A 68009-nucleotide genomic window follows, 5' to 3' on the forward strand; every position below is an offset into this window, starting at 1 on the left:
AAAGATTCACTCTCACGAATATTAAAGGTCTAAAGTTGGTACAACGATCGTTTTCTTTGGTGATCAATACAATTCTTTTCCTCTCCTTTTGCTCTTCTTCTTTTGTTTGTGCTTTTCTCTCTTTCATTTTCTGTTCCGATCCCTCCTTCTCGCATGTTCTTCTTTCAGTTTATATACCACCCTTTGCCTTCCATCCTCACCGCACACGTGTAGGTTGGGTTCGGAGGATTTCTTTCTGTCCCATCCAGCACCTCCTGGAACTTCCTATGGGCAGCTGTAAGGCTGCCTCCTTATTGTTTAGGTATCCCCTCCACATTAATGAGGTCAGAGAGTTGGTTGAGAAGTCATTAATGCGGAGGCAGCTGTGGTTATAGATATTTATCTATCTTTTCCCTTTTACCCTTGGTCTGCGATCCTATCAGCATTGGTGATGTAATTCTGAGGCCCAGCTGCCACAAGACTGCGTCCTATTCGTCCTCGGACGTACAGTGCCGAGGAGTATGGCGTCCTCAGACGAATACAGCACCTCACCCTCGTGATGTTAACTACCACCCCCTTCAGTAATTACCTTATGACTGGACTTTGCCTCTTCGGACGGATACACATCCTCGGATGGGCCACAGACCCAACAATCCTGACCTTAATGGGCCTATTGATCGAACGGCCCCCACAATAATAAATTGCAAAATAATTGCTATTAGGTTATTGCAATGATATATTTGTATTAATGAGCTATCAATTCAAAAAATATGTTGTAATATATTGGAAAAAATAACTAGTGTCAATTTATTACTATGATTTCTTTGTTTTTAGTTATTGCAACAAAATTTTCAAATGCTTAAGTTCTCTATTGGAATAAAAAATTGTAAGGCCTAATTGCAATTACTTTTGTTAATTATTTTGCAATCTCTTGACAATAGGCTATTGATTGATGGCTATTATTGCAACAGATTACAAATAATTGACAAAAATAATTCAAGACAAGTTATTACAATTATATCTTTGTTGTAATTATTTTTTGCTTCATTGCAATAGGCTATCACTTCAAAAAAATTCAATGCAGTTTACAATAAAATTTGTGGAATGTAATAGAGCTTTGCTTTGCTTGTACAGGTTTGGTGAGGGTGATGAGTTTGAAAAATTTGAAGGGCAACTTAAATTTGAAACGTGGAGTGATGAAGTACATGTGAAGAAAAATCCCTAAATGCCTTGAAAAAAAAAAAACTTTGGAGAATACGTTCGAAGAGGGCATTAGTATGGAAACTGGTTTGCAATATTTTTGCTAGATTGTTGAAGGATTGGACTACTGTTGAATCCATTCTCAAACTAGAAATTTTTTTATATCAAGGTCATACCTAAGAAAGCAAGTAACTTTGAAATCAAGAGATTTGCAAGCAGTGGCGGAGCCAGGATTTTAGTCGAGGGGGAGCAAGATTAAAATAGTATTAAAAATGTTGAAGAACCTCACAACTTTGTCTCTGGCGTTTCTGGTCAGCCTTACTCTTAATAGTGATGAAGACAACACAACACGCACCGTTTCACTAATGATCTATGTGATGCGCACCATTTTACTTATGTCTTAAATGATGCGCACCGTTTTGACTTAAGCTATGGTGTTTTATTCCAAAATACTAAACAGTGTCGTCTGGCTGTGGGTTCAAGTGTCAGTTAGTGTTGGAGGGAATATTAGTTAGAGAGGCAGTTATAATCCTTGAAATCACAGGATTTGATCCGCATAGTTTGGATCTTAATCTATTCTGTTTAATGATGGATTGTACTCGATAAATAGGATAGTTCTCACTCAGATGTAATTATGAGCTTGTAATTCAGTCTTTCTTTAATAAGATTCTTCTTCAACCTCTCGTTTCTCTCTCTGTCTCTCTCTCTTCTTCTTCTTCTTCTTCCTTGTTAAATTCTTCTAGAATCTTCACTGATCTTCTTGGTTATAGCCTTGTGTCATCACTGTATTCACAGAATATTGATTTTCTTCAAAAAGCACATTAAGTATTTTTTTTTTCTAATAATTATGTGTTATGTATAGGGATTGCTAATTGAATTGCCATGAAAAAAAAAAATGAGATAAGCAAGATTTTCACAATATTTTCATAAACAAATCATAAGTGGTAAGTTGTTACTGGTTCACATTTCAACTCACCACTGAAATTACTTTTTTACTCACTAATAACAACATGTTACTTAAAATTTATTGTGAAAGTGTTGTTAAAATATTGTGGACATAAAATTTCTCAAAGCTAAAATGACTATAGATTCTACTGTAAAAAGCTCACAAATTGATGTGACAAGAATATATGACACTTAAACAATATAATAAATAAATGTTTAAATGAATTTTTTTTTTGATTGATAACACGTCAATTTGTAAAATTTGTAGTATTCATAGCACTGTTCCACAAGAAAAGTATTGTGAATAGTAACTTGAAAATAATGATGATAAAAAAAAGGAATAATGAAATGGGTGAAGACTTAAGTGGTGAGATAAAACCAATAAGAATAGTAAATTTTGTGAAAAAATGATATGATTTGGTATGTGGGAGAAGATTTTTTTTCCTACTTTCTTGGTGTTAAGGGTCTGTACATGTATTAAAGTGAGTAGACATGGCAATATAGGTCAAAATTTTCTGACTCGACCTGAAAAATACTTGACCTGAACCCGATTTTTTTGATCCAAAGTAAAAACGGGTTGACCCGTGACTCGACCTGACCTGTTAAAAAAATTCGCTAAAAAAATATTTAAATTACGTCCTACTAAGTACATAAAGCACAAAGTACCAAAACTAATAATAGAAAATGACTATTTTATTAGTCAAAATCAATAAAAGCTAGCTAGCCTTTTTTTTTTTTTTTTTTGAGAAGCTAGCTGCTAGCCTAGCTCTAGTGCTTGCCAAATCAATTGCCATCAAACAAGATAAAAGGTCCTCCACACGTTACACAACAGTCAACACAAAGGCAAGGCTCTCAAGTGACTCGAGAGTCAAGACAAGTAGACAACCATTAAAAAAAAAAAAAAAAAAAAAAAAAAAAAAAAAAAAAAAAAAAAAAAAAAACTCATCAGCCCAACAATGTTACAATGCACAAACAAATGAACAATGTTGCAATGCACAAAGCCACAAACGGCAAACCTGAAAAAGTTGAGTCAAACCAAACCAGTGAACCACAAAGCTTCCTTTCCCAGTTCGGCAGTGCTGAATCTGCTACCAACATTGAGTAGATTGAGATTAAGGTGTAATTCTTATAAAATATTAGCTTATTCTTCTTTACTTAACATGTTATGTTTATTTTTAAATATTTTTTTGTCTAGTTTATCTTTCTAAGTAATCTAACTTTACTATTATTTTAAATGCAACAAGAACATGTGCACTTAAGAAAACTGATAACTTGCTACTTTACTGGTTTACTTGTTTTGTTTGTTTTAATATATATCTCTTTTTGAAGATGTAAACTTGTAATTATATGCATTTTGACAGTGAACTATTAACATTGAAAACTTTTTCCATCATGAATTTATGACTATAAATAATTTTTATCATACTCAAAACTATCAGAATTGGAAGGATATTAACTAGTGGCATTAAGTGCAATTCATTTGCTTAATTGATTTTATTCATTCTCTCTAAACAAGTTGTCATTGATTTGTTTTTGTAATTAAAAAAAAAAAAAAAAAAAAAAAAAAAAAAAAAAAAAAAAAACTTGTTTGAAAAATACGGGTAAACCCGACCCGCAACCCGATTAACCCGTTTAAAAATAACCCATTTTGACCCGCGACTCATAAACCCGATTGACCCAACCCGCCCGTTTTGCCACGTCTAAAAGTGAGAGTCTTTTATTTTATTTTAATTTTAATTTTTTATTTTTTAGGGTAAAGTACCAAAGAATAGTTCATAATATATCTACTTCAAGAATTTATTTTCAAGTAGCTGGGGGGCAGTTGCGCCCATGGTTGTCAAAATCACGATCCGGATCGTAAAATCGCACGATTTTATGATCCCACCTCACCAAAAAGTTTAAAATCGTAGCAGGATTGCAAAAATGGTAGGATCGTGTAGGATTGCATAGGATCGTATGGGATCCTACCGATCTTACCGATCCTACCATTTGGATTGAATTTTTTTTTTTTTTTTTTTAAATGGGATTCATTTGGGTTAAGATAATCCACTAAAACCCACAAGCCCAACGGGTTATCAAAAGCCCAATAATGAATTGAAGTCCCAAATTTACTCCTATGTCAACATAAAATCTCAAAAAAACCTATAGTACTTAAGTTTAACGTTTTCAAAAACAAAACCTAAAATTTTTAGATGATGAAATGGGATATGATAATGACAGTGATTAGATTAGAAGAACCTTAGAATGAGAATTCTCTTTTGGATTTCATATTTGTAATTAGCTAGTTTACCTTAGATTGAGAATTCTCTTTTAGATTACATATTGTAAATTTGTAGTTAGTTAGTTTTTATATGCTAACTAGCTAACTTATTTTGGATTTAGAACTTAGAATTTGGAAAACACTTTCCATATGTGTAGATAATATTTTCGTACTTAGTTGCTACTTAAACATGTACTGAATTTTTTAGATACATTATGTCAAGAGTTAAATATATTTTGTTTCGTTAGAATGACATAAGAGCGATGTAGTGCGTGCAAATTACATTTTATGATTCAATTTTTTTTTTAATGGATGGATTCATATTTTAAGTGATTATATAATATACAAAGTCATTATCAATAGGTTTTTTGCATAAAATCTGAAAATAGGTAGGATCTTACGATCCACGATCTGAACCTACGATCCACGATCCTATCTACCTCTCACAATCCTACGTAGGATTCCGATTTTGACAACCTTGGTTGCGCCCCTCAAACCCCCTAGCTCTGCCCCTGTTTGCAAGGGTAAAAAATCAGTGCAACCTAGAAACATGAGTGATTGTCGTGATCACAGGAGTAGGGAATGATCATACTCTTTGGTGGTAGGATTGCACACATAGTACCGACATGAAGGATTGCACACATAATACCGACATGTGGGGAGCTTCCTAAATAAAAGAAGGCCAAGGAAGTTCTTAGCATGCTTATCAATTCCGAGTCCACCAACAATGTGACTATCATCAACGGATTCTAAACAGACAGTCCAAAACTTGTCTATCAATAAACTCTGACAATTCAGCAAAGTAGCGACCTTTCACATCGTAATTAGTCACAGAATTGTAAAGACAATAATAAACTTGCCTATCACCAGACTCTGATAATTCAGCAATATAGCGATTTTTCACATTGTAAGGTGAGGTTATCCAAACACAAGACATGTCATCAGAAAGAACCAAATTAAAGTATGATATTTTGAGTCCACAAGAGTCTTTGTAGATACTATTGGAACACAATTCTCCGTGATAAAGTTTAGCTACAAAATTAGTTGTAGTTTAAGACTATAAACTCTTTCAATAAAATAAATACTACAACATATTTTGAAAATCTAATTGTTGAATTGCATGTTCTTTACGCCCTTAATACACATGTTAAATTTTATGTCAATCAAATATCATTTACTATATGATCTATAAGCTTATATTTTGTGCATAATTTTAAATTACAAAAACTTGCAATTTAAAAAATTTATTGATGACATAGTTATTGATTTTTAATTTTCTTGAAATTTTGCAAGTATGGAGGATATAAGAAGAAGATGTAATCCAATGGTGGATGTGGGGGCCCAAGAATCTACGGGCCCGGCTCGCTCACTTATAGGGAATCCACAGGCCCCCAAACTAAAGGAGGCCAGGTCCCAAGCCCGAAAGTAGTGAGCTCGATATGGCCAAAAGACACGTCCGAGGACCACTCCGTCCTCGGAAAGCCCAGGACCCCACTGACGAAAATGGGATACAGGCGAGCTTGAGAGGTCAGAAAATATCTCATGGAAATAGTCCTTAATACCCTTCCTTGACATAACACTGCCCCTAACAAAGCCGGGATCTTAGGCTTTATGGATCATCTACAGCAAATTTGGGACTAGACTGATGGGACAGATATCTGTCCCGGAAAGATCGACCCTACACGTGGACGAAGGACAACTAACGTAGGCTAGTATAAAAGAGAATGTTATGTGACCAAAGGAGGGACTCCCATCTGGCTTCTGGAGAAAGACTTGATGAAAGTGAGGGTCTGGATAAGACACGCCGGACATCACCTAAAATCCCACCGATGGGTGACCGGGAACAGCGCCCTCACGCCTCGGATCATATCCGAGGAGCCAAATCCTCCTAGATACAAGATTGAAGGGCCTGAATATCCAGCCCGAAGCTCTTCCTCATGTCGGTATGCCTGTAGTCCGGCCCGAGATGCCGCCCCGCGACCCAACGCTGGCCTTTTGTTAAGCCCACTCTCTACAAATATTATTGTGAGGGATTTTCCTTGCGCGAGCCCAACAACGTTGATGGGCCGCTGAAGATTTTGTGTCCCTACAATTGGCGCCGTCTGTGGGAAAGGGCTTGCGCGTTGGCACGGGTGGCGCACGAGTCAGCTCTCCAGCAAACAGAGGCTCACGGGTTTTTCCCATTCCCGGCGACGTACGGTTGTTACTCCGCCATGAGCCACCGCTAGGAGCTGCGCCGTGCACTGCCAACGGAGTGGACAGCTCTAGGGGCTTGCGGCCTCGAGCCAACTCTTCCCTCTCTGGTCTAGGGGCTGACCTTCAAGGAATAAGTCAGTATAGAGAAAAGACTATCAACAACGAAGAACTCTTACAAGTAATGGACAGAACCAAGGCCTTGCATGGTCCTCGGACCCAAGCCTGTGGGGAAACCAAGTACAAAGAGGACATCTTAAAAGTAATGGACAGAACCAAGGCCTTGCATGGTCCTCGGACCCAAGCCTGAGGGGAAACCAAGTACAACGAAGAACTCTTATAAGTAATGGACAGAACCAAGGCCTTGCATGGTCCTCGGACCCAAGCCTGTGGGGAAACCAAGTACAAAGAGGACATCTTAAAAGTAATGGACAGAACCAAGGCCTTGCATGGTCCTCGGACCCAAGCCTGTGGGGAAACCAAGTACAACGAAGAACTCTTATAAGTAATGGACAGAACCAAGGCCTTGCATGGTCCTCGGACCCAAGCCTGTGGGGAAACCAAGTACAAAGAGGACATCTTAAAAGTAATGGACAGAACCAAGGCCTTGCATGGTCCTCGGACCCAAGCCTGTGGGGAAACCAAGTACAACGAAGAACTCTTATAAGTAATGGACAGAACCAAGGCCTTGCATGGTCCTCGGACCCAAGCCTGTGGGGAAACCAAGTACAAAGAGGACATCTTAAAAGTAATGGACAGAACCAAGGCCTTGCATGGTCCTCGGACCCAAGCCTGTGGGGAAACCAAGTACAACGAAGAACTCTTATAAGTAATGGACAGAACCAAGGCCTTGCATGGTCCTCGGACCCAAGCCTGTGGGGAAACCAAGTACAAAGAGGACATCTTATAAGTAATGGACAGAACCAAGGCCTTGCATGGTCCTCGGACCCAAGCCTGTGGGGAAACCAAGTACAACGAAGAACTCTTATAAGTAATGGACAGAACCAAGGCCTTGCATGGTCCTCGGACCCAAGCCTGTGGGGAAACCAAGTACAAAGAGGACATCTTAAAAGTAATGGACAGAACCAAGGCCTTGCATGGTCCTCGGACCCAAGCCTGTGGGGAAACCAAGTACAACGAAGAACTCTTATAAGTAATGGACAGAACCAAGGCCTTGCATGGTCCTCGGACCCAAGCCTGTGGGGAAACCAAGTACAAAGAGGACATCTTATAAGTAATGGACAGAACCAAGGCCTTGCATGGTCCTCGGACCCAAGCCTGTGGGGAAACCAAGTACAACGAAGAACTCTTACAAGTAATGGACAGAACCAAGGCCTTGCATGGTCCTCGGACCCAAGCCTGTGGGGAAACCAAGTACAAAGAGGACATCTTATAAGTAATGGACAGAACCAAGGCCTTGCATGGTCCTCGGACCCAAGCCTGTGGGGAAACCAAGTACAACGAAGAACTCTTACAAGTAATGGACAGAACCAAGGCCTTGCATGGTCCTCGGACCCAAGCCTGTGGGGAAACCAAGTACAAAGAGGACATCTTAAAAGTAATGGACAGAACCAAGGCCTTGCATGGTCCTCGGACCCAAGCCTGTGGGGAAACCAAGTACAACGAAGAACTCTTATAAGTAATGGACAGAACCAAGGCCTTGCATGGTCCTCGGACCCAAGCCTGTGGGGAAACCAAGTACAAAGAGGACATCTTAAAAGTAATGGACAGAACCAAGGCCTTGCATGGTCCTCGGACCCAAGCCTGTGGGGAAACCAAGTACAAAGAGGACATCTTAAAAGTAATGGACAGAACCAAGGCCTTGCATGGTCCTCGGACCCAAGCCTGTGGGGAAACCAAGTACAACGAAGAACTCTTATAAGTAATGGACAGAACCAAGGCCTTGCATGGTCCTCGGACCCAAGCCTGTGGGGAAACCAAGTACAAAGAGGACATCTTAAAAGTAATGGACAGAACCAAGGCCTTGCATGGTCCTCGGACCCAAGCCTGTGGGGAAACCAAGTACAACGAAGAACTCTTATAAGTAATGGACAGAACCAAGGCCTTGCATGGTCCTCGGACCCAAGCCTGTGGGGAAACCAAGTACAAAGAGGACATCTTAAAAGTAATGGACAGAACCAAGGCCTTGCATGGTCCTCGGACCCAAGCCTGTGGGGAAACCAAGTACAAAGAGGACATCTTAAAAGTAACGGACAGAACCTAAGGCTTGCAAGGTCCTCGGACTCAAGCTAAAAGGGAAAACCAAGTACTGATGCAGACATTGGTCTCGGACAGAACCTAAGGCTTGCATGGTCCTCGGACTCAAGCTAAAAGGGAAAACCAAGTACTGATGCAGACATTGGTCTCGGACAGAACCTAAGGCTTGCATGGTCCCCGGACTCAAGCTAAAAGGGAAAACCAAGTACTGATGCAGACATTGGTCTCGGACAGAACCTAAGGCTTGCATGGTCCTCGGACTCAAGCTAAAAGGGAAAACCAAGTGCTGATGCAGACATTGGTCTCGGACAGAACCTAAGGCTTGCATGGTCCTCGGACTCAAGCTAAAAGGGAAAACCAAGTGCTGATGCAGACATTGGTCTCGGACAGAATCTAAGGCTTGCATGGTCCTCGGACTCAAGCTAAAAGGGAAAACCAAGTACCGATAAAGACACAAGTATCGGACTCAAGCCAAAGGGAAAAATCAAGCACATAAGATAAAACGCATAAGTCATGGACAGAACCCAGGTCTTGCAAAGTCCTCGGACTCAGGCTTCGCGGGAAATCGACTGCCCGAATGAAGAAATTTCTCGGTTTAAACACTGGAAAAGGTTAAGGCTCGCATGTCAGGAAGATGGCAGGCCAACCTAATGATCGTCAACCTAAGGGGGCCATTCATCCGAGGGGTAACATGTCCTCGGAAAAATACTTCTCACACTTTATCGAGCATTCAACACCCATCACTGCTAACTTTAAGATAAGTCTCATTCTTCGCTGGTTGGATTGTTATGATGAATAGTAATCTCTTTAAAGTTATCGTGGCATCTTTTTATCAAGGATTGCTTTGGCCTTAGTTATTATAGATTGAAATGCTATACTATTATGCCGAGCAGCGCTTTCACACTTGTTAAAATATACAAATAAGACATAAGAAATAGAGTAACACTAACTTTTATTACTATGAAAATTTGTTACAACGTACAAAGAAGGGCTCAAACAAGCCTATATAAAAAATTTTTTTTACTGTTAAAACAGTAACAATATCCGTAATACAAATAAGTAAACCATCAGGTGCCTTCTGCATTCGTCTTCAAAGTCTTTCTGAAATCTATGCCTCGGTACTGCTCCTATCAGGGGAAGATCCTTATACAAAAATAATGAAGGAGAAGGAAGAAGAATTGGAACACATGGAAGCACTTCAGCAAGCTCTTGTTACTGAAGAATGCAAGGGCAAAAGAAAATGGAGGATATGAGCGGGAAGGAGGAGAAGAAGAGTGAAGCAATGAAAAGAAAATAAAAGGAGCAAAAGAGGGAGAAGGGGAGCCTTATTAGGTATGCTCGTGAGAGAGCAGATGGAGATGACAAGGGAAGTTTTCGACTCAGTCACACCAGAACTGGGGTGTGACGAGTCCCTGCTTCGGATTTTGGCTAAAAGAATAGGGAAGCCAGTCTTAAGCCTCCGCCATCCTTGCCCAGACCGAGCCATCTCGAGTTTTGTTGGGATATGGCGTTTCTGGGAAAAGAAGGATTTGTTCATGGTGGATTACTGAGAAATAAGTATTATAGAAGAGGGAGCAACCAGAAGGAGGAAATGGACTCTGGGAAGAACGTGAGGGATTCTGATATGAAAAGGTCACCCCCTGTTTTCTCTCTTTATATAGAGGACGAAGAAGAGGGTATGTGACACATTCGGACCCTCAAGGAAATCCAGAGTTCGACGCGTCGCTTCGTTCTCTCACACCATCAGTAACCGTTACATCTGGAAGGTCTCGTAAATGGCAAGGGATTAAAGGCACGTTGCGGATAACCACGCGGCATAACGGCAGCGTACGTAAATCTAGGAAAAACGACTCGTAGACCGGCGCATTCCTCGGGGAGGTGAAGAGTCACCAACGTTGATCAAGGGCCGAAATTAAATGAGCCGCAGTTAAGGCTCGGAATTACCGAAACCCACCTCTCCAACCAGGACGTTGGACAGCAGGGTTTCGAGGGGCTATTGTGGGGGCCCAAGAATCTACGGGCCCGGCTCGCTCACTTATAGGGAATCCACAGGCCCTTAAACTAAAGGAGGCCAGGTCCCAAGCCCGAAAGTAGTGAGCTCGATATGGCCAAAAGACACGTCCGAGGACCACTCCGTCCTCGGAAAGCCCAGGACCCCACTGACGAAAATGGGATACAGGCGAGCTTGAGAGGTCAGAAAATATCTCATGGAAATAGTCCTTAATACCCTTCCTTGACATAACACTGCCCCTAACAAAGCCGGGATCTTAGGCTTTATGGATCATCTACAGCAAATTTGGGACTAGACTGATGGGACAAATATCTGTCCCGGAAAGATCGACCCTACACGTGGACGAAGGACAACTAACGTAGGCTAGTATAAAAGAGAATGTTATGTGACCAAAGGAGGGACTCCCATCTGGCTTCTGGAGAAAGACTTGATGAAAGTGAGGGTCTGGATAAGACACGCCGGACATCACCTAAAATCCCACCGATGGGTGACCGGGAACAGCGCCCTCACGCCTCGGATCATATCCGAGGAGCCAAATCCTCCTAGATACAAGATTGAAGGGCCTGAATATCCAGCCCGAAGCTCTTCCTCATGTCGGTATGCTTGTAGTCCGGCCCGAGATGCCGCCCCGCGACCCAACGCTGGCCTTTTGTTAAGCCCACTCTCTACAAATATTATTGTGAGGGATTTTCCTTGCGCGAGCCCAACAACGTTGATGGGCCGCTGAAGATTTTGTGTCCCTACAGTGGATTTGTCAAAATTCACATCCGATAAAAAGATATTAAGTAAGTTTGTAGTCTAAGGCTACAACTAATTTTGTAGCTAAACTTTGTCCTTCTCCAAATTAATAGAGTACCAATCTTTGGATATACATTTGTTGTATCGAATTAGATTAGGCAATCTACATAGTATCTGAACCAATACAACTTTGCATAACCGAGGGTGAAAGCACACGTCTTTGTTGATCGAACTGACATCATATATAGGATGGTTAAAAGTGAAAAGTCTTCACAGCAAAGCAGTTAAGAAAAATATGAATGAGATTGAGGAGCAAGATAAATCAAATTCTATTAGTTGATAAAGTGCAAAATTCCTAAACTAAAAACTGCAACGTGCATAATGAAAAAATAAAAAAAATATTAGAAACCAGCTGGACGCCAAATCTAATATAAGAAAAATATGTTTAAAAAAAAGTGTTACGTTCACAATATTTTTAGAATAAATCACATGTGGTAAATTGTTATTGGTTCTAATTTGAATTCACAACTTAAAATTTTTTTTTTACCTATTTACAACAATTAATAATAACCTACCACTTAAAACCTGTTGTGAAAATATTGTAAAAAAAAAAAAAAAAAAAAAAAAAAAAAAAAAAAAAAAAAAAAAAAAAAAAGGTCTTTTAACATTTCAATTTTTTCCTTATGTAGTGCAGAATCTAGCTCACCAACAGGTATATATAGCAGAAATCCCCGTCGGCTGAGTTAGGCACTGTGGCACTCACTCTCTTTCTCTCTCTGACCACAACCGTCTTTGTGAAAATCATGAGATTCCAGACTTTGACATTTATTGGAACTTACTACGACTTCATAAAATCACAACACAAACAAAAAAATAAAAATCCCAACATGGCAAGCCAAGCAAGCAACAATGGCGAAGATTGTGATCCAGGACTTTCCCGTGACAAGTCTCTCTCAATCTGTACCGTCCATAAAGTTGCACTTACACAGCCCCTTCCACCCATCAAATACAAAAACATGATCTTAATCACGCAACAACAAAGCCTTAGTAACCAGAAACAGAGCAAAGGCAAGTTGTAGAAAGCACTTTACTGTATAGTGCTGGCGTTGACTTCAACATTAATGACACTGCTTCCAATTGCGACTCTCACGGTCTTGAACCACTTTCTTAGTTTCCCATCAATCAATCTTTGTGCCTTTTTTCTATCTATCTTTTTGTGTTTCTGGTTCTCGTTCTCTGTTTCAAGGTAGGTGTCTGTCTCTGTCTGTGTCTTTTATTTTTCTCTCTCTCTCTCTCTTTTATTGATTGCCAAATTGGCTTATTTACTTTTTTCTTTCTTCTAAGGCCTTAAAGCTCAATTGGGTATTAGTTCAATTCAGCAAATGTCACCGCAAAGGCCTCTCTTTCTTTCCACATTGCAGGTATTTCTGGTCTCTTTAGGTGCGTGTTCTAGGTGACATACGTTTAGACATATCAGGTGCTTGAGGTACTACTACTCATAGTCTTATAGTGCTTTGATTGTCTTTGTTTGTTTGTTTCAAACTCCAAGTTATTCTCTTTATTTTGAATTTTGTTTTGCATTGAGAGATGTTTAGAGGCTAACAACTGGTATCATTGCCTTTTTTTAATTGTCAACTTGCTTTTTGATCAATGGCTTCAGTTAGATGATGATCATGATACTAATGTTTAAGATAGATTTCTGCCCACATGCACTTATTTGAATCTTTCTCCATCAAAGTTCATTTTTTTCTTTCATTAGAATCCGGTTTGGCCACCCCCACTTGCTTTCCTGTTTTGCCTTATCCAAAATGACAAGGCCATGGAGTTCTGTCATGCAAAAGCTGTTTCACTTGGCATTGTTAATTCTTTTCAGTGTCATCCTTGTCAGTTCTGTAAATGAAGAGGGTGTTTCTCTTTTGGAGTTTAAGAGATCCCTTTCTGACCCTAACAACAATCTTGAGAGCTGGAATTCATCTGACTTGACTCCTTGCAATTGGATTGGCATAGGTTGTACTGATTTTAAGGTAACTTCTGTCAATCTCATTGGCTTTGACCTGTCTGGTACTTTAGCTCCAAGCATTTGTAATCTTACTCATTTAACTAAGTTGAATGTCTCCAAAAATTCAATTTCTGGTCCCATTCCTAAAGATCTTGCTAGCTGTCATAATCTAGAGATTCTAGATCTTTGCACCAATAGGTTTCACGGGGAATTTCCGACCCCAATCAGCAAAATGATTGCACTTAGAAAGCTTTACCTGTGTGAGAATTACATATATGGTGAAGCGCCTGAAGAGATTGGAAACTTAACTTCTCTTGAGGAGCTTGTCATTTACAGTAATAATCTCACTGGCTCAATTCCTGTTTCAATTAGCAAGTTGAAACAGGTTAGGATTATCAGAGCAGGTCGAAACCTTTTCTCGGGTCCAATACCATCTGAAATTAGTGAGTGTGTGAGCTTAGAGGTATTAGGACTGGCACAAAATAGGCTAGAAGGTTCTCTTCCTAGGGAGCTCCAAAAACTTAAGAATCTTACCAGTTTGATCCTTTGGCAAAACCGTTTATCTGGTGAGATTCCTCCCGAAGTTGGGAATATCAGTGGCCTAGAATTGCTTGCCTTGCATCAAAATGCTTTGACTGGAAGTTTACCCAAAGAGCTAGGCAAGTTAACGCAGCTGAAAAGATTGTACATTTATACCAACCAGTTGAATGGAACAATTCCAGAGGAGCTAGGGAACTGCACAAGTGCTGTTGAGATAGATCTTTCTGAAAATCAGTTAAGTGGGATCATTCCCAGAGACTTGCACCAGGTTTCTGGTCTTCGCTTGCTTCACCTTTTTGAAAACATCCTGCAGGGAAGTATTCCTAGGGAACTTGGCCGTTTGAAGCTGCTTCAAGGGCTAGACTTGTCTATAAACCGTTTGACGGGTACAATTCCCTTAGACTTTCAAAATCTTACATACTTGGTGGATTTTCAGCTTTTTGACAATCTTCTAGAGGGTGCCATTCCTCCCTACCTTGGACTTAACAGTAACCTTTCTATTCTTGACATGTCTGCAAATAATCTTAACGGCAGCATACCTCCAGATCTCTGCAAGCATCAGAAACTGCTATTTCTGAGCCTTGGGTCAAATTGGTTATCAGGAAATATACCTTATGGCCTAAAAACATGCAAGTCTCTAATACAGCTAATGCTAGGAGACAACCAGCTTACTGGAAGCCTTCCTGTTGAATTGTATGAACTTCATAATCTTTCTGCTCTTGAACTCTTTAAGAACAAATTCTCAGGGCTAATTCCCTCAGAGATAGGCAGGCTTGGGAATTTGGAGAGGTTGCTCTTGTCAGATAACTTTTTTGCTGGGTATATCCCTCGAGAGATTGGAAATCTTGCTCAGCTGGTTACATTTAATGTTTCCTCTAATCGGCTCTCAGGAAGTATTCCCCATGAGTTGGGAAATTGTACCAAACTACAGAGGCTTGACCTCAGTAGGAATCAGTTTACTGGCTATCTCCCTGATGAACTTGGCAAGCTAGTAAATCTGGAACTTTTGAAGCTTTCTGATAACAACTTTATAGGAGCTATACCAAGTAGCTTAGGGGATCTGGCTCGACTAACAGGGTTGCAAATGGGGGGAAATAATTTTTCTGGAAGCATTCCTGCTGAGCTGGGTGATCTTACTGTTCTACAGATTTCCCTAAACATAAGCCATAACAAACTTTCAGGTCCAATTCCTGACAATATGGGGAACTTGCAGATGTTGGAATCACTCTACTTGAATGACAATCAGCTTACAGGTGAAATTCCTGCATCAATTGGTGGGCTGCTCAGCCTTCTGGTATGTAATCTTTCTAACAACAACTTGGTAGGAATTGTGCCTAATACCCCTGTATTTCAAAGAATGGATTCCTCAAATTTTGCTGGAAACAATGGGTTGTGTACCATAGGTTCATACAATTGTCATCCACCGTCAACTCCATCTCTTTCTTCAAAACCAAGCTGGATAAGAGCTGGTTCATCAAAAGGGAAATTAGTGTGCATATTCTCTGTTGTTGGGTTCCTTTCTATGCTTTCTATAGTGAGCATTTGTTGGGTCATAAAACGCCGCAGGTCTGCTTTTGTTTCACTTGAAGAGCAAACAAAGTCTGATGTGTTAGATAACTATTACTTTCCCAAAGAGGGTTTCACATACCAGGACCTCTTGGAAGCTACAGAAAACTTTTCAGAAAGTGCAGTTCTAGGAAGGGGAGCCTGTGGCACTGTCTATAAGGCTGTCATGGCTGATAAGGTGATTGCTGTCAAAAGGCTGAACTCCCGTGGTGAAGGAACGAGAGTTGACAGCAGCTTCCATGCTGAGATATCGACCCTTGGAAAGATCAGGCATCGTAATATTGTCAAGCTCTATGGCTTTTGCTATCACCAGGACTCTAATCTTCTCTTATACGAGTACATGGCAAATGGAAGCCTAGGAGAACATCTACATGGAGATGTACAAACATGTTTACTTGACTGGAATGCTCGATATAGAATTGCTCTTGGAGCGGCAGAGGGTTTGTGCTATCTTCATCATGATTGTAAGCCCCGCATCGTTCACCGTGATGTGAAGTCAAACAATATTTTATTGGATGAGGCATTTGAAGCACGTGTTGGAGACTTTGGCTTGGCAAAGTTGATGGACTTTCCTTACTCAAAATCCATGTCTGCAGTGGCAGGCTCATATGGCTACATTGCCCCAGGTAATAATATGATTAAAAAGATACTGATTACTGCATTTTTCTGATGCTTTATGTTCTCATCCTTCTCTTCCATAATTTCTGATACAGAAAATTTTCATCTTTGTTTATCATTTGTCAATGATATTAGGAAACTTTTCGGAAGAAATATTATAAGGAACATGTAATGTGGTGCTTTTGTGGGAAGGAAAAAGCTCAACATCATATTTTTAAAAATGGTGTGAGAACTGATATTAATTGGGTTTTTTTTTTTTAATCCCACTTTATACCTCTGACCTTTTTTTTTTCGGTTACAGAATATGCTTACACTATGAAAGTGAATGAGAAATGTGACATCTACAGTTTTGGGGTTGTTTTGCTGGAATTAATTACTGGAAGGTTACCTGTTCAACCACTGGAGCAGGGAGGTGATCTAGTCTCTTGGGTTAGAAGAGCTATCTATGACAAGGTTCCAATAATGGAACTATTTGACAAACGTCTTGATCCGAGTGGGCCAAAGATGACTGAGGAGATGTCTTTAGTTCTCAAGATTGGATTGTTCTGCACTAGTACTGCCCCACTTAATAGGCCAACAATGAGAGAGGTTGTTGTGATGTTGCTTGATGCTAGGGAAGCTGAAAGTGATTCTCCATCATCTCGAACATCAGCAACTGCATTAGATGAAGATGCTTCTTCCAGAGGTTAGAAGTTAAATTTCAAAGACGTACTTAATTTCATTTTCTTTTTCTTTTTTGTGAAACTTAGTAATATGATTTTCTATTGATGCAGTTGCCTAAATAAATTTATAATCTGATTCTTTAAGGCTTAATTTTCCGCTTTGATCTTGATTGCTAGGAGTGAAGTGTGAATTTTTAACTGGAATATATCCAGACAGTCTACCAAAAATGCTTTTGAAAATACTAATGAGCATCGTCGTTTTAATCTTTTTCATCCTCTTCGCATTTATTCTGTGGTTGCATTGCACTATTGTTTGCAAGTTCTACAAGACATGATTTTAATGGTTAGCAGCTACTCATTAATTAGAAATAGCTTATGGTAGGCCTCCTCCCTTTTCTTTGTCCTATGACTCAACCTAACTCAGTTAAGCCAAAAGCCTAATTAATTAGGTCAGCTTTTATGGATCCTCTTTAACTAATCAAGGTAGATATTCTATCCATCCCATCTAAATCAGACTTTCTTACCCCACCCTATTTGGTATATTCTTCTTCAAGGCATCCCATAAATTTTAGGCCTTTCTTCAACTCCTCCTACCTAATCAAAAGAGAATATGAAAATGAAAATTGTTGCATATGATGCATGGTAAATGCCAATAGTTGATATATTTTTTGTTTGGTAATACCACTATGCATTTCAATTCCCATATAAGAATCATGAAAAATTATTTTGTTTATTAATTGATTAGTCTTTTTCAGAGGCTTTGTACCAAACGAGTTATACATTTATTGTGTTGAGCTTGGTTGGTCAATTATAGCCATTGGTTCTGTCATCTTAAAAAGCAAATCCATACATCCTAGACTAAAAAGTAAAAACCTCCCCCATTTCTCATTTTTAATGCTCCATCACACCTTCCTTGCCAGCACCACCCCCACTACTTAGATTAAGTATGGATCATCAAATGTGCTTTATCCACTAGTTCAGATAGAAGGAAGAAAACTGCTAAGGTGTTCAACTGATTCAATGTATCATGAGCTCTTTTATCCTCCATCATAGGTACAAAGTAGGAAAACAACAGGCTTCGTTCATATTTGTATCACAAGCTTCATGTCTATGTCATTGACTTGTTTAATATGATTCTATTGAGATATTGTTCAGATTGGATGATTAATTATTTAGAGAACTAAAATTGGTCTGTATGATTCTGAATTTTGCAGATTACTTGGATCCATAGGAGGCTCTCCTCTATCCTCCAAGGAGAGAGCTTGGACATGCACGTATGGTGTATCCATTAAATGCCATTCTCAACCAACGTCTGCCTGTTACCACTTGGGATTATGCAAAGCAATAATGATTTTCTCTTTTGTCTTTGTTCTGCTGCTAACATTGTCTGTCCCACAACTGAATTCAGTAATGTTAGTTTAGAAGCATATTGTAATTGCTATTTAAAATGACAATTCATCGCTGTACCCAACCTAAAATGAGTTATACGCATCTCTCTAATATCCTATTCCAAACATATCTCCCTTTCTTTCCCCTTTCTGGAAAGCACTCCAGCATTTGACAGCACAAGCAACTCTAATCGCATATGGTTGAAACCAATAACAAAGAGGGAGATGACCTCAGTTTTAAACCTATTTGGTTAAATAAAGTAACAACAGTCTCACATTTATACATATTCTTTCATTTGTTATATAAAACAAATGAAATTCTACAGCTTCTGGTGAAGATTTTTATATGACAGCAGAGCAGAAAATGAATTCACTGTGGTACCTCTATTTGGTATCTATGTCAATTTCAAGTCTCTTATCGTTTTCCCAGAAGACTGTTGGAGCATTATAGGGTTCTAAATAAAATCCTGTTTGAGAAATCAAGCAGTAAATACTTTTTTGTATATATATTTGAATTGAATTTAGTATACTAAAGTATTCTCTATTGTTCATACTTTCAACCCATCCCAAATTTCTTGTGCAAGTTCCTTTTGCCACATCTCTTGAGAAGGCCTTTTGAATAAATTTAACTGGAGGCCTTTCTGTCCTTTTACTGTAAATTAAGTTGATAGCTGGGTTGTCTACTGCTACTTCTTTGGAAGACTAAACGATAAAAAGCAGCGAAATTTCTATGTGCCAAACACAAGTTTTGATGACTTGATTGGTCTTCTCTACAGAAAATTTTCGAAGAATGCTGACTTTAATCTTATTCAAGATTCTTTAAGTTTCATTCCTTGCTTTTTCTCTGTTGTCTGTCTATTAATGTTTGCAAAGATTCTAAATCCCTCAGTCGAAGATTTTGGTGGAGGGAAAAAGATAAATATGAGAACATTAATTTGTCAGAAAAATAAGTAATCTGTGATGTCTGTTGTGTATGCAAAAAATGTTGGGGTTAATGATTTTAGAAACTTCTTTAATATGCATCAAGGCATGCCTGACAGAACTAGCAGAGAGCTACTAAGCCAGTTTCTTTGGTATGTTGTCCAAAAGATAAACATTATTGCCCTTTCAATCTACCAAAAAATGTTGCATGAAAGTGAAATGACAAAGTAACTTTGAGAGAAGATTATCACTGTCACTGATGCATATCATAATTGGCTTATCAACTTAGGTGGGAGCAATTTTCTTTGCAAATTGGAGTTGGCTTCCTTTTACATTATGTGGAATCTCAACCTGAGGTTTCTTAGTGAGTTTAATGGAAAAACCTCAAGAGCTAAAGGTTGATATTGTAGGATTCTGTTGAGGTTGCATCCCATCAGTGAAGGCTAGATTAATCCATCAAAACTTTTTCCCCTCAGGTGGTGGTAAATTGAACTTTCCATGCTCCCATCTCATCTAGTCATTCTTCAGCATTAAACAACAAGAAGATTGGAAAGTAGTGTTTCCCAGAAAAGCATTTTCACCTACTTGCACCATAGTGACAAATAGATTTCCTTTCCAAAAATCTTTGCTAAAAGTAGTGTTTCACATGAGTTACTAAAAGAAAAGAAGTTCAAATTCTATTGAGTGGAAGAAAGATAACAAGGCTAGCATTGCTTACTTGCAAGCTCTTCTCTCAAACTACAAAAAACTCAACATAACTATTGATGCCTTTTCAAGACTCAAATTCCCGTCATTTTACAGTGAAAGAAAAGGTGGGACTTCAACAGTTCAATTTGTAACCATGGTATGTAGACTTTGGGACATCAAAATATAAATACAAGAAAAAATTGAAATACAGATTAAGGGTACATAAATTCAGGCTTTGGAGCAAAGTAACAATATTTCTTGTGGCATGTGTGTTTCATTTTGGAGTTTTGTGAACTTTTGGAATCTTACAGTGATTGCAATACATTCTTGTCAGCTTTCCACTTGTATAGTTTGTTGAGATAATGGATACACCAAGTTTTGTTCCCTTCTGTGTTCTGTCGGCTTGTATGGATGAGTAAATCTGATATTTTTTTTTGTTCTTCTTCACATTGGAGTAAACCTTTCCCTCTTGTTTTACCTAATGTGAGTGGGGCCATTATATCAACTACATCATTGGCAAGTTATTATGAGACTCATTATTAATTAGTTTTTTTTTTTTTTTTTTTTTTTACCGTTAGGCTAATTTCCGAAACATGACCGAAATTCAAATCTCTCACCCCTAACTAATGAATTATGACCATAAAATAAAAAAATAAAAAAAATAAAAAATAAAAAAAATAAAAAAAAAAAGAAGAAGAAGAAGAGAGAGAATTGAGAGCATGGGTCAAAAATAAATAAAAGTGGTCTTTATTGGGCTTGGACCGAATAAGACCCAACAATAAATTCTAATTTTTTTTTATGGGTAGAAAGTGGTAAGAGGGAGATTGGGTTCAAATTCAAATCCCAGAAATGGGCTGTACAAATTCTATTATCTTCCTATTCAATATTAAATGAAAGTTGCATGCATAGTAATTTAGTGTTTATTATTATTTTTAATTTATATTTTTAATTATAAGTGACTTGGTTTTCAACTTTCAAGTTCATGCACATTTTGCTTTTAGGATTTCATTAGATTCACCAAATTTGTCGGGGGTTTATGTAGGTAAGCTGAATCATGGAGGGAAGTATAACTGTGTAAGTATTGATGATATATGCTGACAGAATTGGTGAATAGTTAAAAGGCTTTTGAGAATTATCAAGGGAGCTAGCTAGATAAGATTAGCATTTTGCCAGACTTGGTCCTCGTCCACAATTTGCCTTTCTTGTCAATCGAAGATTGCTATTTGGGTTGTATTATTACGCAGAGTTAGCTTAGGTTTTCAAAAATCAATCTTGATTTCGACGAATGTTATTGAGTCCATACCTGTCATTATTGCAATTGTGATGAATGTCTAATACATGATGAGAGGCTTGTTGATTTTACTGAAAACGGGCTCCGGTTTTATATATGCACTAGGGCAAAGCTTCCGTCTAGTGCTCATGATGTGTATGATATGTGACTTTTCTTAAACGTGTCATGCAAGTATTGCGTCCAATACATTAGAACACTTAAAATAAGCAGAGTCGTATATACTATTCATCTATTGAATTAGACCAAGAAGACCCTTGAAAATTTGAAATTAAAAAGTGTCGCGTCCAATACATTAGAACACTTAAAATAAGCAAAGTCGTATATACTATTTATCTATTGAATTAGACCAAGAAGACCCTTGAAAATTTGAAATTAATGAAGATGTGCGTAATCAAAAGGAAGAGGTCAATGGATCAATTTGGGACCTGGATATTGGTCTTGCTATGTTTAAGATTATCTTGATCTGGTATGATCATGATTAAGGGTTGAAAACTTGAAATAGTACCTGGGTGTTGATTGAAGAGTTGCGTATAATGACGTGCTATGCATGGTCTACATAAGTTGAATTTGACTTCATCAAATGTTATATACTGTGCCAATTGACATTTTACAGATTATGAGAATGTATTAGGTTACACAATTTCTGACTCATATATCAAATTATTAAATATCCTTGTTTGAGAAGTAATTGGTGTTGAAGAACTTTTCATCTCTTGTTGAAGCCACCTTTGACCTCACTAATTGTTTATGCAACAAATTCTTGGGTAGTCCGTACGATTCCAGGATTCTCTAAATATTGAATGGTATCCCTATTGCCTAGTGCAAACAATTTTATTTCCTCTCAAAATTTTCTTGTTGACTTATGCATTATACTAACAAGTGTCCTTTGGACAATGATTAATAATCTATTTTACGAAAATTTTGACACCACTTTTATGGAAAATAAAAAAATTGTCAAAATATTAATTTTTTTTCTCATAAAAACTTTTTTTAAATAGATTATTAATCATTACCTTAAGGACATTCGTTAGCATTCTCTTAATTTATATCATTTTATTTATTTGAAAAATGTTATGGAATTCATTAAACATACATTAGCATTTAGGTCTTTAAACAATTTTTTAGCTAAATTGAAAATTATTATAGTCTAAGATCATAAAAAACATCCGAATCTCCAATAATTTTCAGATTTTTCCAAACATAACGATGTTTTACAAGTTTGGAATGCACTATAGCGTTTTGTAAAATTAAAAAATAATAAAAAATCATTTTTTCATTCAAACTTTCTCTCTTTCCTCTCTCTTTTAGTCTTTTTTTTTATAGTTAATTCTCAAAAATATAAAATAATAAAACGATTTATGATGAATATTTTAATTAAATATATAAGAAAATATTGAGTGAGATGTATTTTGAATTTGAAAAGTGGACGGTTAATATTTTAAGGGGGAAAAATTGTATTTTACTTTGAAAGTTTGACTGAAATTTGTAATGCCAGAGCACCCCATCTTGGGAGTTGGGTGGTGATCCATCGTTGTTGGTTGGCCATTAGGTGGTGACTTCATCAAGAGGTGTTGGATTGGAGTTGGGTGTTTTATTAAAGGATCAAGAGAGAGAGATGGTATTTGAAGCAAGGTGGTCAATATTGTATTGGTGTTGGTCGTACCGGTCGGTATGTATCGTACCGGTATATATACTAGTATCAAAATGCCAACATTTCGTACCGGTTTAAATATTGGTCGTACTGGCCATGTATCGACTGATTTTGGGCATTACCGACTGGTACCAAAAAAAAAAAAAAAAAAAAAAACTCTTTTTATTTTTTAGTTTTGTAATTTTTGAATTTTTGTAAGAGTAGAATGATTTTTTTTTTTTTTTAGAATACTAAATATTTTTAAGACACACATGAGAAGAGGGGAGAAGGTCTTAAAGAAACTTACAATGGTATATATATCCAAAAAGGCCTAACTCTTGAATATACAGCACAAATTTAAATCTCTTTAACTCACACTCATTTTCCAATGTAGGATTAACTCACTGTTTTTTTCTTTTGAGAATACTAAATATTTTTAACACACACACACGGGGAGAGGGGAGAAGGTCTTAAAGAAATTTACAGTGGTGTATATCCAAAAGAAAAAAAACAATGGGTTAATCTCACATTGGAAAATGAGTGTGAGTTAAAGAGATTTAAATGTTGTGCTGTATATTCAAGAGTTAGGCCCTTTTAGAATGATAATTTATTTGTATTAACTTATTAGTATTATTTGTTTTCTTAATATGCAATGAACAATTAAAGCTTTCTATCTTTTATATTGTGTTTTTTTTTTTTAATTGATACTAAAGTCTAAAATCATGAATAATTTGTTCTGAATCGAGGTAATGTTTTATAGTAAACTTTTATATTTATTATAATACACACACATATATTTATAAATATAAAAAATAACAGTAAACCAGAAACGGTATACCGGTATTTGACTAGTACCGAAATATATCGTTCCACTGGTCAAACTGGTATAGCTTTTAATACGAGATTGACTTTCTTGATTCAAAGTTTGTTACATATGTAACCACATTCATATGTTTGGCATTTGGTATATAGGTCACTCACATAGGGATTAGTCCCACCTTTCTAACGTCCATACAATGTGAGAGAGTGCACATAATACACATACGATACGTTTTCGTGATTCCATATATAACCGCAACATAAAACAAAAAATTCATCAAGAGAGATTGGACTTTGGTTTACCAATGGGAAGTGAGTTGTTGTAGAATGGGCAAGAATGGTGTGGTGGGGCACAGGAGAAGTTGGAAGTTTACTGTATGTGGTGGGGGCTATAGAGGTGATTGCTGGGGGTTGAAGATGGTGACAAGTTTTAAGGAGTGACTTTAGAGTCAAGTGTTGCAACGATTGCTTTCCCATTTCCTCCCGACTAATCTCTTGCTTATTGACCCCCCTATTTTTTTTCTTAGGCAACTTTAATTTTTCGGTGTGGATAGTGGGAGAGGCTAACCTTTTTGACATTCCAACCTAGTGTCCCACTCCCTACTCGTGTTTGATATGCCAACAGTACCTAGATAAAGCATAAAGAGTTAAATACTGCCCGCAAGCGCCTACCATGGTGCCCCATGCCCTTTAGTGACCACTTTTGTTGACTTAAAATGAATATTTTTACGAAAATATTATTTTAATAACAGTAAATTTGGTCCATGTTATTTTTAATTGAAGGAGTTGAATGTAAATAATATATTTTTACAATTTGAAAATAACATCAATTAAATGGACTGTTACCAAAACATTTTGACTAAATTGACAATAATCCCAAAATATAGTGATCAAAATGGTATTTTCGCCATTTTTTGTTTCTTCCTATTAATAATTTGACTTATGAGAAGGGAGGTATGATGGGAATTTTGTTTTAAACCTATATAAATAAAATGACACAAAATTTTATTATAATTTTCCCCTTACAATTACCTTAATTTAGCATGCTATAATTAGCATACAATAAAAATGATATTTTTTTTTAATTTTGTTTATTTTTATAATTTGATAGTTACAATAAAAAAGTGGGGAATTTGAAACCTAGACGTCTTTGTTGAAACATTATAAAGTGTTGCAAAGCTCTTGACACGATAAAAGTGATATTGGTAGTGAGAAGTGAGAACGTGTGAAAGTAACATTATAATTACCGTGCACTCTTGGCGTGTTGATCTCTCCACAAATATAAGTATTTGTGAGGTGTTAGGGGGGGGGGGGGCGGGGGGGAAGGGCCGGAGTTCAAGTCTCTAGAAGGGAGCTTCACACATATATACACTTAGATTATGCTAGGATAGAATTTTTATCTTGTATAAATTAAAAAAAAAAAAAAACACCTTTCATTTGACCATATATAAAGATTTTAAAACTTTATAGTAGAATTACCTTAGCCCTAAAGAATCTACTTAGCCCTAAAGAATCTAAATCCCTGGTTCCTCCTTATTATCCCCTTAAATAAAATCATTAATTTACTTTTCATTCATTTCCTTATAATCATTCTAACAAGAGAAGCAATATTTTATTTCTTTCAATTCCTTCTTTATTTATTTTATAAAGCTTTATTGCTTTCCAATTATTTATGAACTCCTCCAAAATATCCCAAAAATAATGAGATCAAATTACAACATACTCTAATGTATGCTGAATACTGGATGGGATCTCGATAAGGTTAATGGTATTTTCACAAAGACACAAACTCCCCATGGTAAACCATTCATAAACTCTTGAATGAAAGTTTTGATCAAAGTTGACAAGGTGCTTCTAATCAACAATTGATATTAGTCTAATGTGTGCGTTTGTATTTGCTAATATATTAATCAACTTATATTGAGATACTTATCTTATACAAAATGGTAGTACTTTCTTCAAAATCACATTGTTCGCCTAATAAATATTTTTTTAATGTGTGTGTATATTTGCTAATATATTAATCAATGATACTTATCGTGCACAATAATCAATTTGATATTATTTTTCTTCAAAATCACTTTGTTCGCCTAATAAATAATTTTTTAATATCAAGATATGAGTAGTTAAGAAAATATATGCAAACATGTAATGATGACTTTTCCAGCAATTGGCGAAGATGGCAACCCAATCTTTTACATACACTCTTTGATTTTCCATTGTTACCAAAAAAAAAAAAAAATGTAATGATGACTTTTATCAATGATAGAACCGCGTTACTAATCTTTATCGTAAATTAAAAGATAACAATAACACCTAAAGAAGAAAGAAAATATTGAATTCAAAGCTCGTGGTTGAAAAATAGTCTTATATTGGACCATTTCAGGTTATAAACTATAGGTACATATAAATTTTTTTTTTTTTTGCTGGATAAATGAGGGGGATAGAACCCTCAAGCTAAAGGTATACAATGACACTAGGTACAACTAGGCTACAAGGACCAGTAGCAATTCTTTATTATATACTTAATTGTAGTGGTACACTTGGGGCATATAAATTATTACCCTTTTTAATTAGTTACTGGAAGGGAATAGAGGCTATAAAGCCCCTTGCATGTTATTAGAGCAACCACATCAGTTCGTGTATTATACACACCTATTTTTACACTAAAAACTTACTTTTTCTATTTTATACATTCATTTTTACAAAACACCCACATCAGTTCATTTATTCTATCATCTTATTTATTTAAATAATCATTTTCTTACTTTTCTTATTATTATTTTATCTCAAACCCTCTCTCTCCACTCTCCACTCATGAGCATCTCTCTCTCTCCACTCACGAGACTCTGTTCTAGAGTTTCTCTGAAACTCCTCTCTATTCCAAGATTTTCACTCCTCTCTATTCCAAACTTTTTGAACTTTCGATCCAAGCAGGGAGCACGGTGCCGAGAAGAACTCCGATCCAAGCACGACGAGAAGAACGCCGATCCAAGTACTCCGATCCAAGCACGCCGATCCGCCATAAGCGCCGATCCACTCTCTATCTCCGATCCAAGCATAGTGAGAAGAACTCCGATCCAAGCACTCCGATCCAAGCACGCCGATCCGCCACAAGCGTCGATCCACTCTCTCTGTCTCCGATCCAACCACGGTGAGAAGAACGCCGATCCAAGCACTCCGATCCAAGCACGCCGATCTGCCACAAATTCCGATCCACTCTCTCTGTCTCCGTTGGTGTGTCCGTGTGTGGGTGTGTTTGGTTTTGTGGTGTTTCTGGGTGATTTTGTGGTTGATTTTTGATTTTTACTGTGAGAGTGTGTGTATCAGAGGAAGAAGCAGATGATGATGAGGGTGTTGGTTGTGCAGATGGAGAAGAGAGAGAAAAAAACGAGCGAAATTAGAAATTATTATAATAATATATAGACGAGCTACAGTAACCATGTATATATGCACGGTTACTATAGCTCATGGAAATTTTTAGAAGATTTTACACAGTTTTACATGAGCTGATGTGTGAGGTTTTTTGGCCAAAATGTGTAAAATGAGGAAGTTTTTGTATTATAGAAGAGTATCCACCAACTGATGTGGATGCTCTTAGTTAATTAATAGGAAGAAAGGAACATATTGAATTTTTTTATGTATGTGAGTCTTAGATTTAGATCCGTACAATTATTGTGCGTTGCAATTATTGTGAGTTGTGAGTTTGTTAGATGTAAAGTTTGATGGTTGAAAAAGTAAAAGAAGTAAAAAAAATTGAAGGTTAAAAGTTTTTCTAAACCAAGGGCTTAAATTAAAAGCGGGCTTTAAACTTTTAATCCTAGCCGTTGGTTCACTATTATACAGTGCAATAGTTCTATTGGACTCAAGTCGGATCCTATGACTTCTAAGTCTTGAATTCCAAAATGCTCTGATCTTTAAAATAATTCAAAACATACACATATAACGGGTGCCTATAAGGCTTCTGTTGATAAACTATTCTAGAATGAGGAAGTTTTTGTATTATAGAAGAGTATCCACCAACTGATGTGGATGCTCTTAGTTAATTAATAGGAAGAAAGGAACATATTGAATTTTTTTATGTATGTGAGTCTTAGATTTAGATCCGTACAATTATTGCGCGTTGCAATTATTGTGAGTTGTGAGTTTGTTAGATGTAAAGTTTGATGGTTGAAAAAGTAAAAGAAGTAAAAAAAATTGAAGGTTAAAAGTTTTTCTAAACCAAGGGCTTAAATTAAAAGCGGGCTTTAAACTTTTAATCCTAGCCGTTGGTTCACTATTATACAGTGCAATAGTTCTATTGGACTCAAGTCGGATCCTATGACTTCTAAGTCTTGAATTCCAAAATGCTCTGATCTTTAAAATAATTCAAAACATACACATATAACGGGTGCCTATAAGGCTTCTGTTGATAAACTATTCTAGAATGAGGAAGTTTTTGTATTATAGAAGAGTATCCACCAACTGATGTGGATGCTCTTAGTTAATTAATAGGAAGAAAGGAACATATTGAATTTTTTTATGTATGTGAGTCTTAGATTTAGATCCGTACAATTATTGCGCGTTGCAATTATTGTGAGTTGTGAGTTTGTTAGATGTAAAGTTTGATGGTTGAAAAAGTAAAAGAAGTAAAAAAAATTGAAGGTTAAAAGTTTTTCTAAACCAAGGGCTTAAATTAAAAGCGGGCTTTAAACTTTTAATCCTAGCCGTTGGTTCACTATTATACAGTGCAATAGTTCTATTGGACTCAAGTCGGATCCTATGACTTCTAAGTCTTGAATTCCAAAATGCTCTGATCTTTAAAATAATTCAAAACATACACATATAACGGGTGCCTATAAGGCTTCTGTTGATAAACTATTCTAGAAAAATTTTAATATTGTTTTTATGAAAAATGTAAAAACTGGTAAAAAAAAAAAAAATTAAACCAAATCTCTAGGGCAGCATTTGTTAACTTTGCCCATATATATAACACTAGTAGAATTCATTTGGATGAAGATATTTAATTCAAATTTTTAGTTTAAAAAAAAAAACTTGAATAAAATAAGCAGCAACACAAAATCTTATATTAGTTTAATTCATGAATACTTCTAATTTTTGAAAAATTACAACTTACCTACTTGTGGTTTGACCGAAATTTAAATTGCTTACTTGTGGTTTGAAATCTCATGATGCAAGTATTCTGTTTAATTCGTTTTGATCTTATATTTTTATGTTTTTTGTGTTTTTAGAAGAGAGAGATATAAAAGTGGTGCGAAATTATATATTTAGTACACGTTTGGATAGTGCTGAAAAGCACTGCTGCGTTTGCGTTTTTTTTTTTTTTTTTTTTTGAGAAACGCATTTCAGCAAAATTTATGCTTTTCCAGTGGGTCTTGTGCACTGTTCACGGGACCCACAAATCTTTTTTTTTTTTTTTTCAAGCAAAATTTTCATTAAAAATGAGTCTCACAGCACTATTCACACATTTAAAAATTATTTTGCTACAATATTTTCAGTTTTTAGCAAAATAAGCGATATCCAAACACACTCTTAGTCTCATTTCTATCTGAGTTAACCCAAGTAGGTAATTAAAATTTTGGCCAAACTACAATGACTAAGTTTAGGGCCGGCCCTAGACATTTTGGGACCTAAGACGAGAACTAAAAATTTGACATTTTTTAATACTTATATATTAATTAAATTAATGTTTATTTAATATTTTTATATTATAATATATTTCATTTAAAATCAATTTTTCTTGCCTTTTGAGATGCAAATTGACTGATTAAATTTTTGTATTCAAGTTCTTCTAACATCTCCATTTCAATTGATAACATCTGATGATGATTTGATCGTCAGTTGATTTATGATCGTCCAGATGAAACTGTTCCTCGCCAGACCAATCTTCTGCAACTCGTGAACGAACGAAAGAAGGTAGTTTGCCGGCGTTGTGCCTGCAAAAAGGTCTCCGATGCCAAAGTCAGTAAGATTTACAAAGGAGAACAATGGGAGTAATTTTCTAGAGTGTTTTCTTACCCTGCCCCTCTCCGGGTTTAGCTCTTTTATATGTGTGTTTGTAGGTCCTTTCTTCTAGCCGTTGGTGGAGTCTTGATGGAGGCTTTAATCTAGCCTGGTAACGTCTTTGCTGGGTGTTAATGATGAGCTGCCATTCCCAACGGTCTGAAGGTTGATTAATGTCTTGTAACCGCTCCGCGAAGGGTAGGAACGAGTGTCCGGATGTTTGAGCGACGACCTTCTCTCTTGGGACGATTTTATCAAGATCGTCCCTTTCTTGCCTTCTGTGGACGATTACCATTTTGGTCGGGCGTATCAGTTGCCCCCTATTCCATGGTCGTCCATTCTTTGGACGATTATAGGAATATGAAGAGTTTGCTATGACCATTCATTTTTTATTCATTTATTTTTCAGTAATGGCGCTTGGAATTCTGCTCCGCATTGATTGCGTAGTGGCGGCTATGAATCCTCTTAGCGCCACGTGTTTGGTTTCTACTGGTAGGAGTGCCTCGTTTCCGGTGAGTGTCTTTTCAGTTTTCCCGCACTTTCCAAGGCAGAAACGTTTGATCTCTTTTGGTTTTTCCTTTTTCCATTTCTCCATTGTCTGTGCAGTTGTTCTCTCCTACGCGTATTTTGCTCCTCAACTCCTCAGTTTTCTTCCTAACTTCCAGGTACGCCCACCCCATTTTACGCTTTTCCTTTTCAGTTTTCCCTTGTATTTGTGTCGCTTGAATTCTTTTTCCTTTTCTGTACTGGTTTCTCCTCTCACTGAGTGGTGGGGTTAGTTCTTTTTCTTTTTCTCTCCTTTAATGGTGGACACCTTCGAAGTTAGGCGTAGCTTCCCTTCCGTAGCCTTTCTCCTTGCTCGCCTAGGTTCCTTGGTAGAGCTGTCTGGTGACCTATTGGGTGCGCCTTCCCTCGCCGGTTCGTATCCTGTGGTGGAGGAATTTGTTAATAGGGGTTCTGGGTTAGGTTCGGCGTTGGGTGTTTTATACCCCCTTCTGTTGGAGTCTCAGGCTTGGTTTCGGTCTATCAGAGGGCAACTAAGAGGGGAAAATATGGGTTTAGAGGAAGGGTTAGGTGATCTAGAGGGGGGCTCGTCCTCAAATGTGGTTGAGGAAGAGACCGGGATCGTCGCTATAACCACCACTCCTTCCCGTGTTCCTTCGTCCTCCCATTCCCCTGTTCCGGCGACGGCCCGTCGATTTCATGCCTTGAAGGAAAATTGCTCCTTAAAAGTTGAGGTTTTTAGTAAGTTTAAGGACAGATTTCAATTTCCAGAGGGAACTAAGGCTCGTCTACCCAGGAAGGGCGAAAAAGCTTGTGCCTTTGCCCACGGAGAGGTTTGCTTTTACGAGGCAGCTTTTTCGTGTGGCCTCCGATTCCCCGTCCATCCATTCATAATGGAGCTTCTTTACCATTTTAACCTTGCACCGGGGCAAATTATGCCTAACTCTTGGAGAATAGTGATTAGCTGCATGGTGATCTGGACGACCATTGCTGACGGGGATATGATCTCAGTTAATGAGTTTGTCTACTTGTATCGTCTGAAAGAGTCCAGGGAGTTTGGGTACTACGAGTTCGTCCCTTGGTCTAGGAAGGCCCGTCTGGTAGCTGACCTTCCGTCGTCCTTTCGCTACTGGAAGTCAAGATACTTCTTTGTATCTGGGGACGGTTGGGAGACGCTGCCCGACGATCTGTGGGGGAATGTTCCTAGGTTGCTGCGACGATGGGAGACCCCGTTGATTGGTGCGTGTCTCCCAATGTTGTTGGGCACTCTTTTTTTTTTTTTTTTTTTTTTTTTTTTTTTTTTGTTTGACGTCGTCCTTTTGCAGTGAAAGACCGTCCGGAGCTAGAGGCCAGGTTTGCCAAGCGAGTGCAGGCTGCTCTTGAATACGCCAGGACGATAGAAGATTTTGGAGAGCTGATTGATCCGCGAACCTTGGCTCGTCACTGCCTGGGGCCAGAACCTTCACTTTACGTTCTCAGTACTCTTGACCGTGAAGAGAGAAAACGTAAGTTGCACTTCACGCTTTTTCTTTGTGTTTGCTGGCATTCTTTTTACTCGTCCTTACGCCTCTTTTTTTTTATTCGTCCTTGGTAGAAATGACGTCAAAATTCAACAAGGAGATGTATGCTAAAATCAAGGGCAAAAAGAATGAGCCCCTTTCCAGCATAGGCCAGAAGCGGCTGAGGATCACGGACAGGGAGAAGGAGAAAGAGGTAGTGGAGAGAGGGTCGTCCACACCTACCCTTGATCTGGACGAAGGTCTGCTTGCATCTCCTGGAGTTTCAATCGAGGAGGTTGCTCGTCCCTCGAAGAAGCAGAAAGCTGCTAGCAAGGGAAAAGGGAAAGCTGATGCCAGCGTCTGGTCAGATGCAGGGACGGCCATGGACCGTGCTACCGAGCTCTTTACCCCTGCTGAGATGAGGGAAGTTACGAGCATTCCTTCACACGAGATGGTGAGCAGCCACGTCCACAAACTCGTGCAGGTGAATCGTCATACTTTTTTTTTTTTTTTTTTTTTTTTTTTGTATTGAGCTAACTTTTATTAACTTTGTATTCGTCCATAGGTGTTGGGGGAGACCATGCACATCACCACTCAGTACCTGGCAAATGAGGAGAAGGCCGTCGTGGCCAACTCGAAGGTAGACGCTTTGGAGGCTGAAGCTTCTGGTTTGCGCAAGGACTTGATCACAACTATGGACTCTCTCAACGCTTCTAAGGAGCAAGTCCGCGTGCTGACGGAGCAGCTGGATTCTGAGAGACAAACCGTGAAGCAGAAGGACGAACTTCTAGCGACGGCTGCTCAGAAGATGAAGGTTGCGGTAGCCAAAGCCGTCACTGCCTTCCAATCCTCTGAAGAATACAACACCCTTCTCTTCCAGTGGTACTTTAAAGGGTTCGAGCTGCTGCGAAGGTATCTCGTCAAGCATGGTCCTGCCGTGAGCCTTGACGATCTGGACTTTGAAGCCGTTGACAAGGAGATTGAGGAGGACGAGGCGGCTCAAACAGGAGTGTCCACCGGCGTTGAACCACCTCAGGCTACCCAGGACGATGAAATTCCCCCTTCAGCCTAGTTTGCCTTAAGGAAATTCCCATTTTTTTTTTTTTTTTTTTTTTTATGCACCAAGTGAAGAATAGTAGTTGTTTGGATGCCCCTCCTGTTTTTGGGGCCCCTTTTTGAACAATTTAACTTTATATTTGAATTTATAAATGTGTGTGCTTGCTCATTTGATTTTTGGAAATGTTTCCCATTACCTGACTTTCTGGTCGTCCTGTATGGATAAAATCGTGTTGATCACTTTGAAGGGTTTGTCCCTCTTGTACAGATGAGACCATGTTGTGTGATGTACATGGACATCGAGGGAATTTAGCCTTAGAGGTGACGTCCATTTCTTTAAGGAACTTTTGTCGTCGTGGTGCGTCGATGTACTTCGTCCAAAGAATTTTGCCGTCATTATTCTTTACATCCATTATCGTTACTAAGCCATGTACGTCCATCTCAGGAGTTTCATGGTCATTAAGCTTTTTAGGGACGATGTACAATCATTTAAGGAATTTTGTCGCCATTAAGCTTTTTTAGGAACGATGTACATCCATTTAAGGAATTTTATCGTCATTAAGCTTTTTAGGGACGATGTACATCCATTCAAGGAATTTTATCGCCACTAAGCTTTTTAGGGACGATGTACATCCATTTAAGGAATCTTATCGTCATTAAGCTTTTTAGGGACGATGTACATCCATTTAAGGAATTTTATCGTCATTAAGCTTTTTAGGGACGATGTACATCCATTTAAGGAATTTTATCGCCATTAAGCTTTTTAATGACGATGTACATCCATTTAAGGAATTTTATCGTCATTAAGCTTTTTAGGGACGATGTACATCCATTTAAGGAATTTTATCGTCATTAAGCTTTTTAGGGACGATGTACATCCATTTAAGGAATCTTATCGTCATTAAGCTTTTTAGGGACGATGTACATCCATTTAAGGAATCTTATCGTCGTTAAGCTTTTTTAGGGACGATCTCCTGCGCTTATTTTTGGAAACAGTGATGAATGACTTGCTCGATAATATTCAAAGGATGCTGGATAATACTCATAACTCGAACAATTGCTTACATAAGATAGAAGTATCAAATTGGTTTTACAATGAAGTTTATGGTTCCTTTTCATAATACCTCTTTAGATGCTCAACGTTCCATGGACGAGGTAGTCTTTTCCCTTCTGAATCCTCCAGGTGATAGCTGCCCTGACGCGAATAATGGACGACTCTGTAGGGTCCTTCCCAGGACGGTCCCAACTTACCATGTGCTGGGTCCTTTGTGGCAGGGGTGACTTTTCTAAGGACGAGGTCACCAATGTTGAATCTTCTTAGCTTCACTCTTTGATTATAATATTCTGCTATCTTCTGCTGGTACTTCGCCATTTTCTCAGCTGCCTGACCTCTGATCTCGTCCAGGCTGTCTAAGTTTTCCTTCAATTGGTCTTCATTGGTTTGTTCGTCAAAAAATTCCCTCCTCAAGCTTGTGAGACCAACCTCTACTGGTATGACTGCTTCTGTGCCATATGTTAGACTGAATGGTGTTTCTCCAGTTGGTGTCCGTGCTGTCGTCCTGTATGCCCATAGGGCGCCTGGCAGTTCCTCAGGCCACATTCCTTTTGCCCCCACCAATCGGGACTTGATGATCTTCAGCAGGGTCCGGTTGGTTACTTCCGTCTGTCCATTGGCCTGGGGATGCCCTGGCGATGAATACTTATTTTTGATACCTAAGCTCGAGCAAAATGACCTGAAGCTTTGGCTGTCGAACTGACGGCCGTTGTCTGATATGATCGTCCTTGGTATTCCAAACCTGCAAACAATATTTTTCCAAACAAAATTTTGTACCTTTGCTTCGGTGATCGTCGCCAGAGCTTCTGCCTCCACCCATTTTGTGAAGTAGTCGATGGCGACGAGCAGGAACTTCACCTGTCTCTTTGCCTGAGGTAAGGGACCCATGATGTCGATCCCCCATTGCGCAAATGGCCAGGGCGATGATATTGTGGTCATCTTCTCTCCGGGGAGCCTTTGAACATTCCCATACCTCTGGCAACTGTCACACGTCCTCACAAAGTCGGCTGCGTCTTGTTGCATTGTTGGCCAAAAGTAGCCAGCTCTCATGATGTTTCTGGCGAGAGACTTTGCCCCCGCGTGATCTCCGCAGATCCCACCATGCACTTCTTCAAGGATGTACCTGGCTTCCTCCTTTTCCACACATCTCAAATATGGCTGAGAGTAGCCTCTTTTGTAAAGTTCGTCATTAAGTATCGTGAATCTGGCTGCTCGTTTTCTGATCTTTTTAGCTTCCTCTGGATCATCCGGTAGTCGTCCTTCTTGAAGGAAGGTGATTATCGGATTCGTCCATCCACTGTCTGTGTGGACGGTGGAGATCTGAAGTTCCAGTATGCTGGGATGGTTCTGTTCTTCCATCCTCCAATCGGACTTCTTACCTCCACTGTCCATTGAGGCACTTCGGGCCACCTCATCAGCTTCTGTGTTCTGTTCTCTGGGGATTTGGACGAACTCTGCGTATTTGAAGGCACTGATCAATTGGTTTGTCAGCTTGAGGTATTTCTGCATCCTTGTTTCCTTTGCCTCGTACTCTCCTCTTACTTGTCCAATGACGAGTTGAGAATCGCTCCTGAACACAACATTCTCAGCTCCTAGTGCTCGAGCCACTCTTAACCCTGCCAGCAGTGCCTCATATTCTGCTTCATTATTGGTCACCGGGAACTTAAGTTGGACTCCATACTTGATAACATTCTTTTCGGGAGAAGTGAGGACGATGCCAGCTCCACCTCCGTGTTGGGTGGACGATCCATCAGTATTAACCGTCCAGATGTTCTCTACGTTTTCAGGGACGGTGAACTCTGCTATAAAATCTGCTAGTGCCTGTGCTTTTATTGCCACCCTTGGACGATACTTTATGTCGAACTGGCTGAGCTCGACTGCCCACTGCACCATTCTTCCTGCTGCTTCTGGTTTGTTCATTGCCTTTTTAATGGGCTGATCCGTCATCACGACGATGGGATTGGCTTGGAAATACGGACGGAGTTTCCTTGAGGCCATAATCAGGGCGAAGGTGATCTTCTCCATACGCGGGTACCGTGCCTCGGCGCCCTGGAAGGCCTGGCTAACGTAATACACAGGAAGTTGTAAACCACCATCTTCTCTAATCAACGCCGCGCTGACAGCTGTGGCTGAGACGGCTAAGTACAGGAATAGCTCTTCACCTTCTTTGGACGGGCTCAGGAGGGGCGGGTTGCTAAGATAACTTTTTAGCTCTTGGAAGGCCGCTTCGCATTCCTCCGTCCATGAAAACGCTTTCTTCAAAGTTTTGAAGAACGGAAGGCATTTGTCCGTCGCCTTCGAGACGAACCGGTTGAGGGCCGCAATTCTCCCTGTCAGGGACTGCACTTCTTTGACCGTCCTGGGTGAGGACATTTCCAGGATGGCCCTGACCTTCTCGGGATTTGCTTCAATCCCTCTCTGCGATACTACAAACCCGAGAAACTTTCCCGAGGAAACCCCAAAGGCACATTTGGACGGGTTTAGTTTCATGCTATATCGTCTGAGAGTGTTGAACGTCTCTCTGAGGTCGTCCAGATGGTTTTCTTCTTCCTTGCTCTTGACAAGCATATCATCAACGTAAACCTCCACATTTCTCCCGATTTGCTTCTCGAACATCTGATTCACCAATCTTTGGTAGGTGGCCCCTGCATTTTTGAGCCCAAAAGGCATGACTCGATAGCAGTAGAGTCCCTGGCTGGTGATAAAAGCGGTCTTCTCTTGGTCTTCTTCGGCCATCTGTATCTGGTTATACCCTGAAAACGCGTCCATAAATGTGAGAAGTTTGTGTCCTGCTATGGAGTCTACTAGCTGGTCGATTCTGGGCAGCGGGAAGCTATCTTTTGGGCATGCTTGGTTCAGGTCTGTAAAGTCGACACACATCCTCCACTTCCCATTTGACTTTTTGACCATGACTACGTTGGCCAACCATTCTGGATAGTGAACTTCTCGGATAAATTTTGCTGCAAGCAACTTATTTACCTCGTCCATTACTGCCTTATTTCGCTCGGGAGCAAATACTCTCCTTTTCTGCTGGACAGGTTTCTTTTCGGGATCAACATTCAGATGGTGCTGGATGAGGCTTGCTGGGATTCCTGGCATATCCTTGTGACTCCAGGCGAAAATGTCCAGGTTGCTCTTCAGAAAGCTGACGATTTCGTCTTTCGTCTTTTGGCTCATGCTCGTCCCTATTTGGGTCGTCCTTGGAGGGTTCCCTTCAGCCAGTGATATCGTTTCAAGTTTCTCCATAATCTCCGGCGGCTTCTCCTCAATCGTCCACGTATGGTTTTCCTTTGAGGCCAGGACGGCATGGTAGCATTCCCTGGCCAGCACTTGATCACCCTTAATTTCCCCGATTCCATGCTCTGTTGGGAACTTCACCTTTAGGCAGTATGTGGAGATAGCAGCTTTCCAACGATTAAGCATTGGTCTGCCAATGATCACATTGTAGGACGAGGGTGAGTCTACTATTAGAAAATTGTGCTGGTTGGTTACCTGAAGGGGATATGACCCGGCTGTAACTGTTAACGTCGTGATTCCTCTGGGGTACACTTTGTCTCCGCTGAAGCTGACTAGGGGAGACTCAAAAGGACGAAGTCTTTTTGAGTCCAGCTTTAGTTGTTGGAAAGCAGGAAGATAGATTATATCTGCAGAACTTCCGCTGTCGACCAGGACTCTTCGCGTGTTGAACCCCTCGATCATGATCATAATGACGAGTGGATCATCATGGGGCTGCTTCACACTTCTGGCCTCCTCCTCAGAAAAATGCAAGTCTTCACTGGTGCGTCTTTGCTTTGATGGTGGTACACTGTGGACGCTGTTTACCTGTCTTTGGTATGACTTCCTGAGAGACTTGAATGATCCTCCGGCGGTTGGTCCCCCGGCGATGGTTTTTATTTCCCCTAGCGCATTCTGTGGACGAGGTTGGTGGCGATCTTCGTCTCTTCGTGCATTCACTGGCTGGCTCTTCTGTCCGTACCTGCTGAAATCCCCCCTCTTTACGTACTGTTGTAGCTTCCCATTACGGATGAGCTCTTCAATCTGCTCTTTCAGGTCCCTGCAGTCCTCCGTGTAGTGCCCGTGATCTTTATGGAAACGGCAGTATTTCCTTTTATCGCGTAATCCAGGTGCTGACTGGAGTGGTTTTGGCCACTTTAGGGATGGTTCGTCCCTTATTTCTGTTAGAATTTGATCTACGGACATCGCCAGCGGGGTGAATTTTGACGGACGAGGGTTTTTATCGTCCCTTCTTCGGTCGTCATTTCTCCTGTCATGACGTTCTCGTTTTAGCCCTCTTCGATCGTCCTCCTTTTCCTTCTTCTTTTCCCTGCTCTTATCTGCTCCATCAATAGCTGCCAGAGCTTCCTCCGCGTTCATGTACTTCTGAGCCTTTAACAGTGTCTCAGCCATCGTCTTAGGGGGATTTTTTGCCAAGGATGCTACAAAATCCCTGGACTTCAATCCTGCTTTGAAGGTTGTGAGATGTACCTTGTCATCCGTCTCATCTATTTCCAACATTCCTCGGGTGAAGCGTGTCACGTAGGACCTCAGTGGTTCCTTCTCTCCTTGTTTGATGGTAAGTAAGTGGTCGGCAGTTCTCTTTGGTCGCTGCCCCCCCACGAAGTGACGGACAAAGGAGTTGCTCAACTGTTCGAAATTGTCGATGGACGATGTTGGCAACTTGTTGAACCATTCCCTGGCTGCTCCTTTGAGGGTCGTAGGGAATGAGCGACAGAAGATCTCGTCAGGTGGCTGTTGGAGGCCTAAGGTCGTCCTGAAGGTATTCAGGTGATCCAAGGGGTCTTTCAGTCCGTCGAAAGGTTCTAGTTGTGGTAGACGGAATTTGGAGGGTACAGGGCACTCTTGGACAGCTATGGTAAAGGGCGAATCCGTCTTCCGGACGATTCTCTCCAAACTTTGGTCCGTCTTTCCTTTTATGGCGTTTCTTAGCTCGTCCATCTCTTTCCTCATTTCTCTCAATAGGTCCGAACTTGCTTCTTCTGGAGTACTTGTCCGCCTTCTGTTGCTGTCTTCATCGTCTCCCCTATCCGCACGATTGCTTTCTTGTAGTAGTCGTTGTTTCATTTCTTGGTTCTGTCTTGTGAGTTCTTCCACGGTTGCTGACAGCGACTGAACTTGTAGGGCCAGCGCAGCAGGGTCTGGGTTTGTACTGGATTCCATTTGGACTGGGGACAGATTGCGTTTATCGTCGTTTCCCACAGACGGCGCCAAACTGATGATGATTTGATCGTCAGTTGATTTATGATCGTCCAGATGAAACTGTTCCTCGCCAGACCAATCTTCTGCAACTCGTGAACGAACGAAAGAAGGTAGTTTGCCGGCGTTGTGCCTGCAAAAAGGTCTCCGATGCCAAAGTCAGTAAGATTTACAAAGGAGAACAATGGGAGTAATTTTCTAGAGTGTTTTCTTACCCTGCCCCTCTCCGGGTTTAGCTCTTTTATATGTGTGTTTGTAGGTCCTTTCTTCTAGCCGTTGGTGGAGTCTTGATGGAGGCTTTAATCTAGCCTGGTAACGTCTTTGCTGGGTGTTAATGATGAGCTGCCATTCCCAACGGTCTGAAGGTTGATTAATGTCTTGTAACCGCTCCGCGAAGGGTAGGAACGAGTGTCCGGATGTTTGAGCGACGACCTTCTCTCTTGGGACGATTTTATCAAGATCGTCCCTTTCTTGCCTTCTGTGGACGATTACCATTTTGGTCGGGCGTATCAACATCTAATTTTAGAACTAATATTTTCCCAATCTCGAGTTCCTTCATTACATAGCTGGCCAGTACATTTAGACTCAAACAACTTGCAACAAAAACAAAATACTTGGTCTGTATCTTTTGAATACACTAGCCATTTTCAATCATGCTTCTCCCCATTTGATAATATTCGAGTGTAATGAATAGTAGAAAAATGTCTAGTGTCATCACCTCTAGGAAAAATTATATCATTGTCTCTAATTGGACCTCTTTCTACTAATAAATTTCTTAATTTTGTGTCAATATTTTTCCAATTACTTGGATCATAAATATTTGAAGGAATATAATTTAACATGTCATTATTATTTTCATTTTCTTCTAGTTGAACATCATTATGGTGAATTTGTTCATTTGTGACATTTTCATCATTATTTTCATTTTCTTATAAATTATTTTGAAGTTCATTATCCAAATTTGTTGTATTGCAAAATTGAACATCATTGTTATCTTGAAATTGTATCATTTCATTATCATCTAACTCTTTTTGGTGAATTTATTGCTCATTTGTGATATTTTCTTCTAAATTTTGTGTTATATTTTTTTTATTACTAATAACAAATTTATTCATTGATCCTTTTTGAGACTCAATTAATTTTTCTTCTTATTTTCTTTTTTTAAGTTTTTCATATCCAGATGCATATTTTCTAATAGACATTTTTAATCAAACAATATATTTATAAAGACTAAAATAAAAAATAATTTTCAAGTGTAGAGCAAATAAGAAATAGAACCTGATTTATATAAAAAGTATTTTTGTAGTTTCACCAAACAATAACAAGTTTTTACCACTAACTAAAATATATATATATAAAAGCACAAGATTAAAATTAAAAAAGAAAAGAAAAAAAAGGCACAAGCATAACAAAAATTTAAGCACAACCATAACACAAATCTTATTAATAAGACCTACCCACAAAAAAACACAAAGCAAATCCTATCTATAACCCAAAAAAAAAAAAAAAAAAACGCAAGCTTTATAAAAATAAATAAATAAATAAATAAATAAATAAAAACTTAAAGGCCCAAACAAACATGAAACATTTAGGCTGCCATAAACAAAACAGGCACAATGTTATTATGTTAACAAATAAAATGAAGAGAAAGCCAAGCGCCCAGATATTTATACCTAATGCGGACATACAATGAGCAATTGAGAGAGGCGGAGAACAGAGAATTAGATTCAGAGAAAGAATGAGAGAGGCGGAGAAAGTTTGCTTGAACAGTTGAGAGAGGCGGTCCAGGCGGAGGAAGCTTGCTTGAGTAGTTGAGAACAGTGGAGAGAATCAGAGAAAGAATGAGAGACAGAGAAAGGGGTAAAATTTTTAGGGATTTGAGTTATTTCATTTGTTTTGATTTGTGATTGTTTTGTGGTTAATCTCTTAGACCGAATTTGTAGTTTATCTTGTTGATTTTTGGTTTGTCTAGAGGATAATAATGTTTTTTTTTAGCAATGATTTTGTTTAGAACCAATGTTTAACCGGATCTACCAAAATTTTTGTTTTTTGGTTAAAAGGATGTGCCTGATTTTTATAATTCATCTGAAACTATTTTTTTTTTTTTGCCCCAAATACCCCTCTTTTCTAAAATTTTGAGGCCCCCTTCTACTTGAGGGTCTTAGTCAATTGCCTAATTGGTTTAGTGGAAGGGTCAGCCCTGACTAAGTTATAATTTTCCCTTTAATTTTTAAAGGGTAAAACTTTTATAGATTTGAAAGGATTAAATGTGAGATATTATTTCTTTTTTGATGGAATGTGAGATATTATTTCATATTCATACACATAAGAAGCATTTATATGGCAAGTTCCAACAAACTACTAGTCTAAAATGCTTTATGCTACCGACACTGTGTATTTATTACCTAGAAAGAAAAAAAAAACAAACAACAAGCTCGTGCTTTGCAATTTTACCAATTCCTCCATTGAAGTTAGAAGGCACGGGAAACAGCATCTCACACGCACCCTATCTAGTTTGAAGGCACGGGAAACAGCTTCTCACACTTCTCACACACATCCCTATCTAGTTTGAAGGCACGGGAAACAGCTTCTCACACACATCCCTATCTCACATAGATCATCACGATCACATTACAAGATTGGTAGTTTCTACTTTCTACTCTCTATTATACACGACTAATAGAGCTTATTTTGCTGAAACTGAAAACTGAAAACACTCTAACAAAATAATTTTTAAATGTGTGAATAGTACCGTGGGACCCATTTTTAATGAAAAAGTTGATAAAAAGTGTAATTTGTGGGTCTGTAAACTGTGCACTGTTCACTGTAGAAAGTCAACATTTGCGGTTACTGTTCATTGAACAGTAACCGCAATACTCCAAAACAAAACGCGTGAAAAAAAAAAAAAAAAAAAAAAAAGGAAACCCAGCAATTTATAACAAATGCAGACGCAAACGTGATTAAACGTGGATCCAAACATTACCTAAAATGGTAGGCAACGATAAAAATTCAATAATACGCGCATCCCCATACACAAATACAATACGAAGTATTTTGGTCATTTCCTCATGGTTAGGTAGATACCCTTTGAAATAAGCAAAAAGTCGCATCTCTCTTTCTTATATTCTTTTCACACTTGTTGTTGTGTTTCGTTGTATACATCATACTATTCAATTCATCTTCAAAAATAAGCCACCACAACAACTCAAACCCAAATCATTACCAAAACCAAAAATTGCATAGAAACCAAAACTTTCTGAAAGACCCAGAAACCCCAAAACCATGGAAGTGAAGCGCCGAACGGTAAAGAACCTTGTGACAAAGCTGGGCTCAGTGTCAGAACGAACCAGAGTCGACGCCTTGTGCGAGCTTCGGCTGATGACAAAGCTCGACGCAGAGAGCCGACCTCTAATAGCAGAAGCCGGCGCCGTCCCGTACTTGGCCGAAACTCTCTACTCTTCATCCCATTCTTCACAGGACAACGCAGCCGCCACCCTCCTAAACCTCTCGATATCCTCACGCGCCACCTTAATGTCCACGCGCGGCGTCCTCGACGCCATCTCTCACATCCTCCGCCGCCACTCTCCAGAGTCTCCTCATTGTCGACGAGTATCGACCCATCATAGTTTCGAAACGGGACATCTATTATGTACACTCTCTCACATATTGTCCGTACAATGTGAGAGAGTGTACATAATACACATTCGATACGTTTTCGTGATTCCATATATAACCGTATAACATAAAACGAAAAATTCATCAAGAGGGATTGGACTTTTGGTTTACCAATGGGAAGTGAGTTGTTGTGGAATGGGCAAGAATGGTGTGGTGGGGCACAGGAGAAGTTGGAAGTTTACTGTATGTGGTGGGGGCGATGGAGGTGATTGCTGGGGGTTGAAGATGGTGACAAGCTTTAAGGAGTGAATTTAGAGTCAAGTGTGACAACGATTGCTTTCCATTTCCCCCGACTAATCTCTTGCTTATTGACCCCCCCTATTTTTTTCTTAGGCAACTTTAATTTTTGTGTGTGGCCTAGTGGGAGAGGCTAAGGCCTTTTTGACATTCCAACCTAGTATCCCACTCCCTAGTCCCTACTCTCGTTTGATATGTCAACAGTATCTAGATAAAGCATAAAGAGTTAAATACTGGTCCCCCATGACCTTTGCATAGAGTTAAATACTGCCCGCCAAGCGCCTACCATGGTCCCCCATGCCCTTTGCATAGAGTTAAATGCTGCCCGCCAAGCGCCTACCATGGTCCCCCATGCCCTTTGCATAGAGTTAAATGCTGCCCGCCAAGCGCCTACCATGGTCCCCCATGCCCTCCAGGATGTGTTTGAATACAATTATTTGGTTGAAAATTGAAAATTAAAAATATTGTAGTAAAATAATTTTTAAATATGTGAATAGTATCATGAGATCTATTTTTAATGAAAATTTTGTTGAAAAAAAGAGGTTTGTGGGTCCCGTGAACAGTGCACGAGACCCACTGGAAAAACCACCACAACCACAGAACGTGCTTCTAAAAAAAAAAAAAAACGCAAACACAGACGTTATAATCTGAATCCAAACGGGTACTTAGTGACCACTTTTGTTGGCTTAAAATGAATATTTTTGGGAAAAATATTATTTTAGTAGCAATCAATTTGGTCTATGTTATTTTTAATTTGAATGAGTTGACGGTAAAAACCACATTACTACAACTTGAAAATAATATGGACTAAATGAACTGTTACCAAAACATTTTGACTAAATTGACAATAATCTCAAAATATAGGTGATCAAAAAGGTATTTTCACTATTTTCTGTTTCTTCCTATTAATAATTTGACCTATGAGAAGGGAGGTACCTTGGGAATTTTGTTTTAAGCCTATATAAATTTAATGACACAAAATTTTATTATAATTTTTGCTCGCAATTACCTTAATTTAGCATGCTACAATTAGCATACAATAAAAATGATATTTTATTTATTTATTTTTATAATTTGATAGTTATAATAGAAGATGAGGGAATTTGAAACTTAGATGTCTTTGTTGAAACATTATAAAGTGTTACAAAGCTCTTGACACAATAAAAGTGATATTGGTAGTGAGAACATGTGAAAGTTGTGGGTTGTTGAAGGGGGGGAGGGGGAGGGGGAGGGGGGTGGAGGGGCCAAGGGCCGGGGTTCAAGTCTTCAGGAGGGAGTTTTACACATATATACACTTAGATTATTCTAGAGTAGAATTTCTATTTTGTATTAAAAAAAAAATTACACCTTTCATTTGACCATATATAAAGATTTTAAAACTTTATAGTAGAATTACCTTAGCCCTAAAGGATCTAAATCCCTGGTTCCTCCTTATCATCCCCTTAAATAAAATCATTAATTTACTTTCATCCATTTTCTTATAATCATTCTAACAAGAGAGTAATATTTTATTTCTTTCAATTCCTTCTTTATTTATTTTATAATGCTTTATTGCTTTCCATTTATTTATGAACTCCTCCAAAATATCCCTACAATAATGAGATCAAATTACAACATACTCCAATGTATGCTGAATACTGGATGGGATCTCGATAAGGTTACTGGTATTTTCACAAAGACACAAACTCCCCATGGTAAACCATTCATAAACTCTTGAATGAAAGTTTTGATCAAAGTCGATAAGGTGCTTCTAATCAATAATTTTTTTTTTTTTTTTTGATTGGTATATATATATATGTGTGTGTGTATTTGTTAATATATTAATCAAGTTATATTGAGATACTTATCTTGTACAAAATGGTAGTACTTTCTTCAAAATCACATTGTTCGCCTAATAAATAATTTTTTAATGTGTGTGTATATTTGCTAATATATTAATCAATGATACTTATCGTGTACAATAATCAATATGATATTATTTTTCTTCAAAATCACTTTGTTCGCCTAATAAATAATTTTTTAATATCAAGATTCGAGTAGTTAAGACAATATATGCAAACATGTACTGATGACTTTTATCAATGATAGAACCGTGTAACTAATCTTTATCGTAAATTAAAAGATAACAATAACACCTAAAGATAAGAAAGAAAATATTGAATATAAAGCTCGTGGTTGAAAATAGTCTTATGTTGGACCATTTCTGGTTGTAAACTATAGGTACATATAATTATTTATTAGATACTTAATTGTAGTGGTACACTTGGGGCGTATAAAATATTATCTTTTTTAATTAGTTTTTTTTTTGGTAAGACCTTTTTTAATTAGTTACTGGAAGGGAATAGAGGCTATGAAGCCCCTTGCATATTAGTTAATTAATAGGAAGAAAGGAACATATTGAATTCTTTATGTATGTGTGTCTTAGATTTAGATCCGTGCAATTATTGCGCGTTGCAATTATTGTGAGTTGTGAGTTTGTTAGATGTAAAGTTTGATGGTTGAAAAAGTAAAAGAAGTATAAAAAAAAAAAAAATTGAAGGTTAAAAGTTTTTCTAATCCAAGGGCTTAAATTAAAATCGGGCTTTTAACTTTTAATCTTAGCTGTTGGTTCACTATTATACAGTGCAATAATTTTATTGGACTCGAGTCGGATCCTATGACTTCTGTGTCTTGAATTCCAAAATGCTCTGATCTTTAAAATAATTCAAGCACACACATATAATGGGTGCCTATTAGGCTTCCATTGATAAACTATTCTAGAAAAATTTTAATATCGTTTTTATGAAAAATGTAAAAACTGGTAAAACTTTTTATTTTTTTAAAACCAAATCTCTAGGGCAACATTTGTTAACTTTGCCCATATATATAACACTAGTAGAGTTCATTTGGATGAAGATATTTAAAGTCAAAATTTTAGTTCAAAAAAAAAAAAAACTTGAATAAAATAAGCAGCAACACAAAATCTTATATTAGTGTAATTCATGAATATTTCTAATTTTTGGAAAATTATAACTTACTTACATGTGGTTTGATTGAAATTTAAGTTGCCTACTTATGGTTTGAAATTTGACACTTTACCAACTTAATGTTTTACCAAAATTTAAGTCACTTACCTGTGATTTGAAATCACGTGATGCAAATATTCTGCTTGATTCGTTTTGATCTTATATTTTTATGTTTTTTTTTTTTGTGTTTTTTGAAGAGAGAGATATAAAAGTGATGCAAAATTATATATTTAGTACCTGTTTGGATTTGCATTTGCATTTTTTTTTTTGAGAAGCGCATTTCAGCAAAATTTATGCTTTTCCAGTAGGTCTCGTGCATTGGTTACGGTCCTACAAACCTCTTTTTCAGCAAAACTTTCATAAAAAATGGGTCCCACGACACTATTCATACATTTAAAAATTATTTTATTACAGTGTTTTCAGTTTTCAGTAAAATAAGTGGTATTCAAACATATTCTTAGTCTCATTTCTATTTGAGTTAACCACAAGTAGATAACTAAAATTTTGGCCAAACTACAATGACTAAGTTCAGGGCCAGTCTTAGACATTTTGGGGTTTAAGATGAGAACTAAAAATGAGGCCTTTTTTTATACTTATATATTAATTAAATTAATTTTTATTTATTATTTTTATATTATAATATATTTCATTTAAAATCTATTTTTCTTGCCTTTTGGATGCAAATTGACTAATTAAAATTTTGTATTCAAGTTCTTCTAACATATCATTTTCAATCGATAACATCTAATTTTAGAACTAATATTTTTCCAATCTCGAGTTCCTTCATTACATAGTTGGCCAGTACATTTAGACTCAACCAACTTGCAATAAAAACAAAATACTTGGTCCGTACTTTTTGAATACACTAGCCATTTTCTATCATGCTTCTCCTTTGATAATATTCAAGTGTAATGAATAGTAGAAAAATGTCTAGTGTCATCACATCTAGGAAAAATTATATCATTTTCTCTAATTGGATCTCTTTTTACTAATAAATCTCTTAATTTTGTGTCAATATTTTTCCAATTACCTAGATCATAAATATTTAAATGAATATAATTCAACATGTCATTAATATTTTCATTTTCTTCTAGTTGAACATCATTATGGTGAACTTGTTCATTTGTGACATTTTCATCATTATTTTCATTTTCTTCTAAATTATTTTGAAGTTCATTATCAAGATTTGTTGTATTGCAAAATTGAACATCATTGTTATCTTGCAATTGTATCATTTCATTATCTTCTAACTCTTTTTGGTGAATTTCTTGCTCATTTGTGATATTTTCATCTAAATTTTATGTTATATTTTGTTTATTACTAATAACAAATTTATTCATTGATCCTTTTTGAGACTCAATTAATTTTTCTTCTTTTTTTCTTTTTTTAAGTTTTTCATATCCAGATGCATATTTTCTAGCAGACATTTCTAATCAAACAATATATTTATAAAGACTAAAATAAAAAATAGCTTTCAAGTGTAGAGCAAATGAGAAATAGAATTTGATTTATATAAAAGTATTGTTGGAGTTTTACCGAACAATAATAAGTTTTTAGCAATCTCAACCTGCATAAATAAAGAATTATTCAATATATTACCACTAACTAAAATATATATATATATATATATATATAAACACAAGATTAAAATTAAAAAAAAAATTAAGCACAAGCATAACAAAATTTTAAGCACAGCCATAACACAAAGGCTATTAATAAGACCCATCCACAAAAAAACACAAAACAAATCATATCTATAACCCAAAAAAAAAAAAAAATGCAGGCTTTATAAAATAAAAAAATAAAAAAACTTGAAAGCCCAAACAAACGTGAAATGTCCAAGCAACCATAAACAAAATAGGTCCAATCTTATTGTCTTAACAAATGAAATGAAGAGAAAGCCAAGTGCCCAAATATTTATACCTGATATGGACATATGGTGAGCAGTTGAGGGAGGCGGAGAGCAGATAATCAAATTCAGAGAAAGAATGAGAGGGCGGAGAAAGCTTGCTTGAGCAGTTGAGAACAGTGGAGAGAATCAGAGAAAGAATGAGAAACAGAGAGAGGTGGAAAGTAGAGAGAAAGGTAAAATTTTAAGGGATTTGAGTTGTTTTATTTGTTTTGATTTGTGATTGTTTTGTGGTTAATCTCTTAGACCAAATTTGTAGTTTATCTTGTTGATTTTTGGTTTGTCTAGATGATAATAGTTATTTTTGGGTAATGATTTTGTTTAGAACCAATGTTTAATCGAATCTATCAAAATTTTTGTTTTTTGGTTAAAAAGATGTGCCAGATTTTTGAAATGCATCTGAAATTATTTTTTTTTTGCCCCTACTACACCTTATTTTCTAAAATTTTGGAGCCCCCTTCCACTTGGGAGCTTTAGACTTTAGACAATTGTGGATTGCCTAATTGGCCTAGTGAAAGGGCTGGTCCTGACTAAGTTATAATTTACCCTTTAATTTTTAAAGATACTTTTATAGAAAGGATTAAATGTGAGATTTTATTTCATATTCATACACATCAGAAGCATTTATGAACAAACTACTAGTCTAATGCTTTATGCTACCGGAACCGTGTGGATTTATTACCTAAAAAAAAAAAAAAAAAAAAAAACAAACATCAAGCTCGTGCTTTGCAATTTTACCAATTCCTTCATTGAAGTTAGAAGGCACGGGAAACAGCTTCTCACACACATCCCTATCTCGCATAGATCATCATCACGATCGCATTACAAGATTGGTGGTTTCTACTTTCTACTTCTGTTATATATACACGACTAAAACGATAGGCAACAACGAAAATTCAATAATAGGCGCATCCCCATACACAGGATTGCATTCGTAAGAACATGACAAAATACGAAGTATTTTGGTCATTTCATCATAGAGTTAGGTAGATACCCTTTGAAATGAGCCAAAAGTCGCGTCTCTCTTTCTTATATCCTTTTCACACTCGTTGTTGTGTTTCGTTGTATACATCATGCTATTCAATTCATCTTCAAAAATAAGACACCACAACAACATTATGGATAAACGCAAACTCAAACCCAAATCATTACCAAAACCAAAAATTGCCCAAGACTTTCTGAAAGACCCAGAAACCCCAAAACCCATGGAAGTGAAGCGCCGAACGGTAAAGACCCTTGTGACGAAGCTGGGCTCGGTGTCAGAACGAACCAGAGTCGACGCCTTGTGCGAGCTTCGGCTGATGACAAAGCTCGACGCAGAGAGCCGACCTCTAATAGCAGAAGCCGGCGCCGTCCCTTACTTGGCCGAAACTCTCTACTCTTCGTCCCATTCTTCACAGGACAACGCGGCCGCCACACTCCTCAACCTCTCGATCTCCTCACGCGCCACCTTAATGTCCACGCGCGGCCTCCTCGACGCCATCTCTCACATCCTCCGCCTCCACGCCTCCACGTCGTACGCATCGGCCGTACAGTCCTCCGCCGCCACACTCCACAGTCTCCTCATTGTCGACGAGTACCGACCCATCATAGGTTCGAAGCGGGACATCATATATTCGCTGATAGATATCGTGAAACATGTCGGATCTCCTACGAGGTCGGTGAAGGACGCGTTGAAAGCGTTGTTTGGGATCGCGCTTTATCCGCTGAATCGAAAGACGATTATAGAGTTAGGTGGGGTTGGGACCTTGTTCTCGTTGGTCATGAAGGATTTGGCGGTTGGGGTAGTTGAAGACGCCACGGCGGTTATAGCCCAAATAGCCGGGTGTGAGGAGAGCGAAGAAGAGTTTCGAAAAGTCTCGGGTGTTGGGTTGTTGGTGGATTTGTTGGATGGAGCAACGAGCTCTAGTATGAGAATCAAGGAGAATTCAGTTGGGGCTTTGTTGAATTTGGTGAGGTGTGGAAGTGAGAAAGTTGGGAGAGAAGTTAGGGAAATGGGGTTGGGTGTGGGTGTGGTGGAAGGGATTGCTGACGTGGCAGAGAATGGGAGTGGGAAAGGGAAAGGAAAAGCTGTGTCTCTTTTGAAAGTTATCTATGGTGGAAATGGGTGTGTGGTGAGGGATGAGAGATTTGATTCCTTGCTAAATCAATGTTCTTCTTGACCTTGTGGGGGGTTTGGGGGCTTGTGCTTGAATGGTATGTTGTATTTTTTTTCTTCTTCTTCTTTCTTTTTAGATTTTGATTGTTAGTTTAGAATAGGGGAAATGGTTTTTGTTATTAAAATTGGTATGTATTGTGTAATGTAAATGATCAAATGGTGGATTTTAGTGATTTATACAGAACATGACAACTTACTTATATGCTGGGGTTGGAACTTATTTTTTGATTGTTGTTAGAAATTTTACACATTTTTTTTTTTTTTTTGGTTTCATAGCTAATTTGTTGTCAAATATTATAGCTTGTTGTTGGAATCTATGTTCGAATCCGCTCTTGCACTTGTTAATGATAGTGTGTGTGCCTTTTTTTTCAACATCATATCATTGTAGGAACCTTAAATGATCTTCTATCAGTTCTTCATCTAGAGCTTGAAAAGCTAAGAGAGGAATACATTGATGCTTAAGTCGAATTGAAGTATGTTTGAAAAGGTGTTCATATTGGTGCCATGAGAAGGTGTATAAGTATTGAACACATGATTTTATCCTCTGTATTGTTCTTACTAGGAAAGTACGTTGTTGTTGGCAATTTTAAAAAGAAAAGGAAAAAAAAAATAGTGGATGAACGTATGCAAGCAAGCCCATTGGAAGCTAATTAGATATTCACTTTGTTAGGTTAAGCATAAATCTTAAGTTCAACTCAAAAGAAGCTTCATGTATTTGATGTACATATAAAAGTTGATCTTGTCCACTGATGAGAGATGAACTAATCATATTAATGAAAGGAACATTAACAGCCAAACTCAAATAAGCAATATGGAATGTGTAAGATAGGAATACATGCTTCATAGTATGTTGAAAGGTATTCATATTGGTGCTGTGAGGAGGTAGTTAAGTATTGAACCCAGACTCTATCCTCTGAATTTTTCTTACAAAGAAAAAATTGTCGTTTGTGTTAAGAGTTTATTGGCAGATTTAAAAGTGAAAAGAAAATACTGGAGGAACATATTGAAGCAAGCCATGTAGAAGCTAATTAGAAATTCATTCTATCACATATTTTCTCTTCTGTTATTTTGTATAATAATTGAGAGTATTATGTTTGTGCATTTACTTGCATGATATAAGAACTTTTGCTAAGGATAATTTCTTTCAAATGCTTATAGTTAAATCAGTTCTTAGTTTTGTCTTGACTCCTAAACAGACATACTTGTAATTTACATGAAATCATGAAGTGCCATGTGATTATGAACTTCAAATGGTAAGTTCATGTTGATGGAGATGTTTTGAATATTGGATCAGATCCTTTTCACTTGTTTGAAATGGAGACATTTTATTTCATGTAGAAATTTACTTTTTCATGAATTTAAAGGTACCCACATACATAGATGATATAGAGGATCCCAATTCCTAAATTTCATCCTGGCATGCAATTTTTCTTCTCTGAATTTATGTAAATTATTGTTAGTAAAAAAGAAAAATGTAAGTAAAATTAATTACTGCATTTTTTTAGCAATTTTGAACTGAAATATCTGATTAAAGCAGATGATAGATGGGAACTATGAGAATTTTGGGCAAACCTTGATACAGAACACTGAGAATTGATTACCAATAAAACTCTGTTTAAGTGGATTGGAGGCACTCATTTCCGGAAATATGACTCAGTTCAATGGTAGAAGGGAACTCTAATAGAATTTGGCTGCATATTTTAAGGATGAGTTTGTGCAAGAACCAGATTTACAGCTAGGATGAAGTCAAGGAGTGAGGTTTACATGACCTAAAAGGTAAAGGATAGAAAAATACCGTCAGAAAGGTGGTGTTTGTTGCTACCATCTACATAGATGATATAGAGGATCCCAATTCCTAAATTTATCAATAAAACTCTGTTTAAGTGGATTGGAGGCACTCATTTCCGGAAATATGACTCAGTTCAAAGATAAAAGGGAACTCTAATAGAATTTGACTGCATATTTTAAGGATGGGTTTGTGCAAGAACCAGATTTACAGCTCGGATGAAGTCATGGAGTGAGGTTTACATGACCTAAAAGGTAAAGGATAGAAAAACACCATCAGAAAGGTGGTGTTTGTTGCTACCATCTATAAGATTTGGCTATAGAGAAATAGGAGAATTTTTGGTAGCAAACTCCTTCCTGAGGATTGTATTAGTAAGGTTTTTAGGGATGCTGTCAGGTTTAAAGTTAGTGGCAATACTAAATTCAAAAACTCCCTTCAGAATAGGGTGTTCTGCTGTGTGGAGGATTCTTAATTCTATTCCAAGTTAGGCTTGGGATGAGTTGTTTTCTTGTCTTTACAGCCATCTGCTGCTGTTGACTGATTGTAGTGTGGTTTTCTATATATATATATATACATAAACTACACTAAGAACTAGGACAAGATTAAAAGGAATTGCATTAGAGTAAAGTGAAACCATTTGTTTTGGATGTGTTTATGCCTGGTAGGTGAACAGAGTCATGGCATTACCCTATATATATATATATATATATATACATAAACTACACTAAGAACTAGGACAAGATTAAAAGGAATTGCATTAGAGTAAAGTGAAACCATTTGTTTTGGATGTGTTTATGCCTGGTAGGTGAACAGAGTCATGGCATTACAATGGGTAGGGTGTATAAACCATTCTTATTGATTTTGTTCCGTTTCGGCCGGAACGCTCAGAATATTTTGTATCAGCATGCAAACCAGTACCATAATACCTCCTGTTTCACCTCAGGTCAAATTTTGGGACGTTCCAGCCATTTCGGCCGGTAATAGATTTTGGCTTTGAAAAAAAAAAAAAAATCAATTCATTTAGCCAGCATGCACTTTGAGGTGTTTTTTTTTTTTTTTTTTTTTTTTTTTTTTTCCTGAATTTTTTCATCTTATTTCAAACATAAACTTGACATTGCCAAATGATATGTTAAAAAAAAAAAAAAAAAAAAAAAAAAAAAAAAAAAAAAAAAAAAAAAAAAAAAAAAACCTGGAGAAGTAGACAGTAGAATCTCAGATCAATACCAAATGATTTGTTAGGGAAAAAAAAATCAGAGAAAAAGAAGAAGAAAGCAAAAATCCAAGCTTTGGCAGAATGGTGGACGAAGTGGAAGTTAATTTGCTTACCATTTGAAATCTGGGAAATTATTGTGTACTCTCGGAGTACTATAAATGCGTACTCCTTCTCACATAAATGGTGGGTTCTACTAATTAAATTCATGGTAGAACCTACCATTCATGTAAGAGGATGGATTATGTATTTATGGTACTCCGAAAGTAACTAATAATTTTTCTCTTCTTCGAGGCTTGTCTAAGTCGTCTCTACTCTCTAGAACTTCCAAAGTGAGAGAGTTTCATTTATGAGACTTGTAAATGACAAATAGAGCTTTGAAAAGTGATATTAAGAGTATGTTTGGATACCGCTTATTTTGCTGAAAATTAAAAATTGAAAACTGAAAACACTGTAGCAAAATAATTTTTAAATGTGTGAATAGTGTGTTGGGACTCATTTTTAATGAAAATTTTGTTGAAAAAAAAGGTTTATAGGTCCTGTGAACAATGCATGGGACTCACTGAAAAAGCCACTAGTCACAAAAACGTGCTTCAAAAAAAAAAAAATGTAGACACAAACGCAGACGCTGATAAGCTCAATCCAAACGGGTACTAACAATTAAGGGAAAATAGCTCAATGCAAGTGAGAGTAAGTGAGAGCGGATCTTCCTAGAGCTTCATGAATCATGATTATAATTTTCCCAAATTCCCAAAATATTCATTTATTTACAAAATTTTGCTTTAAAAAAAATTCATTTATTTAGATAATAACTCAAATATGAATTTAAAAAAAATAAACAATCTAAACCACTTTATTGAGATTTTCTTTTTAAATCACTATATTAATAGCAACCAGTAAAGGTATTATTTTATTTAATTTTTTATGGGATTATTTTTATTAATTACTATTGTGTAAGTATATTTAGTATTACTTTTTTGAATTACTAATTTTATGTTGTATAAGAATGTATATATCTCTTTAAAGAACCTCGAAACACCTTGAAACAGTACGCCGAAATAAGCAGGTACTGAAATATTCTATTCCATTGGACAAACCGAAACTGATTCCAAAACAATATTCATAAAGCATGATCTTTGAAATTGATATGGCAGTTCGCAATTAGAAGCTGCAAAGTGATCAGAAATATATAGGCAACAATGTAATGATGACCCGTTTAAGAAATGAAGAAGTATGTAGTGAGTGGGTTTTGCATGTTGTGTACACTCTAGAACTTGTTTCTCACAATCATTCTTAGGGTGGTCTATTGAGGATGCATCATGCAAGCCTCCATAAACAGGAACAACTTTGACCATTGATTATATATATATCAAGTTACACCTGGTGGTGTAATTTTTGCCAATGTTACATCTCATAATTTCTTTTTACTGGATGTGTAGTTTAACAAATATACGTATTTTTGGATTACATTTTCTCTTTATACCTTTCAAACTCGTAAATCCAACATGATTAGAGATCAATAACTAATAGGTGGTTCAAAGTTGCGACTTCCACACGCACCTAAAATGCGCATTTGGAGTTAAAAGTTTGATTAGCGACTGCCATCTTCATATGGGTCCAGATGACTACTGACTACGGCAATGGAAATGGACGTATATGATTGATTTGAGGTTAATTAATATGTTGTCCTACTAGCAAGTGAATTCTACTTAACCTAATACAAATTCCTAATACAAATTCCATGTTGACTAATATTCATTGAAAAAACAAACAAAAGGAAAACCAAAATGAAAAGAAAAGGCGAAAAGGTAAAATAAGGAACATTTCAGAGTACAAACGTGTAGAGTATTAGTGACTACTAACTAGGTCAAGGTGACCATGGTCATGGAATTGGAAATGCATGTTCATATGACATTTGATTTGAAGGAAATGCATCGCCCTATTGGCTAACACAATGAACCCACATAACCCACTAGAACTCTCAAGTCATGGTTTTAGATAAGATGTAACCTGAATTGGTTGGATGCTAAAAAGCTGGTTTGACAAATAATTTAGTGCCTTTAAATTATTTCATTTTCAACCCTTAACCATAATAAGCACTGTGACTGTGAGTCTGTGACAGTGAAAGATGATGGAAAAGTTTGCAGCACCTAGAATTTTGTCATAAAATCATGGTTATTCAGGGTATGAAAGGAAAGTGGCATAGAATTCGAAGATCAAGCATGATTGCAGCATTAGTTTTGTTGATTAGGATAGTGCAGGGATTAAAATGTATATCAAATTGTTGGGAAAGCTTCCGCATAGACAAGTCCTAAACAAGTAGTAGTTTTTTTTCCCTAACAATAAGTGGGGGATCAAAATTATGTTCTTTCAGAGTCATAAGGTTCTTGGCCTAAACAAAAGGTTATTGTACAAGGTATATTCCCACTATTGCTTCACAACGTAGGAACTATTTGGTGTTTAGAATATTGATTAAACTATTGACTATTCTTTTAACAACTTAGTCTTTTGGAAATAATTTATCGTGTTATTAGGTAGTCTTAAGTTCAAATCTCCTTTCTAATCCTCATTCAAAAAGTTAAAAATATCATGAATTAAATTATTGATTCATAAGGTTCATGGCCTAAACAAAAAGCAGTTGCGCACGATGTATTCCCACTATTGTTTCACAATGTGAGAACTATTTGATGTTTAGAATATTGATTAAACTCTTGAATTAACTATTCTTTTAACATTTTAGGCTTTTGGAAATAATTTATTGTGTTATTAGGTAGTCTTGAGTTCAAATCCTCTTTCTAATCCTTATTCAAAAAGCCAAAAATATCACAAATTAGACCTTACTTATCAAAGGCATGTTTAGACTTACATATGAGGGGGTAATAAAATATTGTTCAAGTTATTAATTTTAATATTTCTAAAATATCTAAACTTTTTAGACAATTGGTAATTTATTATTTGCACTTTGTTAACTTCGTCGCTCAAATTCCTCCCTCATGAACGTGCCAATTGAACTACAAGTCTTTTGGGTCGCGTTAAGTTGAAAGTGGAATATGTTTTACATTTTCTATTGAAAGCTTGAGCTGTTTGTAAAAGGTACTTCATAAATCAGTACTGAATAAGAGTAGAGGAAATTACATTACATCAAATTGGAGACACTCAATGTGTGTGGCATGGGCAGCATGGCTTAGGTGAGGCCAAATGTTATCGACATCATGCAATGTTCTTGAAACCTCAAAGCAAGCATGGTGAGTCATCTCCATCAAACCTGTCGCAAGGTTTTTCCATAATAAGAGAGAGCATTTTTTTGTGGGTGAACGTAACACAAATTTTTGCTTATTTTGGATGAGTTTTATTTAGATGGATTTTATGTTGCTAAATCTTGTCACTCTATACAAGAAAAAACTATCACAAAAAGCAACATGGTTTGAATATAGAGCAAGGCTCCATCTGTGTATGGTGCCTCGAATGCTTTCTCTTTCTATTTTTACTGACAATATTTTTCTATCACCATCACTAATTCTTGATGAGAAAAAGTTTAGTCCATGTTCTTCTCCAGGTGATGCCTCATGCTTGAATTCTTCAATGCGACTACTAAATAAATACCTAGTCTTCCAAGCCCCTATGTACTAAACGTCATTGTCTGCATTAATTATGTGTATTCAAAGTTCCAAACTTTGGTTAAAACTTAGAAGCTGTCTCCGTTCAGCTTGACATGTTTCTCCCGACTTACACGGCATGATCAAATTATACAAGTCTATGATCTCAATTTTGTGGTAGAATACTAGATAGAATGCACAAATAGGAAGATTCCTATATCACAATTTGTTGATTTGTGCGTTTATAAGTAATTGATAAAAAATGGAGTCCATGTAACAAAAGTTGGTAGAAGCTAGAAAGTGTCCATCATTCATAGATCCACACATAACACATCAACATGTTGTGAAAAATAGGTGTGATATTAAGTGTGTCCCTCCAATTGTCCTCACACAGCCTATGGATGTAACTACTTTCTAGTCTAGGATTTTTTTTTTGTTTTTTTTACCGTGTGACATGATATTATTACATTAACAAAACATCTAATACTATTTGTTAGTCAACTAACCTCAAATAATTCGAAGCACAATTTAAGCTCAAGGGAGTCTAAGAAATCCTCAATTTGTATTAAGTTTGACTCAATTACAACTTTGAGAAGAAGATAATAGTTGAATAAAAGAAATTTGTAGGAAGCCTAAACAAGAGATTAACCAAAAAAAAGAAGGGGGAAGTCTAAACAAGAGTTTGTAATAATTTTGTGTTATTTAGGAAAGCTGCTTTTTCACTATTTGGAAGGTTAACTTTTAGACACCGTTACAGCTAACTCGTTAGTCTTATTCATGAGAAGGTCATGATCTCAATCAGTAGAAAGTTAAATTTGGAGTGTGAAATTGGTTAGGCATATTGTTTGCCATACTATCATTAATTAATAGAGAAAAAATGTTAATGTGTTAAATTTGGAGGAGAAAGAGATTAGTGATGCTAAATGTTAATGTGTTATGAGTAGTTGTGTATTGTGTGCATTCAATCCACCAATTTGTTGTACCTAACTCAATTCAACCCATTCCAATGCCTTGGGTTGGATTTTCATTGATTGATTGATTGATTTATTTATTTTTATAAATATTTTGATTAGGTTGAGTTCATGTTGGCAAAATTTTTAACATAAATAACCCAATTAAGAACAAGAATAAACCAACATAACCACCCAAAGACAAAGCAACAAAGAAACAAAAGACTCCATATACAAATATATGAAACCAAACAAATAGAGTGATTCATGGACTTTGGGAGGGCATCCCTAAGCAATTCAACTTCAGCGAAAGATTTGGATTTGGTAATCCATTTGGCTAAATCATGTGCAGTTTTGTTTATTTATTTATTCACCTGCTTGAAGGAGCATAAACTTAGATAGTTGAACGAAACTCATTTTTTATTAGGCCCAACAAAATGATGCTAAGTGTCCATTTGAGATCCACTTATTCTATTGAAATTGAAAACTTTTTGTTGAAAATATTTTAGATAAAGGTAAAAGTTAGCTGAAACTAAGGTTGTCCAACCCACCCGGCCACCCGCCTAACCCGCCCGTACTCAACCGGTGTTCACCCGATCCGACTGCTCCGGCGGTCGGCTGTGGGTCCCGAGCTCCAAAACCCAACGCCGGCGGGTCGGTTTCGAGTCCCCTTGTTCAAAACCCGTGAAACTCGACCTGCCCGAAGACATCAAATTCTGGCAAATCTCCAGCGATTCTGACAAGTTTCAGCTTGATTTGGAAGATTTTGACGACCAAAACAATTGGATTTGACATAAATACACCAGATCCGGCGATTCTCGGTACGATTTGGGGGAAAAATCATCGGATTTGACAAAATCCTCACCGGATCTTGGTCGGATCAGGTGAGATCTCGCCAATTTTGGCCGTTTTTCTGTGTTTTCCGTCGGGTTTCGGCCTCACCCGAAACCGATGCCACCCATCGGCAAACCGACCCGCGAAACCCGACCCTCTTAACGGGTCGGTTGCGGGTTGAGAATCTACCAACCCGATCTCTTCCAGGTCAGTTGCGGGTTGGGCACAAACCTGACCCGCCCGACCCGTGGACACTCCTAACTGAAATAGTACATTAGAACTCATAAATAGTACTAAAAGTGCAATTTAACCCATAAATAGTAGTAAAAATAAACTGAATAGTAAAATGAGTTGGCAAAAATAATTCATGCCAAACGCACACTAATCCGATAATCGAACACAACCTAACCCGAACCTCATGGTTTATAAACCTACCATAGGTTGAGTTGGTTAAAGATTTCTTAAGTTAATGAACTCATGATGGATGGAAAAAACTTTAAATTGAATTCAAGTATACAACCCAACCAAACCTATACACACCTATTATTACGACAGACTTGAGAAGGGGTAAAACCAAAAAAACAAAAAATGAAGACGAGGGAGAAACAAGGAAAGAAAAGGAACCCAATCTAAAATCAACACCAAGAAAACACTTTCCTTCACTAAAACCCACTATACCATTGGGACAGGTTATTCTCCACTCAATTCCTATTTTACCGAAGTTTTTGCTAAAAGCTACCATTGATTTCTCAATGAATAACTTCTTAATTCTACTCCTATGAGACTCACAGGCTCCTCTGACCCATTAAGGAGAGAAAAAAGTATCCTTGCATCATAGATTTTGTTGGGCTTTTTAGAGGGTTTCACTTTCACTTATTTCAATATGCAAAGAAGACTTTTTAAGGCTGAGTGGCTGAGTGCAACATCTCTTTTTGTTAATTTGATATCTTGGGTGGTGACTAATAATGCCACTTTTACATGTAATTTATTAACTTTTGATGAGGAAAAAAAAAGTTGGTATACCTCTACGCCCTTAAAAATTAACCACTAAAAAGGAATAAATAAACTATAATTTGCACATGGAAGAAGACTTTCTCAAACCCATCAATGAGATTTAACTTCTGTGAAAGATTGAATCTAAAAAATGGGTCTTAATAATAATAATTATGCTTTGGGCATTTATTCCATCATTCTCCAATCAGATCCCCACAAGTGATGCAAATGTTCATCATTATTTTGGTCTAAATATTTGTCAGCATTTTTCCTGACGAGGCTAGAGATCAAAGGCTATCGAGGCACTATCTTCAAAAGCCCACCACTTTCTCTTTTTTTTTTTCATCTACTTTTCAACCACCTTTCAGAGGCTGGCCAATGGCATTATGTACTTTTAATCCTTTTGATGATTGTAACCCCGTAAACTTTTTTTTTTTCTTTTTTTTTTTTTTTTAATTTGTTTGTTTGAATCTGAATTGGTTCCAAGTACCTGACCAAGTGTGAACAATCAGGAAGTTTTTTTTGTGTTTGAAAATAAATTTTTTGATGGTTTTTTTAAACATTTTTTTGATAGCTTTTTTCCAAGTCCTTTGTTTGCAAGGAGTTTTATTTTATAATACCACTTTTCCTGTCCATATTTAACATCTCAATCCAAAATTTGTTCTAAATTAATTAGCTTACAATTCGGGGACTAATCAAGAACAATTTGAGTAAAATTTTTCTCAGCTAACATAAAACTAGATTGGATTGTTGTTTCTTTTTTTGGCCTTTTTTAAAAAAAAAAAAAAAAAAAAAAAAAAAAAAAGGAGAAAGGAGGAAATCTAGTAATTTTACTCTTGTAGGCATCATTTGGACCCAAAAAAGCACATAATATATTCTGAAATACAATAATCAGAGTTATGCATAATATGTAAGTGGAAAACTTTGGACTCAAAAAAGTACATGAGATTCTGAGTTATGCATAATATGTAAGTGGCAAACTTTCGAAAAAAAAAAAATATATATATATATATATATATATCTGAATTTCACTAATATAACGAAAACCTAAGCCAACAAACTAATCAATATATATATATATATATATATATATATATATTTATAGCCAGAGATATTAAATTCAATATCTCTATCAAGATGGTAATTTGATATTTGGAAGTTTGGAATCCTATCTTATTTAGAATTGGAAGAATCGTACTAATCTGGATCTTGATAACCACAGACCAAGAAAGAAATTCCTATTTCGGATAACTATAATAAAAGAGAAAAAGGGGTAACAGCAGCTGGAATAGCTCAGTTGGTTAGAGCGTGTGGCTGTTAACCACAAGGTCGGAGGTTCAAGCCCTCCTTCTAGCGTTGTTTTTTTATTTTACCATTAACTTCAATGCCTCTCAACATCAAGTAGGGTAGGTCCTTTTGCTAATAATAAAAACCTGTAACGTTAATTTTATTCGATGAATTTAAATTAAATGGAAAGAGCATCTAATTTCACTCACCCCCACTTCCAACTTCCACAAAAAGAATTTAGTCATTTAGTGTTGACAGATTTGATTGTGGGTCAGGTCAGGGTTGGGACTTTGAGTAGATTTGGTAATCAATGAAATATAGTTCAACTTGAAACTTCATCACTAACCACTGACCAAGGCCTACCAAGGCTTGCTTTTATGGCCAAATGGCCAAGTTTCTGTTCCTAGTGTCTCCTATATATTCCCTGCCCTTAACCATTCATTTCCCAATTGTAACCAACCATAGCCATTTACAAACCTTGGCTGAGTCAAGCTAGACAAATTACAATATGCATTCTTCATTGGCAATCCAATCCTTAAATGAGTAGAACATGTATTACATGTTCTCAATTAGCCATTGAACCAACTCTCGCATGGATGCTTTACAAAGCTATAATAATAATACAAAAATGGTATAGTTTAAATGCTGCAACTTGTAGCCACATATTAAATTATGTAAAAAGAAAAGAACCCTTTTATGTAAAGTGCTTCATATGAAAATATAAAAGCAATAAGAGGCTAAAATTTTTAATGTTGGTTAAGGATTTCCTTAGATAACACCTAAGGTTTATGATTAAGGAATGAAGTCAGACAATCCAAGACCCCAAGTTTTTTATCAAAAAAATGACTCTAGCTAGGCTAATAGTTCACCACTTGATGAGGCATATTATGATTGGCCACCATTATAGCCAAGGCAGAATCAATGCGCCAATTGAAGGTGTTATTAGAAAGAAAGCCATTAGCATTTGGGTCTAGTGGTTATGAATCAATCCACCCAAAAAAACTTTCAAAAAGGCAGAGACCCAAAAAGGCAAAAAGGCAAAGCTAAGAGAGAAAAAGAGAAAGAAAGAGAGAGAGGGTGTGTGTGTAAGCTAAGGTTTTTTGAGTGAGGATAGCACATATATTGGCTAGCAATTGAAGAAGAAAGAAATAAGGTTGTGGTTGTGGTGGTAGTGAATTGGTGATAGGGATAGAGAGTGGGTGACAGACCCACGTGACTGACCCACCACCACCACCACCCCCTTATAGGCCCAAGTGGATGTCTTGGTTGGCTTCATATCAACGCTAACAGCCAAAATAACTCAACCACAACAATAAAACCAACATACCCACAATCACAAAACACTACCCAAAAAAAAAATAAAGTGAAAAAGGAAAGTTAGGAGGTTAACATCATTAACTCATTTGACAAAGTGAAACCATTTTTCTTGGTTGCCCACTAACCCTAAAAACTTTCCTTCTCTCTTTTTTTTCTTTCTTTCCTTTGGGTGGCCACTAATACAAGCTAGCCATTCCTTTTTTGTTTTTGCTCTCTCTCTCTCTCTAATGCTAGTGGTTGTGTCTCTCTTTCTTTGCAGTTATGAACTTATTTGATGGGTTCATACATGTTAGCAGCTAAAACAATATAGGTAAAAGTTTAGCATAGCATGGGGAGAGAATGAGATGGATCACAAAGAAATTAACAAAGAAAGCCCATCTCTTCTCTCTAACCATACCACTACAACAACTACTACTGCTACTACAATCAAAGAAGACTCTCCAAGAAAACCATTTGCTAGTGGTGGTGGCAGTGGTGTTGTTGTTGGTGGTAGTAGTGATAGGTTGAAAAGAGATGAGTGGAGTGAAGGAGCGGTTTCAAGCTTGCTTGAAGCCTATGAAAGCAAATGGGTTCTGAGAAACCGAGCCAAACTGAAGGGTCATGATTGGGAAGATGTTGCTCGCCATGTTTCGTCGCGTGGCAACTCTACAAAATCCCCTAAGACACAGACACAGTGCAAGAACAAGATTGAATCCATGAAGAAAAGGTACAGGTCTGAGTCTGCCACCGCTGATGCCTCTTCATGGCCACTATATCCACGTCTTGACCTTTTGTTGCGTGGAAGTGGACCAGTTCAAGCTCCACAACCACCACCGCCACCGCCTCCGCCACCACCTCCTCCGGCTAATCCTCCTTTAATGTTATTAGAGCCGTCACCGGTAGTAGTGTTGCAACCACAACCAGCAGCAGCAGCTCCAGCTCCTCCTCAAGTTGGGGTCACTCAAAACTCTCATGGATCCAATGGTGTTGATAGGTTGGCTAAGGTCTGTGATACTGCTAATGCTTTTTCTTTTTTGTCAATTCTAGTTGTAACATGTAACTCTCACTTTATTCTTTCTTTCAGATATATATAAACTATTTCTAGCCACTGGGCTACTAAACTGGTTTCTCTTGTCTTATGATTTGTTCACTGTACTGCATGAGAAACTGATTGATGTTTTTCATGACTTTTTGAAATTGTCAGAGAATTGCATACCATTACTCATATCTTATCAGATTTATGTACCACTTCCCATTATCTAGAATCTTTTTTTTCCCCCCAATTTACATTTCATTTTGATTACTTGAATAACTTTCATTCTCTTACTGGAAAACCCAAAAAAGAAAAAGGATGGTATCATTTTTTTTTTCTAATATATAGGAAAGGATAGCATCATCGTTTGTAAATATGGCAAGATCACTAATAAATTACATATTTTTCAGAATTTAAGTAGCTAGGAAATGTTCATTTAATCATAATTCTGACATTTCCCTCTACAAAAGGGAGGGTTGGAATTCCACGTAACTTTATTTAATATTATGATAAACTAACAATTGTCTCAAATTAAAGCTTAAATAGTCAAGAAATAATGAATTTAATAGATGAACCATAATTCTAAGAATCGCTATTAAGTAAACATGTGTTATTCTTCCGAGTAGTAACTTGTAAACATGCTATAGCTCTAGGAATATGAAAATACAACTCATGTTGATTGAAGTGTTGGTAAGTTTATTAAAATACATTGTTTCGTGTTTGACAGGAAGATGGAGTAGGAACCAAATTATCTGACCAAGTATCTGACAAGAATCATTTGGAGACAGATAGTAGCACACCAGCCCTTTATAATAGTGACAAGGACAAGTTAAGGTCCAAAAAAATGAAGATGAAAATGGAAAAGAAGAAGAGGAGAAGAAGAGAAGAATTGGAGATAGCTGAGAGCATACGATGGCTAGCAGAAGTAGTGGTGAGATCAGAGCAAACAAGGATGGATACCATGAGAGAAATAGAGAGGATGAGAGTAGAAGCCGAGGCAAAGAGAGGAGAAATGGATCTTAAGAGGACAGAAATTCTTGCTAATACTCAATTGGAGATTGCTAGGCTCTTTGCAGGCATTGGCAAAGGTGTTGATTCTTCATTAAGGATTGGAAGAAGTTGAGAGGATAATTGGAAGCTAATTATTATATGTATAGGCTTGTGTATTGACACTGAAAAGGGAAAAGGAAACTTTTGGATAAGAAAGTATTGAGGAAGATTTAACTAGTACTAATGGGACTAGTGTTTTAATTATTAAGAATCATATGGTAGGTAAAATAACATCTCTATCTCATTGTACTATTGTTCTCTTTCTCTATGCAATGCAGTGTTTCTACACAGAAATTGAAGTACATGTTTTTAACTTCATACTTAATGATTTTTAAGCACAATGACATGATTATGATCATGGATATGCACTAAGAGTGTAGAACAAAAGTACATTGTATCATTAAGAGTGTTTCACTTTATGTTACACTAATTACAATATGTTATGTGTTTAGCCCTCTTTTTTGTTAATTTAGAAGGAAATAACAAAAAAAAAAAATGGATGTCATAAACTGTGGTTGGTGAAGCATTCATCAGAACACATTGTTCGGATGTTTATTCATAGTACTGTACATTCAATATATACCCAAATTTGTGTATTGATTACCAATAAATGGTCTTATGTCACTGTGCTCCCAATTTTAAAGAAAACTGATTTCCCATTAAGGAACTTTTTAATTCATTTCAAAGATTCGTTTTTTCAACTGGCTTCATAAAGTATCACAGTTCAGACCTAAAGGAAAATAAGTTTCAGGTCAACTTTAATATTCATTGAGGCTTAGCCCTTGGAAGATCTACAATAATTGAGCATCCATAATTGCAAATGAATATGATTGTCAACTTTTTGTAGTCTAAGGTTTAAGTTTAACTACCATACTCTAAGTCAAGATCATATGCAACGAAATTAAGGTTTTGAGTTCAACTACTCTATGTCAAGATCATATGCAACGTAATTGAGGTTTAATTACCTGTAATCACTCTTAGTCAAGATCATATGCAGTGCCATTAAGACAATGCTCAGCTCACCACGCATAAGAAAACCTCAAATTTATGAGAATTTACTCACCCTTGTGGGAAACCTCCATATGAGAGAAGGGAGGACTCTCTCTATAGGAGTGAATAATTTTTTCTAATAAAGTACAAATAGAAATATACTATCTTTCTCTCTCTCTCTCTTTCCCTTATTAATTAATTGAGAATGAGAAATGGATAAAAGGTTATATTGGTATGAGCCTCTAGTCCACTTCAAAAGGAATACATTACACATTTCCCTCCAAGCTGTAGCTTGAACACATACAACTAATATCCTTCTAAGTTAAGGAGGCTTGAACACATAAAACTAACATCCTCACTGCTTAACTTAGGTGCATATTAGTGAAGTTATTGAAATATATGTGCTTGTGTGTTTGGGCGCATTCAAGTATGTTTATGTATATAACTAGGATTGGATCCAAGAATTGATTTTAGAGGCAAAATGTATACACATATACATGTGTGAACTTGAACATATATCTACTTGCCACCAATAATATGAAATATAAAAAGTCATTTAGGTGTATATTAAGTGATATGTTAATGTAAAAAAACCACCCATTAAACCATAGCATGTTTATTAATTTTGTTTATCTTTAAGAATTTTTTGCATAAATAAATCATTTTCTATTTTTTTTTTCACTTTCAAAATATTTCAAAATTTTATTGCTTATTACACAAATTTTTATGAAGGAGAATAAATTGTTACATTAAGAATTTGGGGTCGGTTATAGACCATCATAATCCATGTATTTCTAAAAAAACCAACTGGGCTTACAACCATGGAAATTCGAGATGACTACCTTCCCGAGGACCATAACTAAGGTGACTCCTTATACCCTTTTTTTTCGAGGTCATAAAGGTACCTGAGATAGCAACTTCCTCCCTCGTGTAGGACCATCCATCTTCCACATCTTCCCCAAGGGACACGATGAAGAAAATGCAAAATCCAATGAAATAATCACCTTCGCATTAATAAGATCCCCTACCTAATGTCAGCCACATTAAATACTAAATGACTAGCTAGAACTGTAGAAACACTCCTACAAGTCCTTCATGATCAATAAATGACAAGGCAGAGTGTTGATGGAACAAGTATCCCTCCAAATCTAGTTGGGAGCTGGAGGATGAGGGAAAATGGTTATAAAAGGAGGAGAAGGGCAACATGAGAGGGGATTCAGAAAAATAGAAAGAGAAAGTCTGAGCAAGAACGAGAGAGAGAGAGAGAGAGAGAGAGAGAGAGAGAGAGAGAGAGAGAGAGAGAGAGAGAGAGAGAGAGAGAGAGAGAGAGAGTATTTTTCTTATGCATTTGCTCCCTTGAATCTTTCTTCTATACCTCGGGAACATTGTTTCCATATATATGAAAAAATAATTTTGCATAGTTCTATCTTCAATCAACTACTTGATCTTCCCATTGTAGATCTTTTTCTTATCTTTTAGAAATTAGCTGCGTAGATTAAGAATATTTGTGGTTGGGTTAGTATAGAATGTTTTAGACTCCCACAACTTCTTAAGTTTGAGTACACCCATTTCATATTTCTGATCAGTCTATAAATTCTATAACTTATATATATATATATATATTATGAATCAAAATACTACCTCACAATATTTTTTATTGGTGAGCTAGTTAGTCCCTTGTCTCCACGGACTGCCTAACTAACTAAATCGTTCTCTCTCTCTCTCTCTCTCTCTCTCTCAATATATATATATATCCAGTCCCAAATTTTCCCTCATTACGCTCAACAAGAAACCACAACACACATAGTATGAGATTTTAGTTTGGTCCATTAAATTGGGCTATCTTTTGCTGAATATCTCATGTCACAATTCTTCCAACAACCATTATATATACCAATGGCTCCAAGAATCTAGTAGGCTCATAACCCAACAGAACTTGACCCAAGCTTTTTCTTGAAACGTAATTTTCACCTTAGATAGCTGGTGCCTTCTGGCTTGCACGTAATGCTCTAATATTCTTCCAAGAGTCACAAACTATTCCTAATACCATCTTTCAAACCATTAATTTAGGGAATGAGTTCTTTCAATTCTTCTGGGTTCACACATTTTTGTTACAATTTGATGATATAATTAATTTTGATAAGTGAACCATCATTTTTAGATGGATCTATAACTTTTTCTTCATCACTCAAAATCAACAATATCAAAGTTATAGTACATAAAAGTTATGCCTATCGACTTTTTCTTCTTGTTTTCCTTGCCAACCCATACCACAAAGTCACAAACTACCAATTGCTAGAACATTGTCTTACTTTTAAAAAAAAAAAAAAAAAATTAAACACATGGGAGTGTCCAAGGTGATACGGGAATTACAAGAGCTAGGGTCTCATTCCTTACAAATCATTTCTCCCCATGAATATGATTCCTTTTGAGAGAGAGAGAGTAGTGGTAGTATGATTGGTAATTTGGTATCTCTTATGATGTGTTGGTGCGGAGAAATCCCAGTTCCAAGTAGGACTACAAATCTCCTAAGAGCCAAACAGAACAACAATATCCACTACCTAGATTTTGCTGTACTTCAAACAAAACCCATATGCAGGGTCAATGCTTTGAAAGTTAAACCTTAAAACCCCTTCCCCTCCAACTCCCTCCCTCCCTCCCTCCCTCTCTCTCTCTCTCTCTCTCTCCCAAATAGCTAAAAATGGCTCTCCTCCAAATCCACACACCTGCTCATAGCATAACCACCACCCTCTCCCCCATTCTCTCCTTTCATTCCTCAACACCTCCTCCTCCTCCTCCTCTTCACCTTTCTCTTCCTCACTCCTTGAAATCCCACCACAAAAACTCACTCTTTTCCACCACCAAGACCCCACCTTTCTCACTCTCAACACACCCAACAAGGTTGCTTTGCCAACCCCCTCAGGGCACGCATGTTAGAGAAGACTATCTTGTGGTATGTGTCCCACACAAACTCTCATTGACATTGTCATTACCTATTATAAGTTG

General features: G+C 37.2%; 6 protein-coding genes and 1 non-coding gene across 9 annotated transcripts in view; 6 read left to right on the forward strand and 1 right to left on the reverse strand.

The window, feature by feature from the left end:
- The first annotated feature begins 12325 nt into the window (after positions 1–12325).
- LOC126723577 (leucine-rich repeat receptor-like serine/threonine-protein kinase At1g17230) lies at positions 12326–18444 on the forward strand. 2 transcript variants are annotated; one of them, XR_007654381.1, is made up of 4 exons: positions 12326–12789; positions 12888–16274; positions 16402–16489; positions 16568–16714. XR_007654381.1 is itself a non-coding variant. In XM_050427141.1 (4 exons), exons 2-4 carry the CDS (start codon positions 13352–13354, stop codon positions 18157–18159), a joined length of 3324 nt encoding a protein of 1107 aa, XP_050283098.1. In that variant the 5' UTR covers positions 12335–12789; positions 12888–13351; the 3' UTR covers positions 18160–18444. The 2 variants fall into 2 exon arrangements, 1 of the variants encoding a protein (XP_050283098.1); XM_050427141.1 differs by lacking the exon at positions 16402–16489 and adding an exon at positions 18143–18444 and having other exon boundaries at positions 12335–12789; positions 16568–16951.
- Positions 18445–30077: 11633 nt separating this feature from the next.
- Positions 30078–32742, forward strand: LOC126722518 (uncharacterized). The gene is made up of 6 exons (XM_050425674.1): positions 30078–30159; positions 30274–30332; positions 30447–31410; positions 31497–31676; positions 31766–32124; positions 32236–32742. The coding sequence occupies exons 1-6, from the start codon at positions 30078–30080 to the stop codon at positions 32740–32742; spliced, it is 2151 nt and encodes a 716-aa protein (XP_050281631.1).
- A 4772-nt stretch (positions 32743–37514) lies between these two features.
- On the reverse strand, positions 37515–39489 carry LOC126722520 (uncharacterized). The gene is made up of 3 exons (XM_050425675.1): positions 39269–39489; positions 37631–39127; positions 37515–37530 (listed from the first exon to the last, which is right to left on the reverse strand). The coding sequence occupies exons 1-3, from the start codon at positions 39487–39489 to the stop codon at positions 37515–37517; spliced, it is 1734 nt and encodes a 577-aa protein (XP_050281632.1).
- Positions 39490–42202: 2713 nt separating this feature from the next.
- On the forward strand, positions 42203–50178 carry LOC126723578 (U-box domain-containing protein 11). Of its 2 annotated transcripts, XM_050427143.1 has the most exons (2): positions 42203–42498; positions 49248–50178. In XM_050427143.1, the coding sequence occupies exons 1-2, from the start codon at positions 42277–42279 to the stop codon at positions 49980–49982; spliced, it is 957 nt and encodes a 318-aa protein (XP_050283100.1). In that variant the 5' UTR covers positions 42203–42276; the 3' UTR covers positions 49983–50178. The 2 variants fall into 2 exon arrangements, with proteins under 2 accessions (XP_050283100.1, XP_050283099.1); XM_050427142.1 differs by lacking the exon at positions 42203–42498 and having other exon boundaries at positions 48741–50178.
- A 10451-nt stretch (positions 50179–60629) lies between these two features.
- On the forward strand, positions 60630–60703 carry TRNAN-GUU (transfer RNA asparagine (anticodon GUU)). The gene has a single exon. It is a non-coding gene; the product is annotated as a tRNA-Asn (tRNA).
- A 1275-nt stretch (positions 60704–61978) lies between these two features.
- LOC126723579 (trihelix transcription factor ENAP1) lies at positions 61979–64464 on the forward strand. Its single transcript, XM_050427144.1, has 2 exons — positions 61979–62934; positions 63691–64464. The coding sequence occupies exons 1-2, from the start codon at positions 62296–62298 to the stop codon at positions 64084–64086; spliced, it is 1035 nt and encodes a 344-aa protein (XP_050283101.1). The 5' UTR covers positions 61979–62295; the 3' UTR covers positions 64087–64464.
- Positions 64465–67634: 3170 nt separating this feature from the next.
- Positions 67635–68009, forward strand: part of LOC126723580 (thioredoxin-like protein CITRX, chloroplastic) — a 4804-nt gene continuing 4429 nt past the window's right edge. Inside the window, exon 1 of the mRNA XM_050427145.1 lies at positions 67635–67956. Within this exon, the coding sequence (XP_050283102.1) occupies positions 67705–67956 (252 nt within the window). The 5' untranslated portion in view covers positions 67635–67704. The remainder of the gene's footprint in view (positions 67957–68009) is intronic.

The sequence above is a fragment of the Quercus robur genome, chromosome 4, assembly GCF_932294415.1.
Source record: "Quercus robur chromosome 4, dhQueRobu3.1, whole genome shotgun sequence".
NCBI classification, from domain to species: Eukaryota; Viridiplantae; Streptophyta; class Magnoliopsida; order Fagales; family Fagaceae; genus Quercus; species Quercus robur.

Bases quoted from the DNA above. Each gene is read 5' to 3' on its own strand.
- LOC126723577 (XM_050427141.1), top strand. From the start codon at position 13,352: ATGACAAGGCCATGGAGTTCTGTCATGCAAAAGCTGTTTCACTTGGCA. The intron at 16,275-16,567 runs GTAATAATATGA...TTTCGGTTACAG, and splicing joins ATATGGCTACATTGCCCCAG to AATATGCTTACACTATGAAA.
- LOC126722518 (XM_050425674.1), top strand. From the start codon at position 30,078: ATGGCGCTTGGAATTCTGCTCCGCATTGATTGCGTAGTGGCGGCTATG. The intron at 30,160-30,273 runs GTAGGAGTGCCT...TTGTCTGTGCAG, and splicing joins CACGTGTTTGGTTTCTACTG to TTGTTCTCTCCTACGCGTAT. The intron at 30,333-30,446 runs GTACGCCCACCC...TGGTGGGGTTAG, and splicing joins GTTTTCTTCCTAACTTCCAG to TTCTTTTTCTTTTTCTCTCC.
- LOC126722520 (XM_050425675.1), bottom strand. From the start codon at position 39,489: ATGGTAATCGTCCACAGAAGGCAAGAAAGGGACGATCTTGATAAAATC. The intron at 39,128-39,268 runs GCTAGAAGAAAG...ACCTTTTTGCAG, and splicing joins CCATCAAGACTCCACCAACG to GCACAACGCCGGCAAACTAC.
- LOC126723578 (XM_050427142.1), top strand. From the start codon at position 48,894: ATGCTATTCAATTCATCTTCAAAAATAAGACACCACAACAACATTATG.
- LOC126723579 (XM_050427144.1), top strand. From the start codon at position 62,296: ATGGATCACAAAGAAATTAACAAAGAAAGCCCATCTCTTCTCTCTAAC. The intron at 62,935-63,690 runs GTCTGTGATACT...CGTGTTTGACAG, and splicing joins GTGTTGATAGGTTGGCTAAG to GAAGATGGAGTAGGAACCAA.